Below are 72,089 nucleotides of genomic sequence, written 5' to 3'. Positions count from 1 at the left end.
TATCTGCTTTAGACAATGCTCTGTGGGCGAAACATCATGGATTCTAGGCTGATACATTGTAACAAACGACCAAAGCGGTGTGCAGCTGATACAGAGCGTTGTCTGGACAGAATACAACCGTATCCACTGCTCAGCTGAGGGCAGGACTCGCTATATACAGTACAGACCAAGTTTGGACACACCTTCTCATTCAAAGAGTTTTCTTTATTTTCATGACTATGAAGGCATCAAAACTATGAATTAACACATGTGGAATTATATACATAACAAAAAAGTGTGAAACAACTGAAAATATGTCATATTCTAGGTTCTTCAAAGTAGCCACCTTTTGCTTTGATTACTGCTTTGCACACTCTTGGCATTCTCTTGATGAGCTTCAAGAGGTAGTCACCTGAAATGGATCTTCCAACAGTCTTGAAGGAGTTCCCAGAGATGCACTTGTTGGCCCTTTTGCCTTCACTCTGCGGTCCAGCTCACCCCAAACCATCTCGATTGGGTTCAGGTCCGGTGACTGTGGAGGCCAGGTCATCTGGCGCAGCACCCCATCACTCTCCTTCATGGTCAAATAGCCCTTACTTTCAAAGTTCTCCCAATTTTTCGGACTGACTGACCTTCATTTCTTAAAGTAATGATGGCCACTCTTTTTTCTTTACTTAGCTGCTTTTTTCTTGCCACAATACAAATTCTAACAGTCTATTCAGTAGGACTATCAGCTGTGTATCCACCTGACTTCTCCACAACGCAACTGATGGTCCCAACCCCATTTATAAGGCAAGAAATCCCACTTATTAAACCTGACAGGGCACACCTGTGAAGTGAAAACCATTTCAGGTGACTACCTCTTGAAGCTCATCAAGAGAATGCCAAGAGTGTGCAAAGCAGTAATCAAAGCAAAAGGTGGCTACTTTGAAGAACCTAGAATATGACATTTTCAGTTGTTTCACACTTTTTTGTTATGTATATAATTCCACATGTGTTAATTCATAGTTTTGATGCCTTCAGTGTGAATCTACAATTTTCATAGTCATGAAAATAAAGAAAACTCTTTGAATGAGAAGGTGTCTCCAAACTATATGTATAAGGCCTCATGCACACGGCCGTTGTTTTGGTCCGCATCCGAGCCGCAGTTTTGGCGGCTCTGATGCGGACCCATTCACTTCAATGGGGCTGCAAAAGATGCAGACAGCACTCCGTGGCTCCATTCCGTGGTCCGCAAAAAAAATATAACCTGTCCAAAAGTGGGGCAGCAGTCCTTAGGCCTCATGCATATGACCGTTGTGTGTTTTGCGGTCCGCAAAATATCAATGGCTGTCCGTGCCGTTCCGCAAATTGCGGAATGCACATGGATGCCATCCGTGTTTTGCGGATCTGCGATTTGCGGACCGCAAAACACACAACGGTCATGTGCATGAGGCCTAAGGACTGCTGCCCCACTTTTGAATTATATATATATATATATTACAGGATCCACCATTCACAATAAGTGATATCACAGCTTAACTACTCCCCCTCCCTGCACAGTGACTTCTTTTACACAAGCTTATTTGCAATGCATATATGACGCATGCTAATGCAAATGAATAGGGGAATTGACATGGGCCCATATTTACCGCCACTATTCGAAAAAAGCTGCGTGTCCTGGTTTTGTGCATATTTGCTTCCAAGTAGCCCATTATAGTCTATGGGAATGCATCACAAATGTAGGAAGGAAGGAGCACGCATGTAAATCCTGATGAATTACAAAACCAATACTGATGACAATACGGATGGTATTTCTGGGATCCGTGCATATTCCGGAGACAGAATATGGACGGAATGTTATTGAGGCCATAAAAGTTAATGAATATTTCCAATCTACAGGTTCCTATGGTCAATGTGGTTACTGTAAAAAACTACGATACTATAATTAAAACAGCTTAGATAAAAATACTGTGTGTCATCTGGTTTTAATTAGTAAAAGAAAACCTAGCTGCTACATTCCCTTTAAGTGCTGCTCCCGGGCCCTTCAGGCCGTCCCCTGCTTGTGAAATGCTATTTCCAGACTCAGGTGGAATTCATTGTTTGCTGTAGCCTTAGCTAAACTCTGCCGATATTTGATCTGTTGGGATCCGCCGCCGCCAAGCTGCTATTCCAAGTGTCGCAGAAATTTCCAGGCTTCGGTCAGGACTGTTTAGTACAATGAAGCATTTATGTGATGACTGGCGTTTAAAGAGATATACATTCATAGCTGTCGGCCATTAGTCGGTTTTTACTTGACCGCATACATCTAATGATCTAAGGGCAGTGCTGCAGGGACCTGACTGCAACGTCTCCATGCCTCTGGGCAAAGAATCTCTCTACAACCCCGAGTGTCACAGGAAGTTTCCATCAGCCCTGCCTTGTGACAATCCAGACGTGGATGATGTGGTGATTTAAAGGGTCCACAAATAGCATTTATCATCAATCCACAGTATGGGCGCTGGGACCCTCATCGATCACGAAAACAGGGGTCCCTGAGTGCCCTGTGTGAATGGAGTCATGCCTGACCACAGCTCCATTCACTGCTGAGTACAGGCTACTTCCGGCGGTCCCATAGAAGTGAACAGAGCGGTAGGCATGCACGTGCACCAGGGACTTGGGTGCAAGGCTCATCACTTTAGGTCTATTTGAATGGAGCGATCATTGGTACTGTACATGATTAAAACAACCGTTCCGGCACAAACATTTTCATTACTGTTGGCAGCACATACCTATGAACATAAGACGACGTACTGCTGACAGCCGGGCTGGTTACACGGGGGGCAAGCGTTCCAAATTGTGATCATTTGCCTGATCATCAGCCCGTGCGAACGGCCCTTTAAGCTCAGCTTGGTGCATTCACATGACTGCATGTATTTTGCAATCCGCGAAACACGCATCCGCCAAAAATATGGATGATTTCAGAGTTCCATCCATTTTTTTGGGACCCATTGTAACAATGCCTTCTCTTGTCCAAAAAATAGACAAGAATAGGACATGTTCAGGCAGCAGAACTGACATACGGATGCAGACCTAAAATACAGTCGTGTGAATGGACCCTAAGGGCTCATGAACACAACTGTATGTATTTTGCACTCCGCAAAAAAAGGATCCTCAAAAATACGGATCTGTGTGCATTCCGTATTTTGTGGAACGGAACAGCTGGCCCCTATAGAACGGTCCTATCCTAGTCCATAATGCGGACAATAATAGGACATGTTCTATTTTTTTTGCGGAACGGAAATACGGACATATGGAAATGGAATGCACACGGAGTAACTTAAGTTTTTTTTCCGGGCCCGTTGAAGTGAATGGTTTCGCATACGGTACACAAAACAAACGGAGCGGACACGGAAAGAAAATGCGTTTGTGTGCATGAGCCCTAAGCTTGAGATGGGTGGGGGTCCTATCACCAGGTCCACCACCAGATAGCAGAATGAAGGGACACTCACTATAGTGCTGCAGCCTCTACACCTGGGGTCAGCAACCTCCAGCACTCCAGCTGCTCTGAAACTACAGCTCCCAGAATGCTCTATTCACTTCTATGGGAGTTACAAGAGCAAGCTGGGAGTTGTAGTTTCCGAGCAGCTGGAGTGCCGGTGGTTGCTCTACACCGGGGATGCTCAACCTGCAGCCCTCCAGCTGTTCCAAAACTACAACTCCCAGCATGCCCTAATAGCTGTAGGCTGTCCAGTCATGCTAGGAGTTGTAGTTTTGCAACAGCTGGAGGGTTGAAGTGCAGACACAGCAACACCTGTCCATCTGCTGTGTCAGTGTGCATCACTCATGTGATAAAAGTACCAGGCATAACTGTGCAGGTACTAAAGAAAAGGGGCGCCACTGTTCCCTTGTGGGGGTTGCAGGGCTGGGATACAGAATGCACCTATCCTAAGACACCCCACAGGGGTGAGGTTCCTAAAGTAAAAGCAGATTGTGCCCCCCCTGGAATAAATGTCTTCTATACAACAGTACTAATAAACCACATGATTGTGTTACAAAAGGAGCAGAAGTAAAATTTTGGGGCAATCCCAGTAGATGGTGTTCCCTTCCAACACAACCTGTAAAGTATCACCATGAATATGTATGGGTCTCATTGTGAGATCTGCCGATCGATAAAGCAGGCGGCTGCAGCAGTTTGTTTCACAGACGTGGCAGCTGTGCCAGAGCTGGGGCTTGTGCCAGGCGAAATTTTAGAAACAGGTCGTAATGAAGTGATACCATTTGTCATCTTCAGGTAGCCGTCCAGCCGAGCGGAGCTCAGGCCGTAAAGGATGACTCAATCTACTGGAATCCTGCGAGATGTTCACTGAATGACATCTGAAGATCAATTCGCTCCCTCCAGTCCTCCCACTGCCGACAGATGTATCTGTGTACACAGCCCCAACAGTTGGCATAAACATGAGATTGACGTTCGCCGAACCCAATGATTTCAGCCGGCCATCTAATGTGATGGTGGATGTTGGGGAGGTAAGGATTGCATTTCAACATGCTTCTCCGGGAATGAAGAAAATGAAAATACTTAGAAAATACTTAAATTTTACTTTATTATAAATATATTCCCAAATACCTTTCATTAGTTATAATGGCTCGTTTTGTCTAGGGAGTAATCATTAGGAGAAATAAAATGGCCGCCGTCCTATTAGTGCACACAAAACGTGTCCTAATCACGCAGGAGAACAAGTTACTTCAGGACACTGAGCTAAACAGCTGACTCATCCTCCTCTCTGCTCTGCTTGTCACGGATTATGATCCTGAATACAGCTGATAAGATCTTCAGCTGGATCTCTGTAGGAATGGAGTTCATGAGAAAAAAAAACTCACCTTCTCCCTGGCTGTGATGCTCTCTGCTGTGATTGGACAGCTCACAGCCAGGGAGAAGGAGACGCCCATTGAGAAACGGGACAGTCTCCTCCTCCATGTTCTGGTGCGGAAATTAGCATACAGGGCGGTAGAATTTAACGGGAGCCACAGCGGGCGAATGGAGCGGCGCCCAGAAAAAATAGTAAGTGCTATTAGATCCCCACTGTATGCCCTACATACCCTGATACTTAGTTTATTAAGTCTGGACCCATGAAAGGTCCTCTTTAACAACCCCTGTTCCTATGCCATGTTAACTGGAATGACATCAAGAGGTGCACAGAGGTGAAGCTCTGCACGGATGGATCGGCTGACTAGAAGAATGGTGCGCAGTGATTCATCCTGTACTGCAAGTGAAATTGGGCGTCACATCCCAAGCCTAGGGCGGCAAATAGTATCTACATAAACCATCAAAAGGATTCTGCTACGAGCCAGACGTCCACCTACACACCGCCGCTCTCAAAGGCTATTATGGTGTACAGCAAGATGGCAATGGAAGCTGGAATGGGGGTCTGTCCTGCTTTTGTCTTGGCCAGAGATTGGTCTGGAGACCACATGGGCAACGCCATGAAGAGGCCTTCACAATGGAACGTGCACTAATCAGCGCCTGTATACCGTACTTACAAGCGCTCGTAGCAGAGAGGAGGCAGGCCGGGAGGACGGGCGTTGGCAACGTGAGTCACTACGTCATGCGCCTGTGCCGCCCACTTTATGAATGAAGCAGGCGGCGTGGGCGCATGATATAGTGACTCACGCTGCCAGCGCCTGTCCTCCCGGCCTGCCTCCTCCCTTCTCTCTGCTACGAGCGCTTGTAAGTACGGTATACAGGCGCTGATTACCCTGAACTTTTATCTATTAACAATGCCTACAATTATACACTACGTGCAGAATTATTAGGCAAATGAGTATTTTGACCACATCATCCTCTTTATGCATGTTGTCTTACTCCAAGCTGTATAGGCTCGAAAGCCTACTACCAATTAAGCATATTAGGTGATGTGCATCTCTGTAATGAGAAGGGGTGTGGTCTAATGACATCAACACCCTATATCAGGTGTGCATAATTATTAGGCAACTTCCTTTCCTTTGGCAAAATGGGTCAAAAGAAGGACTTGACAGGCTCAGAAAAGTCAAAAATAGTGAGATATCTTGCAGAGGGATGCAGCACTCTTAAAATTGCAAAGCTTCTGAAGCGTGATCATCGAACAATCAAGCGTTTCATTCAAAATAGTCAACAGGGTCACAAGAAGCGTGTGGAAAAACCAAGGCGCAAAATAACTGCCCATGAACTGAGAAAAGTCAAGCGTGCAGCTGCCAAGATGCCACTTGCCACCAGTTTGGCCATATTTCAGAGCTGCAACATCACTGAAGTGCCCAAAAGCACAAGGTGTGCAATACTCAGAGACATGGCCAAGGTAAGAAAGGCTGAAAGACGACCACCACTGAACAAGACACACAAGCTGAAACGTCAAGACTGGGCCAAGAAATATCTCAAGACTGATTTTTCTAAGGTTTTATGGACTGATGAAATGAGAGTGAGTCTTGATGGGCCAGATGGCTGGATTGGTAAAGGGCAGAGAGCTCCAGTCCGACTCAGACGCCAGCAAGGTGGAGGTGGAGTACTGGTTTGGGCTGGTATCATCAAAGATGAGCTTGTGGGGCCTTTTTGGGTTGAGGATGGAGTCAAGCTCAACTCCAAGTCCTACTGCCAGTTTCTGGAAGACACCTTCTTCAAGCAGTGGTACAGGAAGAAGTCTGCAAGGTAAGAAAAACATGATTTTCATGCAGGACAATGCTCCATCACACGCGTCCAAGTACTCCACAACGTGGCTGGCAAGAAAGGGTATAAAAGAAGAAAATCTAATGACATGGCCTCCTTGTTCACCTGATCTGAACCCCATTGAGAACCTGTGGTCCATCATCAAATGTGAGATTTACAAGGAGGGAAAACAGTCCACCTCTCTGAACAGTGTCTGGGAGGCTGTGGTTGCTGCTGCACGCAATGTTGATGGTGAACAGATCAAAACACTGACAGAATCCATGGATGGCAGGCTTTTGAGTGTCCTTGCAAAGAAAGGTGGCTATATTGGTCACTGATTTGTTTTTGTTTTGTTTTTGAATGTCAGAAATGTATATTTGTGAATGTTGAGATGTTATATTGGTTTCACTGGTAAAAATAAATAATTGAAATGGGTATATATTTGTTTTTTGTTAAGTTGCCTAATAATTATGCACAGTAATAGTCACCTGCACACACAGATATCCCCCTAAAATAGCTAAAACTAAAAACAAACTAAAAACTACTTCCAAAAATATTCAGCTTTGATATTAATGAGTTTTTTGGGTTCATTGAGAACATGGTTGTTGTTCAATAATAAAATTAATCCTCAAAAATACAACTTGCCTAATAATTCTGCACTCCCTGTAGATAAGATTATATACTGTGAGCGGGGCCCGTGTAGTAGAATACAGTCACTGCACGGGCCCTGCTGTCATTATAAAACCAGATGCGACCCCCACCCCCTCTATTGGGGGTCAATCACACCGCAGGGACACTGTGATGGGGGGATCTGTGGATGACACATAGCATAAGATGCTATGTGTCATCCACAGATCCCCCCCATAACAGTGTCATCCACAGATCCCCATAACAGTGTCATCCACAGATCCCCATAACAGTGCCATCCAGAGACCCCAATAATAGCCATCCAGAGATCCCCCATAACAGTGTCACCCACAGATCCCCCATAACAGTGTCACCCACAGATCCCCCATAACAGTGTCACCCACAGATCCCCCATAACAGTGTCACCCACAGATCCCCCATTAGTTCAAAACCCACCAAAAGCACACCTTTTGGTTCAATTTTTTTTTTCTTATTTTCCTCCTCAAAAACCTAGGTGCGTCTTATGGGCCGGTGCGTCTTATAGGGCCAAAAATATGGTAATTGTAAAAGAAGAGGGGGAGGTTTAGGGAAGAAAAGTGGGAGCAGATCACATATTCTTTACATGATTAGAAAATTAGCATATTTTATAACTAAAACAGTGGGTGGCTAGTATCAACAAATGGATTGAAATAGATAAGTATTGTGCCATTATGATGATTATTCAATAAAAGCGTTATACACACGATGATGTAATTGTGCGGAGCTTTAAATATAGAACAATAATGAATGGTCTATATAGAACGTCTTAAATGATCCATACAAAATGTCCTGTATATACATGCAATCTCTATAGCTGGTAGCATGACAAAATGTATGATAAAAAATTTCAGAGATCATGATTATACAAAAATGTGATCAGGGTATTAAATAGGAGGCATGATTATGTCAGCAAAATACACACAAAGTCTTCATAACTAGTAACATGATATTTACATATAATACATGTTAGAGGGATCATACAGAAGTGTGATCGAGGAGCTCCTGATTAGATGGCACAGAACATTATTATGCATGATTGTCCAAGGAAATGTGTAAAAGAGGACATTAATAATAGGGGACCACGGTCTACAAGTGTTAGGCCTCTTTCAGACGGGCATCATGTTTTTGGGCTGGATAAGATGCGGGTGCGCTGCGGGAAAATGCGCGATTTTTCTGCACAAGTGCAAAACATTTTAATGCGTTTTGCACGCGCGTGAGAAAAATCTGCATGTTTGGTACCCAAACCCGAACTTCTTCACAGAAGTTCGGGTTTGGGTTAGGTGTTGTGTAGATTGTATTATTTTCCCTTATAACATGGTTATAGAGAAAAATAATAGCATTCTTAATACAGAATGCATAGTACAATAGGGCTGGAGGGGTTAAAAAATAATTTAACTCACCTTAATCCACTTGTTCGCGCAGCCGGCTTCTCTTCTGTCTTCTTCTTTGCTGTGCAGTAGGAATAGAACCTTTGATGACGTCACTGCGCTCATCACATGATCCATCACCATGGTGATTGATCATGCGACAGACCATGTGATGAGCGCAGTGACGTCACCACAGGTCCTTTTCCTACTACACAGCAAAGATGAAGACAGAAGAGATGCCGGCTGCGCGAACAAGTGGATTAAGGCGAGTTAAATTATTTTACATTTTTTTTAACCCCTCCAGTCCTATTGTACTATGCCTTCTGTTTTAAGAATGCTATTATTTTCCCTTATAACCATGTTATAAGGGAAAATAATAATGATCGGGTCCCCATCCCGATCGTCTCCTAGCAACCGAGCGTGAAAATCGCACCGCATCCGCACTTGCTTGCGATTTTCACGCAGCCCCATTTACTTCTATGGGGCGTGCTTTGCGTGAAAAACACCCAAAATAGAGCATGCTGCGATTTTCACGCAACGCACAAGTAATGCGTGAAAATCACCCCTCATGTGCACAGCCCCATAGAAATGAATGGGTCCGGATTCAGTGCGGTTGCAATGCGTTCAGCTCACGCATTGCACCCGCGCGGAAAACTCGCTCGTGTGAAAGGGGCCTTAGACAGAGTCCTATATGTTAAAGTCGCTCTGATCAGAGAAACACAGGAGCACAGAAAACAAGATGCATTGGCAGTAGATATAAAGGATATAGGGGATAGCTATCCGCTAAATAGAAGGAGAGCAAGTTACCTGTGTGAGACAAATGTCAGGTTTCATGGCGTGCGTGGCGCATAGAGCACGCCGTGTGTTAATAAAGAAGGAGAACCTTAATTGCAGTGGAGTGACGCCGTTGCGTGCTCCGCCCAAAAGGGGAGTGTGTACGTGGCAGTGAAGACCTGCAGCTGAATGTAACAGCTAACAGGCGGCACCTTGGGACTCGCGCATGCGCATTGGCACACTGAGGGTTCCGACGCCATATTTAAAACTGGCTTCGTATAAGCACAGTTAGGACAGGCCAGCGCATGCGCAGAGGCTTAGAATGGGATTAGTCGCCATCTAAAGTAATGGCAAGTCCCAAGTAGCAAAGGGATGTAAACAGCTGTCGGTGCAATTTATTTAAGACGTGATAAGAAGTGATACTAGTCACATAAGGGCTGATGTAGAAGGTATTTTCGGTATCAATCCAACTATCCAGTGGGTGCTAATTATACTTCATGTAACAATATTGTGAAAAAGGGGACACATGTCAGTGTTGAGAAGTGGATGTCACAGAGATGAATCTCCCTGAAATGATAGGCAACCTGTGTGACAAAAGAATAAAGAAAATGTCAGGGTGTGGCCTGATTGCAGGGTGCAGAGCTTAGCCCCACCCCAGAGGAGCCAAGCTAAGTATATATCCCTTTATTTATATCTGGAAAGTCAAATATAATAACTGTGGAACGAACACAATACTTACACGGTGCTCTCCTTTTTATGTTTTCAGCTGCAGATCTACCAATTGCCGGCCTCTTCTTCTGCATCCAAGATGGATGCACCGACTCTCAGACTTTATGATGCACAATATGCGCTTGGTAGTCCAAGACACATCCTGCTTATCCAGCCCTGCTCAGCGATCATGTGAATGGAGTGTCACTGCCACTCCATTCACTTCTATGGTACTGTAGAAGCTAGAGCGCTATCTCTGTCAGTCCCATAGAAGTGAAAGGAGCAGTGGTCATGCATGCAAACTACTGCAAATGGGGAATTAGGGACCACTGTTCTTGTGATCACTGGAGGTCCCCAGTAGTCAGGCGCTGAGAGGTCAGACACTTATCCCCTATTATAATAGCCTTTTTGTGCAAAAACCCTTTAAGGAGCGGAGCTGCCATGTTTCTCTGTTGGAAATTATCACGACGTCTATAGGGCGACGATCTGAATACTCCCTGCAGTATTAATAGCAAAAAACACCCACTTGAAAGAGAGTGATACCAATTATTACATATTAGGGAACTGCATGTTAAGCAATTTCCTAACGGCTTCATTTTACTTTTTTTAATTATTTCATATGCACCTTTAAACTGCTTTAATGCTGCGCACACGCAATGTCTTCAGATGACACTGGAAGATATATAGCGGCGGCTGCAGTACCAGCTACGGGGAGGCCTTGCAGGAGATGTAATGTAGTCTGCAGTCCTTCATGGTTCCCACTTCTGCCGTGCGGTACACCCTCTCCTCTTACAAGTGCCAGGCTGTCTTCTCCCTGCACACAGGGTGGATATTCATCTGCATTAATACAAGTGACTTGTACGCCATGATACTTATTACAGTATATAACGGCGACAGTCCAGATCGCTTGAAAGCGCCTTCGAGAGCTGAAATCCATGCAGTAATTAATTTAGGTTTTAACAGGTGCCCATCGCTTCTACAATCAACATGGTGGAGAACGCTGGCTATGAATTCACTAGTGACTAATGTTGAGCTGAGGGGCGAGGTACTGGTCATCAGGGCAGGTCCTAAGGTCCTACCAAGAAAAGAGTGTGACCTTAACTGGGCCCAGACCACTCTGGCCCAGTTTTGGCGGGCTGTAAATCTATCCCCCCAAAGCAGATGCTTGGGGGGGAAAATGGGTCAGGCGTGTTGAATTTCATCATGCCTGATACCTTTTTTTTGCAGGAGATATAAGCTGTCACCTGAGAATAGAAGCGCCTGGAGCGGCTTCCCTCTCCTCTATAAAAACACATGCACACTGCGCCAAGCTGAGCATGCATTCATATTACGGAGTCCGAAGGAAAGCTGACGACCAAAGAAGTGGTCAGCTCATAGCCATTTAAAAGTATATGGCCACTGTAAAAGGGTATTCTGACTGAAAGTCAAAGCCTATCCATTGGATAGGGGAAAACTGATGGATCCCCACCAATGATGAGAATGGGGGACCTGAGAATGGCGCTGCAGTCAAGCATGTGTACTACTGCTCCATTCAAATCCTATGGGACAGCCTGTACTCTGCAGCAGTGCACATGCTCGTCCACCTGGGGGGAGGACGACGACAAGACCCCTGTTCCTGTGATCAGTGGGGATTCCAGCTGTTGGACCACATCAATCTATTCAGCGGACAGGGGATAACTTGTTCTTACTGGAATACCCCTTTAAGATTCAAATCTTGAATTTCAAGGGGAGGTCCAGGTTTAGAAAAACACAGCAGTTTTTTTTTGTGTCTGGGTATTGCAGCTCAGCTCCATAAACGTGAACCCCTTTCATTAAAGGAGAACTACATAAAAAAAAGGGACAGTCCCACAGTTGCTCCCCATTGGTGAGTCCTTTAAATGTCCGACCAAAGAAAAGACATTTTAACCCACTCTTTGCCTTTAGCAGAGGCCGGTATATATTCAGTTATCTGCTTAGTAACCGAGTCTGTGGTTGGTGGGTGACGACACCAGATCCCCATGCTGTAGTAGAGATCTGGGGTGATTTCAGATTCTGCCTTGTAAAAAGTCACGATAAATGAAAGCGGACCCCAGACTCCGAGTAATAAGTGGATAGGAAATGTCTCTAGATTGTAGGTAGCAGCGAGGCGTTGTCGGCGCCCCCCTCCCTTTTGTCCCCAGTAATGAAGTTATAGGCTTCCATAAATTGTGTTTGTTTCAGCTCCTTTCTCTCCCCTCCTTTCTCTGGCCTAAAAGCCGGAATATCTGGCCTGCTTTAGCAGGTTTCCTGGCAACACCGCCTGAGAAAAAAGGAGCACACTGCTAGCAATCCAGTGCTAAAGATGGGGATTCTGCCGATGTGACCTCGCTGGGTGGAAAAGAGCAGCCGCTCGCCGGCCCTAATGCCCCATGTTGACCCGCTGGGTCTTCGTGTAGGAGGTGGGGGGCACCAGGTTTAAGGTCCACTCACCCCCGTAATTGGGGACAGTAAAGGGGTCCCGGGCCTGACCAAAGCCTCCATCTGCTCAGACGACAAATACCAAAAGTTTGTTGGAGCAAAGAAATTAGTGTCACATCACAGAGGGGTAAAGACGTGACCGGGGTCGTGTGAGACGCCAGCTTTTCTCCTGCCCCATGAATACATTAGGGAAGTCACAGGGTTATGCCAGGGGTTCCTAAGCATGAAGCAGGGCTGGGTTTGTCAGATGCAGCAGAGCTGAATTTGACAGGTGTAAGAGTATCTGTTGCAGGGTTAAGATGTGGGTGACCTGAGTTTTTTGACAGAAGTAGCTGAGCACAGCAGGGCACATGTAGCAGAGCTAAAGAGTTGTAGTTTAGTTGAGTTATGGAGAGATGTAGCTGAGCTGAGTTGGGACAGATGTTGATAAGCTGGGGTGTGGACAGATGTACCTGGGCTGATTTGTGGACAGATGTAGCTGAGCCGAGTTGTGGACAGATGAGGTTGAGCCGAGCTGCAGACAGAGGTACAGTAGCCATTCCGAGTTGTGGAGAGATGTGGCCGAGATTACTTGCGGACAGATGTAGGTGAGCCGAGTTGTGGACAGATGTAGCTGAGCCGACTTGCGGACATATGTAGCTGGCCGAGTAGTGGACAGATGTAGTTGAGCCGAGCTGCAGACAGAGGTACAGTAGCTGGGCTGAGCTGTGGACAGATGTACAGTAGCCATCCCGAGTTGTGAACAGATGTGGCCTGAGATTACTTTGCAGACAGATGTAGCTGAGCCGACTCGTGGACAGATGTAGCTGAGGATTACTTGCGGACAGATGTAGCTGAGCCGACTCGTGGACAGATGTAGCCAGCCCAAGCTGTAGACAGATGTAGTTGTAGACAGATGTAGCTGAGCCGACCTGTGGACAGATGTAGCCAAGTTGTGGACAGATGTAGTTGGGCTGAGTTGTAGACAGATGTAGCTGAGCCGAGAACACATGTAGCTGAGCTGCGTTGTGGACAGATGCAGCTCAGGTGAGTTGTGGACAGATGTAGCTGAGCCAATCTGGACAGTGTAGCTGAGACGAGTTGTGGACAGATGTAGCTGAGTCGAGTTGTAGACAGATGTAGCTGAGTCGAGTTGTAGACAGATGTAGCTGAGTCGAGTTGTAGACAGATGTAGCTGAGTCGAGTTGTAGACAGATGTAGCTGAGTCGAGTTGTAGACAGATGTAGCTGAGTCGAGTTGTAGACAGATGTAGCTGAGTCGAGTTGTAGACAGATGTAGCTGAGTCGAGTTGTAGACAGATGTAGCTGAGTCGAGTTGAGGACAGATGTAGCTGAGTCGAGTTGTAGACAGATGTAGCTGAGTCGAGTTGTAGACAGATGTAGCTGAGTCGAGTTGTAGACAGATGTAGCTGAGTCGAGTTGTAGACAGATGTAGCTGAGTCGAGTTGTAGACAGATGTAGCTGAGTCGAGTTGTAGACAGATGTAGCTGAGTCGAGTTGTAGACAGATGTAGCTGAGCTGCGTTGTGGGCAGATGTAGCTGAGCTGCGTTGTGGACAGATGTAGATGAGCCAAGCTGGACAGGTATAATGGAAGTAGCAGTACTTAACCCTAAGTTCACACCTGAGCGTTTTACAGCGCGTTCAAACGCGCTGTAAAACGCTCAACACTTGAAAACCAATGCTTCCCTATGGCCCTGGTTCACACTTGAGCATTTTACAGCGCGTTTGAACACGCTGTAAAACGCCCGACGCATAAACAAGTTCTTGAGCTTTTTTTGGGGCGTTTGTCGTGCGTTTTGGCCATAGACTCATTGGACAACACTGCAGTCAATCACACAAACGCGCGTTTACTATTGCAAAAACGCGCGTCTCAGAAACGCTCAGGTGTGAACCCAGGGTAAAGGCATTGACAGCTGACTCTACAGATAGCCAGGCTAGTGCTGTAATTGCAGTCATATTGTTCACCCAACTTTCCTGGGAACAGATACAACTAAGCAACAGCTGAGGACGATGCAGGGATTCTTACATTTTGGGACAATTCCCTTTGAGAATCTGTGTCCTATTACATCGTGATAATGACAGGCGGAGAGGTTTATTGCACAGTGTACCAGGTTTCTGCAGTTTTGTGCTGTGTCATCAGGCCGCTCTGTAGAAAAGAATGATTAGGTTGAAGCAATGCCATGAGGGCTTTGCTGCCAATATCGGTTTACGCATGAGACATCTTGGGGGCTCTTCTCAGAAATGTCTATTAAAGGGGTTTTTCAGGCTCCTGATATTGATGACATCCTCAGGACAGGTCATTAAGATCCGATCTGAGAGGGTCCGACACCCCTCACCCTCTCCAATAATCTGCTCCCTGCCGCCTCCTGCGCCAAAACTAGCATTGTGAATAGAGAGGGAAGCACAGCGCCATTCAAAGTGTAGTGGCCATGCTGGGGTAGTGCAGCTTAGCTCCCATTCACTTCAGTCAGAGTTGAGTTGCAGTACCCCAGCACAGGTGTGTCGGACCCTCACAGATCGGATCTTAATGACCTGTCCTGAGGATAAGTTAACAATATCAGGAGCCTGGAAAACCCCTGCAAAGTATACGGTTACTTAATTTACAAGAATATATTAGTCAACTACTTAATTTGCAATTCCATAATACCTTATAATTCCCAGGATCATTGGATTATCAAACTTTATGGATTATCGGACAGTTACGCAAAAGCCCAGAATAACTTGGTGTTTTGGAGAACCCAGAACATACATGCATTACACAGAGAGCCCACTGATTTATATGAGGATTGTGTAATACTTCATTTGTCCTCCGGAGGCACTGCAGGGGATGAGGATACTTGCTACTGGGCTTCTGCATAGAATACAGCTGATCTCTGGAGATGACAGTCGAAGAAGGAGTGTGCACGGCGCATGCACAGCATACTCTCCATACACTGCTATGGGAATTCTCAACGAGAGAGCTCAGCTATTTTCAGAAATCCCATAGCAGTGAATAGAGAGAGCGCTGCGCATGCACGGCCGCCTCTTCATTCACCGCTGAAACAACGCTCTGCAATTTTTAGAACTGTGGTGAATGTAGAGTGGCCGCACATGTACGGTGCACTCTTCTTTGGTTCAGGAGATAGGAGAGTCTCCCACAGGGACCCGCACCAATCTGACACTGATGATCTATCCTAGTTCTATACCAGTGATGGCTAACCTCCGGCACTCCAGCTGTGGTGAAACTACGACTCCCGCCATGCTCCATTTATTTCTATGGAGTTCTGAGAACAGCCAAGCAAGTGTGCATTCTAGGGCTGCAGCTAACGATTATTTGAATAGTCGATTAGTTGCCGATTCATTTCTACGATTAATCGGGAAAAACGACAAAATTACAAAACAAAACGGTTTATATGATTTTACTTGAAAAATTATGTTCAAAGGCTATATTAAAACAAATTGTGGATGGCACTGTTATGGGGGGGATCTGTGGACGACACTATTATGGGGAGATCTGTGGATGGCGCTGTTATGGAGAGGGGGATCTGTGGGTGGCGCTGTTATGGAGAGGGGGATCTGTGGGTGGCGCTGTTATGGAGAGGGAGATCTGTGGGTGGCGCTGTTATGGAGAGGGGGATCTGTGGGTGGCGCTGTTATGGAGAGGGGGATCTGTGGGTGGCGCTGTTATGGAGAGGGGGATCTGTGGGTGGCGCTGTTATGGAGAGGGGGATCTGTGGGTGGCGCTGTTATGGAGAGGGGGATCTGTGGGTGGCGCTGTTATGGAGAGGGGGATCTGTGCACTGTTATGGAGAGGGGGATCTGTGCACTGTTATGGAGAGGGGGATCTGTGCACTGTTATGGAGAGGGGGATATGTGCACTGTTATGGAGAGGGGGATATGTGCACTTATGGTTGCACTGTTATGGAGAGGGGGATATGTGCACTGTTATGGAGAGGAGGATATGTGCACTGTTATGGAGAGGGGGATATGTGCACTGTTATGGAGAGGGGGATATGTGCACTGTTATGGAGAGGGGGATATGTGCACTGTTATGGAGAGGGGGATATGTGCACTGTTATGGAGAGGGGGATATGTGCACTGTTATGGAGAGGGGGATATGTGCACTGTTATGGAGAGGGGGATATGTGCACTGTTATGGAGAGGGGGATATGTGCACTGTTATGGAGAGGGGGATATGTGCACTGTTATGGAGAGGGGGATATGTGCACTGTTATGGAGAGGGGGATATGTGCACTGTTATGGAGAGGGGGATATGTGCACTGTTATGGAGAGGGGGATATGTGCACTGTTATGGAGAGGGGGATATGTGCACTGTTATGGAGAGGGGGATATGTGCACTGTTATGGGGACGGGGATATGTGCACTGTTATGGGGAAGGGGATATGTGCACTGTTATGGGGAAGGGGATATGTGCACTGTTATGGGGAAGGGGATATGTGCACTGTTATGGGGAAGGGGATATGTGCACTGTTATGGGGAAGGGGATATGTGCACTGTTATGGGGAAGGGGATATGTGCACTGTTATGGGGAAGGGGATATGTGCACTGTTATGGGGAAGGGGATATGTGCACTGTTATGGGGAAGGGGATATGTGCACTGTTATGGGGATGGGGATATGTGCACTGTTATGGGCATAACAGTGCACATATCCCTTTCACCATAACAGTGCACAGATCCCTTTCCCCATAACAGTGCACAGATCCCCCCTCCCCATAGCAGTGCCATAGACTGATCCCCCTACCCATAACAGCCCCGGCCCTGCTGCTCACAGCAGACTAATCACTCACTGTATCTTTATTTTACCTTACAATCGTGACGCTCCAGCAACAACTAACAGGCAGAGCGGAGGGCGGCGTAACGTCACTTACTCACGTGACGCACCTGCTCCACCCACTTTATGAATGAAGGAGGCGGAGCAGGCACGTCACATGAGTAGGTGACGTTACGCCGCCCCCTCCGCTCTGCCTGTTACTGGAGCGTCATTGTAAGGTAAAATAAAGATGCAGTGACTTAAAGTAAACCGCCCGCCCTTATAGCAACGAATCGGCGATTATTCGATAACTGGATTCGTCTACAACGAATCCAGTTATCGATTATTATCGATTAATCGTTGCAGCCCTAGTGCATTTTTGGAGTTGTAGTTTTACCCCAGCTGGAGTGCCAGAGGTTAGCCATCACAGTTCTATACCATCAATGTCTGAGATTGGTATAACCCTTTAAATTAATATATATGGCTCACGCAAGCATTGCCACCTCTATGGGACTGGCGGAAATGGGAACTATACAATAGCATTGGAGTGAAGGTGGGCAAGCAAGCATGTATGGCGGCTCGCTTCAAGGGCCCCATTCTGGCGATAGGAGCAGGTCTCAGAGGTGGAACGAGCACTTACTGCATTCTGACATTGATGGCCTATCCTTACGATACTGTCTGAAATGGGAATATCCCTTAAAGTATAACTGTCGTATTTTTTATTTTATTTTTGTATTGGATTGTGGTGATTAATATCTCCTTGGTGGCCCTATTTTAACTTTTCAATGTGTATTCAATTACCCCTTAATTCCACAGTTTTGTTCCCTGTACTGCCTATTTTTACCTGTTCTTAAAATAGGGTTGCTAGGCATGGTCCGTCTATGTGTTGAAGGACGGAGGACGCAGAAGCACAGCCTGCAAGGTCAGATTACTGACAGCCAGGGACTGTGTGTAAATGATTAAAGCCAGGTCCTCCCCAGCAGCTGATAACAGTGCCTGGGCTGTGTGCACTTCTTCTCCCTGTCCCTGCGCTTGGCAGACGCTCCCTCACTCAGCAGAGCTGGAGAAGTAGAGTTGGAGCAGCGCAGAGCAGGGAAGGGAGATCTGCCGTCTGCTCAGTGTATAAATGAAAGCAACATGTGGTAAGAGGACCCCTTTGTGCTGCGGGAGATTAACCCTTTAGGGGGAGGGCTGTGGTTACTGACACTTTTGGGGGGCTATTGTTACTGGCTAGTGAGGGCCGCCGGGATTAGCCTCAGGGGAAGGGCAGTGGCGGCCATCTTAACTGAATAGTGAGATTGCAGTTTTATGCAGACTGGTTGCTAAGGGCTGAATCTTATTAAATATGGGGTGAGTCAGTCTAATAGTAACTGATTCTGGAATATCATGTTATTAGTAACTACATATATGAACATTGAAATTAGGGTCTAAGTGCGACAGTTATCCTTTAAAGGCATATGGAGGCCAAAAATAGAGGCCCCGAAAAAGTAATAATTTGCAGTTAACAATTCTATCCTGAACAGACACAAGCAACACCATTCTTGTGAGACTGTGCTCAGATATAGCAGCCAATCTAAACAGGTAGAGCTGCAGTGTAAAGCACGGAGAAGGAACAAGGTAGAAGCCTGACAAAAAAAGGAGGGATTTCACACTACCCAGACTCCCATTAGACAATGTGCCTAGACTGAAGTCATTCATACATGCAGTGCTTTCCTGGTGGGCTTGTGCTTATATACAGCAGCCAATGTGAACAGACAGAGCTGCAGTATAAAGCATGGGGGGCAAACAAAGAAGCAGCTTGAGCCTGGTGAATGAGGATTTAGACCACCTTCAGACTCCTGTGCCGGATAAAATCACATGTAAATTATACACTAATATGTATGTAAAAAATTGAAGCATTTTTGCGGCGTCACAACAGGGTATTCCCAGGACAACATGGCAACCATGGTAACGGCTCTAACGAAAAATTATTGTCATCAAAATATCATTATATTTTATGAAGAGTTCTGCTAATGTATCTAGACAAAACATGAGCAGGGTCTTAATCATCTAGCTTTCTAGAGGTATCTCCCATCCTCAGTCAATCCCCGGGGCCACAGATTAGGATTAGGCAATCTGACCAAGAGACCACGGCGTCCGTGTCATGCCGGTCATGTTATGGACACATACTGGCTTGTTACAGGACACATCTCTGATGACGGTACAGTAACTAGCCATTCACAGACGCTGTGTCCACAAGATTGTGCGGCCGAGACCCCGGCCACCCACTGCAGCCAATGACCATACGACTCTGTGGGCGACACTGAGGTGCCACCTAGAAAATAGCACAGCCATTGGCCAATGCGGGTGGCTGGGGTTGTTGCTGCATGTGGCCGCCACAGCATGAGAACCCAGCCTCAGGGTGTATTCTACTGGATAGAAATACCGAAGGTATCCAAATAGTACTGCCATATAGTGCCCTGATAGCACTGCCATATAATCATATACACCGCTATCTACCATTCAGTGTCCACATAATACTGCCATACAGAACACTGTGTGACTTAAAGGGGTTGTGCCAAGTTATAGAAAGTCTCTGATCGGTGGGTTCGTACTGCTGGGATCCCCCTGTCTGAATGGAGCAGTAGGTCGGACATGGGAGTTCCAGAAATAGCCAAGTCCTGTGCTCAGCTATCAAGACGGCAGAACTGGACTTTACCAGTCACGGTTCTCAGGTACCGCACGTCTCCTGCTACTCAGACGGCCCCAGAACTTACACTATGGCCGGACTGTATAATTACATTATGATGCACATATCAACACATTATGTACTGGAATAAATTCACTGATAGATGATGGTAAACAGATGAAGGAGGTGTCAGTTGTCAGCAGACCGATGAAGAGAAGCAAACATACAACAGCTGACCCTGACTACCCCTGAAACTTTCCCTGTATCTATCCCTGAACACCGGCCCTTAAAGGGATTCTGTCACCAGGATTTTGCCTCCAGAGCCGTTCCAATATGCACTTTAGGCCTCTTGCACACATTTTTTTTTTTCTGTTTCCGTTCAATTTTTTGCGTTCCGTATACGGAACCATTCATTTCAATGGATCCGCCAAAAAAACAGAAGGTACTCCGTATGCCTTCCGTTTCCGTATTTCCGTTCAAAGATAGAACATGTCCTATTATTGTCCGCATAACGGACAAGGATAGTACTGTTCTATCAGGGGCCAGCTGTTCTGTTCCGCAAAAAACGGAATGCACACAGATGTCATCCGTATTTTTTGCGGAATCGCTAAATACTGAGAAAGTCATACGGTCGTGTGCAAGAGGCCTTTGTCTTGTTGATGACATTTTAAATATAACAGTCTTATTGGTGTCTATGCTTTAGTTTATCTAAAAAAAATAAAATAAATAGCTTTTACTGATATGCAAATTACCTTGATAAGGAGCCCAAGGGGCAGTCCCTATCACCGTTGGGGCCCAGCTGTGCCCCTTCTCCTGGAGCCCAGCACGGCCCCACATACAAATTTTCACTCCTTCCAGCCCCAACAGAAGTGCCGTAATCCCGCGCATGCGCACTGACACGTGCATTCCCTGAGGCTGCTGCCAGCACAGGGAATGAACACCACATGGGCTCTGACGAACAGTGTCAGCAGATTTGTACCCATGACACTGACTGACCTGTTACTTGTGCACTTGGCAGCTGAAGACATCTGTGTTGGTCCCATGTTCATATGTGGCCGCATTGCTGAGAAAAATGATGTTATAATATATGCAAATGAGCCTCTAGGAGCAACGGGGGCGTTACCATTACACCTAGAGGCAACTGCCGCACCCTCTGCACTTTGATGGACACATCACATTTGGCCCTGTCAAAGTGCAGAGGGGGCGGCAGCTGCAGAGAGAGCAGAGCCTCTAGGTGTAATGGTAACGCCCCCGTTGCTCCTAAAGGCTCATTTGCATATAGTAAAACATCATTCTTCTCAGCAATGCGGGCACATATGAACATGGGACCAAAACAGATGCCTTCAGCTGCCAAGTGCACATGTAACAAGTCAGCCAGTGTCATAGGGACAAAACTGCTGACAGATGCGATTTAAGGGGCCACATAAGAAGCCACTAGTTTTTAAAATGTCACATGGCAGATTTTTGCACTGTGCTGCTACAAGTTGAACGTCTGTAATGTCACCTGTTTAGGCTACTTTCACACTAGAGTTTTTGGCGGATACGGTTGTATTATGTTTAACATAGCAATGACGGATCCGTCATGAACACTACTGAAAGTCAATAGGGAACTGATCCGTTTTCTATTGTGTCAGAGTTAAACAGATCCGTCCCCACTGACTAGCATTGCGGGTCATGTCAGATCCGTTTTGCTCCCATGACGGAAAGAAAACCACAGCTTGCTTTGGTTTGCTCTCCATTATGGAAACACACCCAAATGGAACGGAATGCATTTTGGAGCACTCTGTTCAGTTCAGTTCCGTTTTGTCCCCATTGACAATGCATAGGGGCAAAACGGAAGAGTTTTTCTCCGCTATTGACGGATCTTAATACCGGAAAAGAGAAACGCTAGTGTGAAAGTAGCTTTATGTGGCTCGCAGCACCAAGGTGGGGTATTTAAAAGCCCCTGTAGCCCTGCAGGGCAGTTATCATTAGATCCCTCAGGAACTGCTCCTAAGGGCTCATGCACACGACTGTATGTATTTTGCGGTCCGCAAAAAAAAAGGATGACATTGGTGTGCATTCCGTATTCTGCGGAACGGAACAACTGTCCCCTCATAGAACTGTACTATCCTTGTCCGTAATGCAGACAATTATAAGACATGTTCCATTTTTTTGCAGAACGGAAATACGGACATAAGGAAACGGAATGCACACGGAGTAACTTTTTTTTTTTTTTTGCGAACCCATTGAAGTGAATTGGTCCGCAAAAAAACTGGAACGGACGTGGAAAGAAAATACGTTTGTGTGCATGAGCCCCTTTGCAATTCCCTAATGTACTATTTATTTTGGAGCGCCGTTCACCTGTTGTCACCTCTGTCCGCACTCTCGTGTCACACTCTGTCAAGTGGCTTTAGCAGACTCTGGAGTTTAATGTGAAAAGCTGATTTCTTTTTCCTGGCAGTAAAAAGAAAGTCTATAAAATCCGAGAGGAAGAAGCGTCCGGTCCCTCCCAAAGTCTGAAAATATGTCATGTATGAAGCTGGCGATATAAGTGGAAGAGAGATCCTGGAGGAGCACACTCAGGAGAATGTTCCTCACTACCAGCCTGGGTAAGGAGTGTGAGTGTGCATGGAGTATGAGTGTGCAGAGAGTGTGGCCAGTAATGACGACACCTGCAACAGTTTACAGCAAATACCCTGACAGAGTATATAATGATGTTGGTGCAGGATTGCTATGTCTCAGACATAGCAGAGCTGATGGAGTGTGTCAAGATAAAAAGGTGCAGTTTGTAAAATGTAGCTGGGTTGAATATGTCAGATGTAGGAGAGCCGAATATGTTGGATGTAGACATGCTCAGTTGATAACGTAGCAGAGTTAAACTTGATAAAGGTGACAAAGCTGAGGGTGACGTGCAGGAGTGCTCAGATTGTAAAATATAGTAGAGCTCAGTGTATAAAATGTGCTGAGCATGAGAATTGGGGGAAGGATGAATTTTAGTCCTCAGGTCGTAAAATGCAGCAGAGCTCAGTCCAATATAGGATTACTCAGTTTACCAGATGGTGCAAGGCTGAGGTTGACAAAGGTAGGAGTGCTCAGATTGTAAAGCCATAGCAGAGCTGAGCTCGTCAGATATAGTGGAGCTGAGTATCTCGATACAGGAGGGCAGAGCTGAGTCACGTGATACATCTCTTCATGATATCATGTCCAGCTTGATCTCATCGTGCACTTACCATTCAGCCGGAAAGGGGCTCAATACTATGTGCCATGCATAGAGGGGGCTGGGGCAGTGAGGACTGGAGTGGGGGGCAACCAAACAAAAATTATCCAGAAAAGCCCTAGATGTACCATCTGTGCAGGGGTTATGTGAATCTGTATACATATGCATGTAGCATGTCGCCTATATCGGTCTCCCCCTGCATCTTATATATATAACAGGCTCCGGTTGCTGCAGTGTCCACAGCGGCGGCTGCTGCAGTGTAGGGGTGGGCTTTGCGAGCACATTCACGACTTGTCATTGACGCTATGAAACGGGCCACGTCGGTTTGTAATAATCACCAGCACGAGAAGTAGTCCGAGTGGAAATTTACTCAATGCTCAGCCCTGCCTGTAGTTTGCTGAGCTGCGCAGGTCCGACTATTAACCATTCAATATTGAAGACGGCTGCATGGCTGCCCTTTGCACTGCAGCGGAGTAAAAAGAAAAAAATGGAGATAGAAAGAAAGAAAAAGAAAAAAAGCATCTTTGGTATTACCAATGCACTGATAAGGCGGGAAGGGGATGCTGAGAGTTGTAGTTCAACAAAAGCATTATAACGGAGGGGGCTGCGGATGCTACACTTACAGTGATAGATGTCAGATACCAAATTCCCAAGCACTCAAGGTGTCAATACAACAATTGCTTGGTGTCCAGATTCCCAGGGACTTCTTGACACCTCGCTGACACTTTGTCTTCCCTAGTCGGAGAAGAACAATCCATCCCGGGTCATGAATCTCATCGTTTTCTATAGGACTGGACGGGGTTTGGGTATATGTGGGAGGTGAAGGGGTCAGAGGTCATTGTGGCTTCACAGGTCATCTGGAAAGCAAATCTATAGAAAGTGCCCCTCTTCATCACTGGCCACAAAGCGCGCTACCAGCAGGAGACTGGCACGACCCTTCAGTCCCTCCTGTGGCCGGGTACTGTCCAGCATCTGGAAGGCAGGGACAGAGGGCTATTGTGTGCGTCGGGGACGGTCCTTTGTGCTCAGCACAGCTGTGTGGGACCCATAGAATAGGGAAGGGTGGAGTGGTTTAAAGGAAAAGCTTCAGGGTCAGCGAATCTGTGACAGATCAGCCAAAATCAGCAACAAAATGAGGTCCAGGATCTGAGAGCTCAGATTTGATGCTGCAATGGAGATCAAGGAGGAGCGGAGTACTAGACTATAGTGCATTTATTACCAGTCCAGCTACCAACCTTAAAGCTGAGCGGAAAAAAACGACCTATAAAGTTGCGTAACTTTGCTTTGTTGATTTTTTTTTTTTCCTTACTTTTGCCTTACTTTGTGTCTTTATGGCCATTCGTCTCCGCAGCCGGTTGTGAAATGCTTCTGGTTGCCCTTGGAAACAGACAGCAGCAGTTTGTAGTCAGACATGTGACTCCACAGCTCCGTATGAGATTCAGTGCATCAGTAGAAATCTAAATGGAGAGGAAAACGTAAATGTAACGCAAAATCAATACAAAAGAAAGCCTCTTGTATGGCAGCTCTATAGGCTCTCTGTGTGCCGCCATATGGCGCTGCTGTGAGCAGTAATGCTTCTAGCAGAGAATACTGAATGTGATAGAGAATTCCATGTAGCAGAAGCAGAAGGTTACGTAATACGGGCATGTGCATGAGGTCCAAGTAAGGCTTTGTTCACATCTGCATTGTGGTTTCTGTTTATAACGGAAACCGCAACGCAGTGACGGACCCAATGCAATGACGTATAATGGGGTCTGTGATGTTGTATTACGCAGAGGTGTCTATCATTTTGATGAAAGAGATAGTGCTGCATTCTGTATCCTGGATATTATTAAAGGAGTTGTCCAAATGTCCCCTTTCAGCACGACTTCGCTTCTCTGTGGCTCACTGGACCTCCTCTCCGGACAGGGTCATATGCTATTTGGGACACTTCACTGCTGAGGCCAGTCACTGGCTGCAGCGGCACACGCGGGCCCCATCCATGCAGGAAGTTTATATGCTGGGACTGGAAGTTCGGTGAAGACAGTCCAGGAGCCACGGAGGATGAACAGAGCGGCAGGGAGCAGACAAGTGTAGTTCTCCTCACAGGTCCCACTGGGAAGGGAATGGGGCACATACAAAAAAAATATATAATAATCCTGGCTCACACAGATAATGTCACCCAGCTTTCTAGAATCCTGAATGGCAAGTTTGCTCAAAGACAGTTTCACATAGGATATGTCATAAAAGACAGACAGAGGCAGGTTCCACCTATGAATGGGGATTGCTGACCCCTGTCCCACCTCATGAAGAGGCTACTGGCTGACCAACCCTGGGGGAAAAATAATGGGGTGGTGGTCACACATGTCCACTTCTGTAGGAGTCACAAAAACAGAGAAGAACGCTTGCTGCGACAAGTTGTGAAGATTGGTGGGGGTCCTAGAGGTAGGACCTGCACCTGTCAGGCATTTATGGCATACACAGCAACTCTGAGATGGGAATACCCCTTTAAGACAATTGTTACGGCTGCAGCACACACTCAACGTGGTTCTGCTGAACCTAACGTGGGTCACCGAAACACCCAGGAGGCACCAATGTTTGCTTCTGCAGAACTGCGAGGCGTTCGGGTGTCGCAGCCGAAATGCAGCTGTTCCCACCCCGCTTTCCCAGGTGCAGATAAAACTCCTGAAGAAAGCTTTTCATAGTTAATGATTATAATATAGGTAAAATATTCAAGGCGGGAGTGGGAGCTGAGGCGATGTGTTCAGGACAAGCCGTTCTCTGTAAGTATAAGGCCTCATGCAAACGACTGGTGTCGTGTATAGGTATTTATCACTATATATATTTTGTTTCACAGATATTCACTGGTGAACCACGTACGTGGCATTATTTTATAATTAGAACTAAGTAAAAGTTACGTTTTAAGAGGGTCAATTTTGCTGGAATTCCTCATGCACACGACTGTTCCGTTTTTTTGCGGTCCGCAAAAATGGAAGCCGCTAGTTTGCCTCCTGCTATTTGCGGAACGGAACGGGCGGCCCATTGTAGAAATGCCTATTCTTGTCCCCAAAATAGACAAGAATAGGAGATGCTATATTTTTTTTGCGGGGCCACGGAACGGAGCAACGGATGCGGACAGCACACGGAGTGCTGTCCGCATCTTTTGCGGCCCCATTGAAGTGAATGGGTCCGCACCCGAGCCGCAAAAAATCCGCATTTTGCGGCCCACACATCGCCGGTACTAATAGAATATGCCTATTCTTGTCCGCAATTGCGGACAAGAATAGGACATGTTCTATTTTTTTCGGGAACGGAAATGCGGACCCGGAATGAATGGGTCCGCATTTCCTTTCTGCAAAATCCGGAACGAAACTGCGGACGTGTGAATGGGGCCTAAGGGACATATTATGGGATTGCTTTGTATGCAGTTTCCGGCGCTCACAAGATTGTCAGGTTCAATAGAAGCAGCACTGATTGGTTGCCATGGGCAACTAGGCCAGTTTTCCTTTACACCAGTTTGATAAATCTCCCCCATAGCCTTTTCCTCCGTTCACTACATGGGGCTTGTTGATTGCTCACCTGCTCACGCTATGATGCATTTATCGACATGGTCAACCCTAATAAACCAGTCATGCTGCCTGTTAGGATTGATCCTGACTGGTTTATTAGGGTTGACAATGATATCAACCCTAATAAACCAATGGCTACAATGATATCAACCCTAATAAACCAATGGCTACAATGATATCTGTCTTGTGAAAATAGGTTTTGGTGTTCCCGAGAAAAAACTAAATACGTGTATTATTTATGCAAATGAGGTGAGGGGGTGGAGCCAAGCCCATGATGCACCTCCAGTGCTGGTCACGCCCCCTCGGTGCACAGAAGCCCTTGTTTGCATAAAGAATAAAGGTCTTGTTTCTCGGGAACACCGCAGCCAGTTTTCACTAGACAGGCATCATTATAATTAGCTGGATTAACCCTACCGGGTAGTATGGGTTGATCCTGCTGATGAGTGCTCTTTAAACCCTGGTACTATGCGACGTACATGTATGGTGTGTGGTCATTATCCTGTTGCAGTGTTGTCTCATGTACACAACCCCCTGTCCTGTTAGGGCATTTGTAGGAGAGGGTCCCGTCCTGGTGGACACAGCTATTATTTTGTAATAATACTATAATATTTGTTCCTGGAGTTCCCCTTTAAGACTTTTCAGCGCCAGGTCTCCGCTGAGCGCACAGCAGCTATTTCTACCGCATTATTACATTTGCTTGGACTGAAAAACAATCAGCAATTAAATGATAATTGATTTAGTACAAATGAGTCAATGCGAGCTAAACCTCTAATTGGTTGCTGTGGGTGACGGCACGCTTGCTTCCCCTCCAAGACAGGCGCAGGTATGGTAATGAGTAGACAGTCTGATAAATGCCTGGAACCTCTGAGCTACAGCTGTATGTACAGCACTACTACTCCCAGCATGGCCTTGAGGCAAAAGACAAAATCAATGCGAGATATACATGGCCTAGTCCCATTATTCTGACCACTTCCTACTTTTGATGTCGGCCAGAAGGAAGTCAAGTGTGCTGAGCTGGCTCGGTGGGTATATAAGGTGTGGTGAGCTGGCTCGGTGGGTATATAAGCTGTGGTGAGCTGGCTCAGTGGGTATATAAGGTGTGGTGAGCTGGCTCGGTGGGTATATAAGGTGTGGTGAGCTGGCTCGGTGGGTATATAAGGTGTGGTGAGCTGGCTCGGTGGGTATATAAGGTGTGGTGAGCTGGCTCGGTGGGTATATAAGGTGTGGTGAGCTGGCTCGGAGGGTATATAAGGTGTGGTGAGCTGGCTCAGTGGGTATATAAGGTGTGGTGAGCTGGCTCAGTGGGTATATAAGGTGTGGTGAGCTGGCTCAGTGGGTATATAAGGTGTGGTGAGCTGGCTCAGTGGGTATATAAGGTGTGGTGAGCTGGCTCGGTTGGTAAATAAGGTGTGGTGAGCTGGCTCGGTGGATATATAAGGTGTGGTGAGCTGGCTCGGTGGGTATATAAGGTATGGTGAGCTGGCTCGGTGGGTAGATAAGGTGTGGTGAGGGGAGCATCTAGATAATGTGAGCTGCTCACCTCCAAAATGAACCAGGGGGCACCAGATGTGCGTCTAAGGACCCTTTCACATGAGCGAGTTTTCCGCACGGGTGCAATCCGTGACGTGAACGCATTGCACCCGCACTGAATCCTGACCCATTCATTTAAATGGGTCTGTGTACATGAGCGTTGTTTTTCACACATCACTTCTGTGTTGCGTGAAAATCGCAGCATGTTCTATATTCAGCGTTTTTCACGCAGCCCTGGCCCCATAGAAGTGAATAGGGCTGCGTGAAAAACACATTGCATCCGCAAGCAAGTGCGGATGCAATGCGTTTTTTCACTGATGGTTGCTAAGAAATGTTGTTTGTAAACATTCAGTTTTTTATCACGCACATGAAAAATGCATCAAAACGCATTGCACCCGCGCAGAAAAAACTGAACGCAATCGCAGACAAAACTGACTGAACTTGCTTGCAAAATGGTGCGAGTTTCCCTGAACGCATCCGGACCTAATCCGTCACGTTCGTATGAAAGAACCCTAAGGCCTCTTTCAGACGGGCGTTGCGGGAAAATGAGCGGGCGCGTTGCGGGAACACCCGCGATTTTTCTGCGCGAGTGCAAAACATAAAAGAAGAAGAAAGAAGACGATGCCGGCTTTGTCTTCTTTCTTCTTCTTTCAGGACCTGCCAAAGGACCTTTGGTGACGTCAGCGCAGGTCCTGCTGAATAAAGATAGAAATCTTCTATTTTTATTCAGCAGGACCTGCGCTGACGTCCCTGTGCTCACCACGCGGTGAGTGCGATTACGTCATCAAAGGTCCTTTGGCAGGTCCTGAAAGAAGAAGAAAGAAGACGATGCCGGCTGCGTGAACAACAGGATGAGGTGAGTTAATTTCATTTTATTTTTTAACCCCTAAAGCCACATTTTAGTAAGCATTCTGTATTAAGAATGCTATTATTTTCCTTTATAACCATGTTATAAGGGAAAATAATAAAATATACAGACAACCACTTAACCCAAACCTGAACTTCAGTGAAGAAGTCCGGTTTCGGGTCTGGGTACCACAGTCTGTTTTTTATCACGCATGTGCAAAACGCATTGCACCCGAGCGATAAAAACTGAACATCGGAACGCAATCGCAGTCAAAACTGACTGCAATTGCGTACCTACTCGCACGATTTTCCCTGATCGCAGACGCAACGCATCCGGACACGCTCGTCCACAACAGTGCAGAGAACCTACTGTGTATGGGGCTCCGTAGCAGGCGGATGGTCTCTGCATCTCTGATAACGAAGCTGCATCAGCAGAAAAGGCTTCAGTTTTCGCGGCAGTATCGGAATTGGACCTCCGCAGATTGGTAGAGGGTCATCTTCTCCGATGTGTCACGTTTTCAGCTTTATGGAACGGATGGACGACGGCGTCAGGAGAGAAACATCAGGGAACAAACCCCCTGCAGCCATTGCTGGAGGAACACAAGCTGGTGGGGGCAGCGTCTGGGGAAGGTTTTAAAGGCCATTTCTGGGCCGCTCATCGATGTGGAAGGCACCTCCACTGATTTGGGTCTGAATCCATCCTTGCAGATCACTTACGCCCCTACATGCTGATTGTCTTCCCTGGGTTGGAGGGGGATCTTCCAGCAAGACAATGCAACATGTCACACGGCTAGAAATGTAAAACATTGGTTGGAAGAGCATAACCAGACTTTCAAGTACTACCCCGGCCCTCTAATTCCCCAGAGTTAAACCAAACTGAGCACCTGTGGGGCCACCTTGATAGTCATGGATTCCACCACGCCCCTTCCAGGAGCTGTGGGATGCCCTGCAGTCAGCATGGCTCCAGATACCTTTGCCAACCTACCTAGACCTTACTGAGTCTCTCAAAGCCCATCTAGCTGCTGTCTGCACTGCACACGGCGGTTACTCTGGGTATTAGCTGGTGGTCAGAATAATGGGACTCCACTGTGCAGTTCGGTATATGTCGGTTACAAGGTATGCATGACAACCTCCAAAAAGGCCTTTATTTGGCCACTGAATTTTATCAGAGTCTTTTCAAAGATTTTAGTATGGATTCTGCACTGAAATTCGCATCAAATCCAAAGACTATCTAAACCTCATGCAAGTGAATGGGTTTCCGTAACCCTGTTCACATGCAATAAAAAGGGCAAAATGAGGAGAATAAATCCTATGCTACTTATTTTGTGCAAAAAAGCCAAGTATTAGCCTCACCACGTGTGGATCTGCTGTACACCCTCAGCACATCTGCTGCACACTGGGTGAACATACCCGGCTCCCCCTAGTGGTAGCAGGAACTTTATAATGTTACAGGGGTTGTCAGCATTTTAGATACACTTCACAAATACCATAGACTAATGTGTGATTTCATAAGCATCCAGTACATTGCTTCAGGGCTTATCTTTGCCTGTTTGGAGAAGTCATTGGTACAGATTAAAACAAGCCGCTGCATGTCTTATACTGTGCAGGCGCAGATACAGGCCATGCATCGCTTCACTGTATCTCCAATATCTGCTACTGTGCTAAGCGCTTTTAGCACCTGCACAGCCACCGTCTTGGGTGCAGCAGCGATCAGCCCCCATAAGCACCAGGAAAGCTACGGTAAACCCGGACAGATGTAGCAGATTCTTATGTCACTACACATTAGTGCATAGCATTTCAGAATTGTATGTAAAAGGCGAACAGCCCCTTTAAGGTGTATGGCTACCTTCATCAACTCATTAGCTGATGGCAATTTTAATCAACTTTCCCATGCACGTGCACACTTAGCTCAGCAGGGTGTGCAGGTGTTTTCCGTGGGGAGAGGACAATAATCCAACATGCCCCATCATTCTTTCTCCTGCCGAGGGACCCCTATACACATGAGTTAGTCAACCGACTGCGCCAATGGGCACCCGAATTCTACATTAGGCTTGCCATAAAAATATATTAGTAAAAGAGGATGCTAAAAGGGGGACATTTCCTTTCAGCTCGCATTGGACACAATGTCACTAGTCTCGGCTCAGGACACATCAGTCAAGATATGATGTCATCACTTTACTTTACCCCCATTCATCCAACCGGTCATGACTTAGAGTTGCAATTCAGCAGCAGCGAAGGGGGAGGGGGGGATGATGTCGAGAACAAGCATTTTTGCTTATGTTACAAGCCTGTTAACGCCTGCCTTCCTTGCCTTTGAGAGACATTTTTAAATTCAGCAGCCGACGAGAAGAAACTGATGACGAGGGCTCATGTAAGATTAGAAGAAGGTGTCACGGAGGAGAGGTGACATTCCAGCTCCCAGGTGATGTCAGAGGGAGATAAAAGAAAGATGGCAGCTAGCGTCGGGAGGGTGATTAATGGTTCTGCCCACGGTTCACTTGAGTCTTTATGAACGTTTCAATGGCTTGTTCTTGTACCTTGTGTCTTTCCATAACTCAGCTGTTTTCCCGCATATCAGTTCGGCACAAATGAACTGGGACTTATGGTAATGAATTGTCAAGCAAAGCATGGCTGCCACTTACCGTGCCTTTAAAGCACTCTACCGTAATATTACTATACCGTTATTTGCTGCAAGGCGTAAGCACTGATGTATAGTGGGGGTGTTAATGAGTTGGAGGGATTGGATGATGAACGCAGCGGTCACAGTAGCCACGGGCTCTTATTGGCCGATGCCTAGGGCAGATGTGATTGGCTGCGTTCTTTTTTTTATATTTTTTTCTACGGCCGCCCTGACATGTACTGCTAACTGGAAAATCCATTATTTAAACAGCATCAGTGGCAGCCAAGCAAATAGGAATCTCATCACTTGCCTGGCAAGAAGCGCAGGCCTGCCACCCAATCCTAGCCCTCCTCACGAAAAATGGCCTTCAGCTTAACCCTACTCTTGTCAGGAATTATTATGGATGGCGTGAAATTTCTAACACTTTATACAGTAGTGCCTCCCTAAGACATAGGAGGCGATTTCAGGTACAGGCCTCCACCCTAACCTGGTCTCCCCACGGGGCAGAGGAACCTTTTGGGCCAGCTCAGGAAACTGCGCCCCCAACACTGGCACCGTAGGAGTCTGCCCACACCTTCTTCAGGGTATGCATGCAAGAAGATGCAGAAGCGGCTTGAATGTCGACCATGGACAGAAAGTATAATGCTGCCCAAATCTTACACCCCATCCCACCCTGGTATATTTACAGGCCACCTGCCACCATCTGGCATGGCTTCCAGCACACAGCATAAGGGTGTATCAGGTGCACGTGACGCATCCTGAACGGCATGATACAACTTATAAAACTTCAGTTCATATGTCTGCAGGGTATTGTGGGTAGTCAGGGTGTGTAACAAGTAACTATGGGTCCCCGTACCAAAACTAGGTACATGACCACACTCCATCAGATGATTTTGGTCTCCTCCGTTTCCTTGTCTCTAAGTCATCTGTATTAAAGAGTTGCTGAGTTTTCTCACAAAAATATTATATGTCATAGAGACATATCAAAAGCTGTGATCAGTGGGGGTCTGAGTGCTGAGACCCCCACCGATAGCTACAATGAGGAGAGAGAAGCACTCACATATTGCTCTTCCTCGTTGCATTAGACGGACGGAGGGGACACAGCGTTATATGTGAGTGCTTCTCTCTTCTCGTTCTAGTGATCGGTGAGGGTCTCAGCCCTCAGACCCCCAGTGATCACAACTTTTTATATGTCGCTAAGACACATTAAAAGTTTTCTGAAAACTCAGTGACCCTTTCCCATCTTTTTCTTCCATCATTCATATTTATCTTTGACCGCACCTCACTTCTGGGCAGAGATAGGCTCTCCTGGTTCATGAGCCCCATCGGATCTGCTATGCTCACTACCTGGTGGAAGTTCTTGTATTCACAGAATGCACGCCTCAGTGACGGATGTCTATTCTGCAGAACAGCACCTGCAAAGACAAGGTGGCAGAGTTTGATTTCAAAGTACAACTAAGGGTCCATTCACACGTCAACAACAGTTTTGCGGTCCACAAAACACGGACACCGGCCAAATGCGTTCTGCATTTTGCAGACCGCACATGGCCGGCACTATAATAGAAATACCTTTTCTTGTCCGTATCTGCGGACAAGAATAGGACATGTTCTATTTTTTTTGCAGGGCCACGGAACGGACGTGCGGATGCGGACAGCACACTGTGTGCTGTCCGCATCTTTTACGGCCCTATTGAAAATGAATGGGTCTGCACCCGTTCCGCAAAATTGCGGAATGGATGTGGACGTGTGAATGGACCCTAAATGCTGACTGTCTGAAGCTATCATCAGAAGGTAACAGCTCAGGATACAAATCTATATTCTATATTGTTTGCACGGTTCCTTAAATTCAAAATAAATGAGGGAGCAGAATGAAGAAACCGAGGAGGAAAGAAAATATAAAACACGTCATCTGGAGACTTGGCACTCTGAATCTTCTTTCCAGTCTGTCTGCCTATAAACTGTTTAAATGTTTCACAATCCACTTGTGTTCCTATTTCTAAAATAATTCATGATATGGCCTCAATCTGCAAAAGAAAAATGCTGAAAATAAATAATGTATGGATACAATCGTTTAGAAGAATCCCAGCAACGATATCACTTCAAAATATGTTCATTTATTTCATAATCTTGCAATAATATATCAATGATTAATATTAATAATCATTGATATATTAATGCAAGATTATGAAATAAATGAACATATTTTGAAGTGACATCGTTGCTGGGATTCTTCTATACAATTGTTGTGCAGCACGCTCCTTCCCGGCGCAACGTGTGAGGGGAATCGAGTGCCGGCTGGACTTGATTTGGGTATGGATACAATGGACATAATGGGCATTGTGGTTTACTGCATGTGGAATGCTAGGGGTTCTGTTACAGTATTATATTTTTTTTATGCATTTATAATATTTTAATTAGAATTTACCTTACCGTAAATTATTGGTGCTGGATTATACATATATTCTGAGAACCTATAGGCTTATGCAGGCAGCTCCTATTCTCATCCATTTCTTGAAAGGGCTATTCTGTCATTAATGTAAAAAAAATGAAAATCAGACATCATAAAGTACATGACAATCTCTTTCTAACAAAGCTAGATTCAGCCCTGTACCTGACATGGATCCATCTCCCCGATAATTGCTCCAATTGTTCTGCAAGATTTATTTCAAGCTGGCAGCTTAGGGGGCAAGTCCTTTCTCGGGGGGCTGTTGAAGGCTGGAACTGAGCACTGATGCATGTGAGTCCACCTCAGAGAGATGGACAGTGCATTTAGAAAACGGGCAAACAGCAGGTGGTGCTATACAGATAGATTTCAGTGGCTATACTTACATTTTTAATGACATGCAATTACAAAAGTATTCAGATCCAGTGGCTGGTTTGGAAAATGTTGAATATTTTTTTGTAGGACGACCCCTTTAAGCATCTCAGCAATTGCTCAGCATCCTACTAGGCCTCCTGCAGAAAAGTGCACCTATTTCATATGTATCTTAGGGTACTTTCACACTAGCGTTTTTCTTTTCCGGCACTGAGTTCCGTCCTAGGGGCTCAATACCGGAAAAGAACTGATCAGTTTTATCCCCATGCATTCTGAATGGAGAGAAATCCGTTCAGGATGCATCAGGATATCTTCAGTTCAGTCATTTTGACTGATCAGGCAAAAGATAAAACCGTAGCATGCTGCGGTTTTATCTCCGGAGAAAAAAATTGAAGACTTGGCTGAATGCCGGATCCGGCATTTTTTCCCATAGGAATGTATTAGTGCCGGATCCGTCCTTCTGGTCTGCGCACGCAAGGTGAAAAAAGTAAATGCCGGATCCGTTTTGCCGGATGACACCGGAAAGACGGATCCGGCATTTCAATGCATTTTTTTGACTGATCATGATCCTGATCAGTCTTACTAATGTCATCAGTTGGCATACGTTTTGCCGGATCCGGCAGGCAGTACCGGCGACGGCACTGCTTGCCGGATCTCTCTGCCGCAAGTGTGAAAGTAGCCTTAGCCTGTATGACATACTATTTTCTAGTTCCCTGATATGCACCATAGAGGGGGCATTTAACTGGACCTTTACTACGCACAGGGCTTCTGAAAGATGGTATGTAAAGTATGATTTCCTCTAATACCCCTGAAGTACACAGGAGCAATTCTAATAATAACAGATGGGATTAGGAATAGGCAGAGTAGGCAGCCGCCTACAGCACCACTGAGGAGGAGGTTGGGATGGAGCCAAGACAGAAGCTGCAGGAACTGAGGACTCTTAATACAGATACATAGACATTGGGACCTAGGCAGAGGGGAATGTGGTGGGAAAAGATGCTGGATTATGGAATTGTTCATTTGAGCAGTCCCTTGATAGCTCCAACAGAAAATCTTTGCAGAACTGAGACACTTTGGGTCGGTAAGAGACAGAACGGAAGATCCCGCAGGGCACTGGTATTCCATGGTAGCAGACCCTCTGTACGGCTGGTGGGGTCCCTGTGCTTTCTTATGGACTGGTCGTACTACTGGAATTGCGACAGGTGCTGCTGGGATGAGATACGACGTGACCACTACAGGACGTGGAGAAGATGACAGGTGACTGGGTGAGGCAGGGTTTTAGCAACCAGCAAATGTCAGATCAATTGGACAGAAGTAAAAAAAAATAGGGTGGAGGTGGCGGTGAGAAGATTCAGAGCTGAAACTGTACTCTGAGGGGAACACGTGGGCAGCCTGGCATCTCATCAGTAATAGGAAATACATCTGGAAATAAGAACAAACGGCTTAGAGCAGCAGCACAAGCAGGGAGAAGACAGATCTCACCAGAGGAGACTACCCAGGACTGGAGGGAATATAGTCACATAGGGTGAGTTGTAGCTATAGACTTCCTATGGTGACGTTACTAGTCCTCCTGGCACAGACGGGGTTAAAGGGATTATCGGGTTTGAACTAATCCAACTAACATTAGGGGCTTCTAATCATTTGGGGTCTCGGCGACTAATGTCAGCGCAGAAACTGCAAGTAAACGTTCGATATCCCACAGTGCATTGCAGGGTGCCTACAGACCATCCATTGTTTTTCGTGGTCCCTGCAGAGCTTCACAGCTTGGCTTGTAGAAGGGTGCGCAATCAGGGGTCCCAGCTAAGCATGCCTCATAGGGTAGAGAGCAAGCGTTTAAGTACAAGCAATATCAATGGTTGGGGGGCTGGCTGTGTTTGATTAGATCTGAATGCGTTTTACATAGAGATATGGAAGCCACAGCTGTCTGGATGTATTATTTATGTGGCAGCTTCGCCGCCGTAAGAGTGTACTGACATCTGCTGACCTTGGCGAGGATGAAATATCTGCCAGAAAAAGTAAAAGAAGGTAACTTATGAGAGGTGATAAAAAAAAGTGATCTAATGCCATAGAAAATCTCGTATATAGTGCAAGTAATAAGTGCAGGAGGATGTGTATAGTCCCCCCGGTATAGAGCGCTGCTGAATATATCATTTCTGCCCCCTCTTGGGGGTCAGGAGCCCAGTGTACAGTGGCTGAGTCTCTACAATGATTACCTGCAGAGTTAGAGGGGTGTTCCGATATTTAATACTGATGATCTATCCTCTCGATAGGTCATCTGTGTCTGATCGGTAGAGGTCCTACAGGCGGGACCCCCGCCGACAGCTGTATGAGAAGGTACCAACGCTCCTGCGAACGCTGAGGCCTTTCCTACGCCAGTGACGAGGCTTTCTTCAGTACCAAGCACAGCCGCTATACAATGTACGGTGCTGTGCTTTGTGAGCCGAGAAAAGGCTGCGGTGCTCACAGAAGTGCTGCTGCCTTCTCAAACAGCTGATCGGCGGGGGTCCCGGGTGTCGGACCCCCACCAATCACATATAGATGACCTATTCTGAGGATAGGTCATCAGTAGGTCTCAGAAAACTCTTTTAAGGACTCATTCACACATCAGTGAATCACGGACATGTGCTGTCTGTGTTCCCATGAACGGCACACGTACCCATTGATTTTAATGCGCTTATCTACACATCACTGATTTTCCATGGATTATGGGTCAGTGGAGACATGCACTACTTTGGTCTGTGATGTGGCCCAAAAATGGCTGTCATAGTCTATGAGTCTGTGAAAACCATTGACACAACACAGATGGTTTTCATGGATCATTGCTAGGAGTTGCTCTAGAAACTAATTTTCAGCCTAGCAGTGTCTGAAGGGCAACAAAAAAAAGGACGCACGGATCAAACATGGATCCTTAGCGGACATCTTAACGGATGAACCACTGACCATCCTGTCACAGATGTCATCTTGGACGTGTGAAAGAGGCCTAATAAGACTCCCCCGACTTACACTATTGGTCTGTACTATCTGTGAGTGCTGTGTGCAGAGTGTCCATGGTATCCTTTGAGATTCAGCTACACACTGCTCTCCCTGCCGGGGAGGAACCTGTCACAAGCAGGAAGCAAGGGGAGACAGACTGAAGTTGAATCGCATAGGATACACTGAAACACTGCGGTATGAGTGATAGCTGCCGGCAGAGAAAATGACAGCTGGACTCTGTAATAATGTCCATGCAGGGAATTTGGAGGTCTGGGTCACAAATCCAGAGCTCTAAACACTATACAGATATACGTACAGATAAGTAAACCAGCGCAGAGTTCTGGTCCTCTTTAGATAAAAATAAATGCTGCATGGCTTCAGAGCTGAAATCTCCCAGCATACTAATATGAAAAAAGGAGTACATCTGAATAATAATAATAAAATGTATTTATATAGCGCCACCATATTCCGCAGCACTTTACAAATTCATAGGGTTCATGTACGAAACAAAACTAACTGGCTAAGATGCAAATGAAACACTAGGAGTCAGGGCCCTGCTCGCAAGAGCTTACAATCTATGAGGAATTGGGGGTGACACATAAGGTAGTTGATTGTGATAAGTAGGATTTGAGCCATTATTGAACTGACAGGAGTGGTGCCGGACGATCTGCTTCGGGTTTGGGACTACTAGAGGATCGAGTTCAGGCCAGAAGAGTTGTTGGGGGGGGGGGGGGGGAGGTTTAGTCAGGGAATAGTCAGTTTAGGAAGCTTGATAAGCCTGTCTAAAAAGATGTGTTTTTAAGGCACGTTTGAAGGTGGAGAAGTTGTGGATTGACCTAGTATTCGGGGGCAGAGTATTCCAGAGAGTAGGTGCAGCTCCAGAAAAGTCTTAAAGACAGGAGTGAGAGGTTCGAATTATAGAGGTTATTAATCTTAGGTCGCTAACAAAACTGAGAGCACGAGTAGGGTGGTAGATGGAGATGAGGGAGGAGATGTATGGAGGTGCAGCACTGTGGAGAGCACGAGTAGGGTCGTAGATGGAGATGAGGGAGGAGATGTATGGAGGTGCAGCACTGTGGAGAGCACGAGTAGGGTGGTAGATGGAGATGAGGGAGGAGATGCATGGAGGTGCAGCACTGTGGAGAGCACGAGTAGGGTGGTAGATGGAGATGAGGGAGGAGATGTATGGAGGTGCAGCACTGTAGAGAGCATGAGTAGGGTGGTAGATGGAGATGAGGGAGGAGATGTATGGAGGTGCAGCACTGTGGAGAGCACGAGTAGGGTGGTAGATGGAGATGAGGGAGGAGATGTATGGAGGTGCAGCACTGTGGAGAGCACGAGTAGGGTGGTAGATGGAGATGAGGGAGGAGATGTATGGAGGTGCAGCACTGTGGAGAGCACGAGTAGGGTGGTAGATGGAGATGAGGGAGGAGATGTATGGAGGTGCAGCACTGTGGAGAGCACGAGTAGGGTGGTAGATGGAGATGAGGGAGGAGATGTATGGAGGTGCAGCACTGTGGAGAGCACGAGTAGGGTGGTAGATGGAGATGAGGGAGATGTATGGAGGTGCAGCACTGTGGAGAGCACGAGTAGGGTCGTAGATGGAGATGAGGGAGGAGATGTATGGAGGTGCAGCACTGTGGCGAGCACGAGTAGGGTGGTAGATGGAGATGAGATGTATGGAGGTGCAGCACTGTGGAGAGCACGAGTAGGGTCGTAGATGGAGATGAGGGAGGAGATGTATGGAGGTGCAGCACTGTGGAGAGCATGAGTAGGGTGGTAGATGGAGATGAGGAGATGATGTATGAAGGTGCAGCACTGTGGAGAGCTTTGTGGGTGAGGGTGAGAAGTTTGAACTGTATTCTGTGGTGGATGGGCAACCAGTGAAGTGACTGGCACAGACTAGTGGCACCAGTGTAGCGGCTGAATAGATAGATGAGCCTGACTGCAGCATTTAGGACAGACTGAAGGGGGGAGAGTTTAGTGAGAGGGAGACCAATTAGTAAAGCGTTGCAGTAGTCAAGACGAGAATGGATCAAGGCAACAACAAGAGTTTTTGCAGTTTCCACCGTAAGAAAAGGGCGGATTCTGGCGATATTCTTGAGGTGAAGACAAGAGCGTGTAAGTGATTGAATATGGGGAACAAAGGAAAGATCGGAGTCAAATGTGGCCCCAAGACAGCGGGCATGTTACACAGGAGTTATGATAGTGCTGCAGACCGAAATTGAAATATCAAGTTTAGGTGAGTTAGTAGATGGGGAAAGACAAGAAGTTCAGTTTTTGAGAGGTTCAATTTTAGATACAGAGACATGATGTTAGAGACAGCTAGAATAATCACAAATAGTCAAGAAACCTGTATACCATCTAATAGATTTACTACTATCTTTGTGCCGTCCATGCAATGGAGACAGTATTCCGCACACGTCAAGGAATCTGACTGGCATGACATGAAGATCACTTGATCAGTGCGTTATTGCACGATCAATCAGAGGCTGTGTTGTGACTGCCACCTGGTGGACAAGATGCTCACAGCTTTTTTTTATTTTTATTAATTACATATATATTTATTTAACCCCCACTGGGGCAAGGGCTGGTGTGTGTACATCCTGTCATATTAAGGGCCGTGTCATGTGCTGTTCTGCAGGTTTTCATCTGAGTGGTTCATCCAATGCTTCTTCTTCTTCTTCTTCTTCAAGCATGACCTCATTTATTTAAATAACAATGCATTCCACAAATTGTGTTTGGTGTGGAATATGGTTTCCGTTTTGGCTCCATCTGAATTTTAAGAGTGAAACATTTAACTGTGAAGCAGACGCTCACATTCAGGAGGTCCATATGGTTGGCACATAGAACACGCGTGTGTGCCAGACATGCGCTGTCAGTCATTTATCGGTGGGATGGCAGCAGGCTGTGCTATTAACCCGCATAACAGAGGGCATTGTAATGACCAGAACATATGAGCTTTCCATAGAGGGCAATATCCCCCTCCTTGGCAGGAGTACTCCTCCTTTAAACACCAGATTAAGCTGAGATGATAGCCCAATCTGGAAGGGGGTGGGGGGAGTGTCACACTGCACTGAAAAAGATCCTCTGATCTGCAGAGAGCCCAAAAGTAACACGTCCTCCAAAGCAGAAATACAGGAACTTTGACGTTTTATGTTTCCTGGCGTTTAATATTGGTGACCTATCCTCAGGATAGCTTATCAGTATCAGACTGGCATAGGTCCGATACCTGGCTCCCCCGCCGATCAGCTGTTTACAAAGGCTCTGGCGCTCCTTTGCTCACCAAACACAGCGCCGTACATACTATAGTGTCTGTGCTTGGTATTACAACCGAGGCCCTATTCACTTCAATGGGACTGAACTGCTCCTAGGTCACATGATCCATGAACGTGACATCACTGCCCTAGGAAAAGACCGCAGCGCTCACTGGAGCATCGCGGTCTCTTCAAACAGCTGAATGGAATAGGAGACCCTCACCGATCGGATATTGATGACCTATCCCGAGGATAGGCCAATATCAAAATCTTGATTAACCCCTCTTAAAGAGGACCTGTCCCCTCCCCTGACCTGTCTGTTTTAGTAACTACGTGCATCCCCCATGTAATAACAATTCTGGAGCATCTATTCTTATGACTCTATGATGTGCCAATCCTTTATTATTCCTGCTAGAAGTTATGAATAAATTACAGTTTGCAGTGAAGGTCCAGATGGGTGTTACCAGTTGGGGGCATGTCCTTGCACAGTCTAACACTATCCAATCAGTGCTACTAGTGTCAGAATGCGCAGGGACACCCTCCCAACTGGTAACATGCAGCTGGACCCTCATTGCAAACTACTAGCAATTCATTCATAACTTCCAGCAGGAATAATAAAGGAATAGCTTTGTCTAGTGCTTGGTGGAGGGGGGTGGAGCATGACACGAGAATTCTCATTTTGGTATCCTTTGCACTCATGTGTCCTACTCCACCCCCTCAAGTACTACTCATAACACATTGGGGGAGATTTCCTAATCAAAATGTGCCAAAATGTTGGTGCATTTTTTTAAGCCATGCCCCTTTTCAACGAGAGAGGGCCGCCCTCCATTCATTCCTATGGGAGTGGTGAAAATAGCCGAGCAATTCGCTCGGCTACTTTCGGAAGTCCCGTAGATATGTATGGGAAGCGCATTGCGTAAGTGCAGCCAGTAAGTGGTCAGCTGAGAGAAGGAAGAGGCGCTCACGTAACGCCGGTGCCTTACTAAACAGCTGATCGGTGGGGGCCCCAGGTGTTGGACCCCCACTGATCAGATAACTGAAGACCTATCCAGAGGACAGGCCATCAGTTCTAATGTCTTGGAAAACCCTTTTAACTAAATTCTGTTTTCAGCTAACCTGTGGAAGGAAGAGAGATTCAGCCATACCTACCCTTCTGTCACGCCGCCGATTCTGCGATCTCGGCTGTGCTCACGTGACAGTCTGATTGGCTGTGCTCTCGTTCTACAGGTAAACAGGAAGATGCAGGATCACATTCACTCGAGACTTTATGTGAGCACAGCCGAGATCGCTGAATCTGCGGCGTGACAGAATGGTAGGTACCGCTGAATCTCTCTTCCCTCCATAGGTTAGATGAAAGATAGGAGGAGAACCCCTTTTAGTAAATATATCCTTAAAATGGCTTCGAAGGTGGAGCTTTTTGTCCATCTATGAGCTGCAGGGCAAGGTGAGCCCCCATCTCGTCGTCTGGGCATTTGGATGCTACAAGTCATCTGAATCTTGATTTCAAAGGGCTATATACATGATGCCCATAGACTGGCATCCCACCATATACTGTACGTCTATACGGCACCGTACCGGGAATATCTAGACCCGGGGGGCTGCACTGGACTATAGTGGAATCTTAAAATGTACTTTTCTATGAAAAATTTGTCAATGGAGTCACCTCCCAGGTCTTTGCTTGGCCGGTCCCGGTACACCGTGTGCCAGACTCGCAGGGTGAAGACGTCAGCTGGAAAACAAAAGCGATAAAGAAAGAACGAGGAGGTTTATAAAAGCACAAGGTGGAGACGCCGGCTCTGATATGGAGTAGGAACAATAAGGGCATTTCCTGAGCAACTTTTTCTAAAAATTTTTTTAGTTTTTCTGATGCTGGGGGAAGGTAAATGGCTGCACTTTTTAACAGCACCCCTTGTATCAGGTTCTGTCTATAGAACATACACTGCCTACAGCCAGAGGGCGCTACAGGACACATCACCTGGCTGTACTGTAAGAACAGGGGGGACATTTCTCAAACTGGTGTAAAGTAGAACTGGCTCAGTTGCACATAGCAAACAAGCAGATAACACCTTTTATTTTTCACAGCTCCTTTGGAAAGTGAAAGGCAGAATCTAGTGATCCCGGATTTTCGCTGAGATTTTGCAAAGACGTTAGGAATTTTTTAAGGCAACTTTGGGAAAAAATTGTACTCCTTTCGAGCCAGAAATCTTTTTTTCAATTGGTCTTTATTAAAAATGTTGAGCCCCTTTCTCTGTACAGTCTTGAGATTCTCCAATAGCAGGATCTGTATTTTTACTCTGTTCCATCAGGCAGCTCAGCTGATGACTCCTTATCTCTGTCCTCCTAAACACTCCTTGTAGCTCAAGGAGGCCAGACGTGTGAAAGAGGCCTTAAAGGGTTTATCCCATTGCAAGGACTTATGCCCTATCCAAAGGATAGGTGGAAAAGTGTGTGATCGGTGGGTTCCCGACCACTGACGTCCCCACCAATCATAAAAACAGGGGCTGGTTCTCCATTTGAAGGGAGCGGCGGTTATACATGGGTGTCTGCTGCTTCATTCAACCGGGGAAAGCAGGCGCCCCATTCTTGTGATCTGTGGGGACCCTTACTGATTAGACTCATCCCTTTATCCTGTGGATAGGGCATATGTTTTTGCAATGGGCCAACCCCTTTAACCACCTCAGCCCCCCTAGCTTAAACCCCCTTAATAACCAGACCACTTTTTACAATTCTGCACTACACTACTTTCACGGTTTATTGCTCGGTCATACAACTTACCACCCAAATAAATTTTACCTCCTTTTCTTCTCACTAATAGAGCTTTCATTGGTGGTATTTCATTGCTGCTGTAATTTTAACTTTTTTTATATTAATTGAAATTGACCGAAAATTTTGCAAAAAAAGTTCATTTTTCACTTTCTGTTGTAAAATTTTTCAAATAAAACTACATTTCTATATAAATTTTTCTCTAAATTTATTGTTCTACATGTCTTTGATTAAAAAAAATGCAATAAGTGTATATTTATTGGTTTGGGTAAAAGTTATAGCGTTTACAAACTATGGTGCCAAAAAATTAATTTACGCACTTTGACTATCTGAGCACCTGTCATGTTTCCTGAGGTTCTACAATGCCCAGACAGTAGAAACACCCCACAAATGACCCCATTTCGGAAAGTAGACACCCTAAGGTATTCGCTGATGGGCATAGTGAGTTCATGGAAGTTTTTATTTTTTGTCACAAGTTAGCGGAAATTTTTTTTTTTTTTCTTACAAAGTCTCATATTCCACTAACTTGTGACAAAAAATAAAATTTTACATGAACTCACCATACCCCTCACGGAATACCTTGGGGTGTCTTCTTTCTAAAATGGGGTCACTTGTGGGGTATTTATACTGCCCTTGCATTTTAGGGGCCCTAAAGCGTGAGAAGTAGTTTGGAATCCAAATGCGTAAAAAATGCCCTGTGAAATCCTAAAAGTACTCATTGGAATTTGGGCTCCTTTGCGCACCTAGGCTGCAAAAAAGTGTCACACATGTGGTATCGCCGTACTCAGAAGAAGTAGGGCAATGTGTTTTGGGGTGTATTTTTACATATACACATGCTGGGTAAATATCTCTGTAAATGACAACTTTTCCCATTTTCTTTTTTATACAAAGTTGTCATTTACAGAGATATTTCTCTCACCCAGCATGGGTATATGTAAAAATACACCCCAAAACACATTGCCCTACTTCTCCTGAGTACAGCAATACCACGTGTGACACTTTTTTGCAGCCTAGGTGCGCAAAGGGGCCCAAATTCCAATGAGTACTTTTAGGATTTCACAAGGCATTTTTTACGCATTTGGATTCCAAACTACTTCTCACGCTTTAGGTCCCCTAAAATGCCAGGGCAGTATAAATACCCTACAAGTGACCCCATTTTGGAAAGAAGACACCCCAAGGTATTTCGTGAGGGGCATGGCGAGTTCATGTAAAATTTTATTTTTTGTCACAAGTAAGTGGAATATGAGACTTTGTAAGAAAAATAAAATAATAATTCCATTTCCGCTAACTTGTGACAAAAAATAAAAACTTCCATTAACTCAGTATGCCCCTCAGCGAATACCTTAGGGTTTCTACTTTCCGAAATGGGGTCATTTGTGGGGTGTTTCTACTGTCTGGGCATTGTACAACCTCAGGAAACATGTCAGGTGCTCAGAAAGTCAAAGTGTGTAAATAAATTTTTTTGCACCATAGTTTGTAAACGCTATAACTTTTACCCAAACCAATAAATATACACTTATTGCATTTTTTTTTATCAAAGATATGTGAAACAATAAATTTTGAGAAAAATTTATATAGAAATGTAGTTTTATTTGAAACATTTTACAACAGAAAGTGAAAAATGACATTTGTTTTGCAAACATTTCGGTCAATTTCGATTAATATCAAAAAAAGTAAAAATGTCAGCAGCAATAAAATACCACCAAATGAAGGCTCTATTAGTGAGAAGAAAAGGAGGTAAAATTCATTTGGGTGGTAAGTTGTATGACCGAGCAATAAACGGTGAAAGTAGTGTAGTGCAGAAGTGTAAAAAGTGGCCTGGTCATTAAGGGGGTTTAAGCTGGGGGGCTGAGGTGGTTAACATCTGAAGTGAGTAACTGAAGGTTTTCTAAGAGATGCTATCTTAGAGGATCTCAATGAAAATAAGCAAATATCGCCATATCAGCATGGCTTCACGAGGGATCGGGCATGTCAAACTAATTTAATCAGTATCTGTGAGGAGGTAAGTTCTAGACTTGACAGCGGCGAATCAATGGATGTCGTATATCTAGACTTCTCCAAAGCATCTGACACTGTACCACATAAAAGGTTAGTATATAAAATGAGAATGCTTGGACTGGGAGAAAATGTCTGTATGTGGGTAAGTAACTGGCTGAGCGATAGAAAACAGAGGGTGGTTATTAATGGTACACACTCAGATTGGGTCACTGTCACTAGTGGGGTACCTCAGGGGTCAGTATTGGTCCCTATTCTCTTCAATATATTTGTTAATGATCTTGTAGAAGGCTTGCACAGTAAAATATCAATTTTTGCAGATGACACTAAACTGTGTAAAGTAATTAACACTGAAGAGGACAGTATACTGTATATATACTACAGAGGACAGTATACATATACTACAGAGGACAGTATACTGTATATATACTACAGAGGACAGTATACTGTATATATACTACAGAGGACAATATACTGTATATATATTACAGAGGACAGTATACTGTATATATACTACAGAGGACAGTATACTGTATATATACTACAGAGGACAGTATACTGTGTATATACTACAGAGGACAGTATACTGTATACATATACTACAGAGGACAGTATACTGTATATATACTACAGAGGACAGTATACGGTGTATATACTACAGAGGACAGTATACTGTATACATATACTACAGAGTACAGTATACTGTGTATATACTACAGAGGACAGTATACTGTATATATACACTACAGAGGAAAGTATACTGTATATATACACTACAGAGGACAGTATACTGTATATATACACTACAGAGGACAGTATACTGTATACATATACTACAGAGGACAGTATACTGTATATATACTACAGAGGACAGTATACTGTGTATATACTACAGAGGACAGTATACTGTATACATATACTACAGAGGACAGTATACTGTATATATACTACAGAGGACAGTATACGGTGTATATACTACAGAGGACAATATACTGTATATATATTACAGAGGACAGTATACTGTATATATACTACAGAGGACAGTATACTGTATATATACTACAGAGGACAGTATACTGTGTATATACTACAGAGGACAGTATACTGTATACATATACTACAGAGGACAGTATACTGTATATATACTACAGAGGACAGTATACGGTGTATATACTACAGAGGACAGTATACTGTATACATATACTACAGAGTACAGTATACTGTGTATATACTACAGAGGACAGTATACTGTATATATACACTACAGAGGACAGTATACTGTATATATACACTACAGAGGACAGTATACTGTATACATATACTACAGAGGACAGTATACTGTATATATACTACAGAGGACAGTATACTGTGTATATACTACAGAGGACAGTATACTGTATACATATACTACAGAGGACAGTATACTGTATATATACTACAGAGGACAGTATACGGTGTATATACTACAGAGGACAATATACTGCTACAGATGGATCTGGATAGATTGGAGGCTTGGGCAGAGAAGTGGCAGATGAGGTTTAACACTGACAAATGTAAGGTTATGCACATGGGAAGGAATAATGCAAGTCACCTGTACATACCAAATGGTAAAACACTCGGTAACACTGACATGGAAAAGGACCTAGGAATTTTTGTGAACAGCAAACTAAGGCTACTTTCACACTAGCGTTCGGGGCTCCGCTTGTGAGTTCCGTTTAAAGGCTCTCACAAGCGGCCCCGAACGCATCCGTCCAATGCATTCTGAGTGAATGCATCAGTTTGGCAGCGTTTGGCCTCCGCTCAGCAGGCGGACACCTGAACACAGCTTGCAGCATTCGGGTGTCCGCCTGGCCGTGCGGAGGCAAACGGATCCGTCCAGACTTACAATGTAAGTCAATGGGGACGGATCCGTTTGAATTTGACACAATATGGCTCAAATTTCAAACGGATCCGTCCCCCATTGACTTTCAATGTAAAGTCTGGACGGATCCGTCTGAAGCTACTTTCACACTTAGAATTCTTTCTACAATATAATGCAGACGGATCCGTTCTGAACGGATCCATCGTCTGCATTATATGAGCGGATCCGTCTGGGCAGACCCCAGACGGATCCGCTCTGAACGCAAGTGTGAAAGTAGCCTAAGCTGTAGAAACCAGTGTCAGGCAGCTGCTGCCAAGGCCAATAAGATAATGGGTTGCATCAGAAGGGGCATAGATGCTCGTGATAAGAACATAGTCCTACCACTTTACAAATCGCTAGTCAGACCACACATGGAGTACTGTGTACAGTTCAGGGCCCCTGTAAACAAGGCAGACATAGCAGAGCTGGAGAGGGTCCAGAGGAGGGCAACTAAAGTAATAACTGGAATGGGGGGACTACAATACCCTGAAAGATGATCAAAATTAGGGTTATTCACTTTAGAAAAAAGGCGACTGAGGGGAGATCTAATAACCATGTATAAATATATCAGGGGTCAGTACAGAGATCACTCCCATCATCTATTTATCCCCAGTACTGTGACGAGGGGACATCCTCTGCGTCTGGAGGAAAGAAGGTTTGTACACAAACATAGAAGAGGATTCTTTACGGTAAGAGCAGTGAGACTATGGAGCTCTCTGCCTAAGGAGGTGGTGATGGTGAGTACAATAACGGAATTCAGGAGGGGCCTGGATGTATTTCTGGAGGGTAATAATATTACAGGCTATAGCTACTAGAGAGGGGTCGGGGATCCAGGGATTTATTCTGATGCCTGATTGGAGTCGGGAAGGGATTCTTTATTCCCCTAAAGTGAGGAAAATTGGCTTCTACCTCACAGGGGTTTTGTTTTTTTGCCTTCCTCTGGATCAATAACAGGCCGAACTGGATGGATGTTGGGCTTTTTTCGGCCTTATAAACTATGTTACTAAAATGTGTACAATGCAGTAATAATAAAATAGCCTTTAAGAGCTGCATCCAGCCTGATATTATGTTCCCCTATAACGCACACGGGCACAGGATAATTTAGCCTCGCGGCTGGTTTGCTAAGAGTGCTGATTTCCAACGATCAACTGAGCGCCGCCGGTGGCTCCATTTTTAAAGGGGTCCCCCATTCATGACTGATTTCTGCGTTTTTCAGTCATTGACTTGAAGGGGAAAAATAGGATCCTCAATGTAAACCGCCAACAATACGCTGGCGCGTTTCCAAGATGTGGCCACCACAGATTGCAATGTCTCTGAAGTAAATTGAAGTTAAAGGGGTATCCCCATTTCAGACGGGACAACCCCCTTTAACCTCTTAAGGACATAGGGCGTACAGGTACGCCCTGTGTATTTTTGATCACTGCCGTGCGGCTGGCAGTGATCGGAACCCGGTGCCTGCTCAAATCATTGAGCAGGCACCTAGGCTAAATGCGCGGGGGGGTCCCGTGACCCCCCCATGTCGGCGATCGCGGCAAACCGCAGGTCAATTCAGACCTGCGGTTTGCTGCGATTTCTGCAGTTTCTGATCCCCGCGGTCCCTGACCGCGGGGATCAGAAACTTTAGGATTCCAAAAATGTTCCTGCATCCCTCCCCCCTGCACCCCTGAGTTATTTGAGCACGGTGGGAGGTGCAGGGGGAGGGTTGCGGGCGGTGCGGGAGGCGGGCGGTGCGGTAGGCGGGATCGCGATCCCCCGCCCGCCTCCCCTTGAATAATCGTTGGTTTCTAGTGGGTATACCAGGGTGCCAGCACATTGCTGGCACCCTGGTATAAACGGCTGACATCTGTGCTGCGATGTCAGCCGTTTAACCCTTTCCATACCGCGGTCCGTACGGACCGCTGTATGGAAAAGGTTAACAGCGCAGGGAGCTCCCTCCCTCTCCCATCGGGGGGCTGCTGTGCCTTTGCAGCCCCCCGAATGGAGAGGGAGAGAGCTCCCAGGCAGCCCCCCCAGAGCCCCGTCCTTACCCTTCCCCGTCTGCACAGTTCTGACCATAACTGAGCAGACGGGGAAGGTTCCCATGGCAACAGGACGCCTCTCAGGCGTCCTGCTGTCCATGGTGCTGAACAGATCTGTGCTGAAAGGCATAGATCTGTTCAGACAAAGTGTAAAATACAGTAAAGTACTATATATTGTACTGTACTGTATTATACAGACATCAGACCCACTGGATCTTCAAGAACCAAGTGGGTCTGGGTCAAAAAGAAAGTGAAAAAAAGTGAAAATAAAGTAAAAATCAAAAAACACATTTATCACTGATTAAAAATTAAAAAAATTAAATTCCCTACACATGTTTGGTATCGCCGCGTCCGTAACGACCTGATCTATAAAACGGTCATGTTACTTTACCCAAACGGTGAACGCCATAAAAATAAAAAATTAAAAACTATGATGAAATTGAAATTTTGCCCACCTTACTTCCCAAAAAAGTTAATAAAAGTGATCAAAAAAGTTGTATGTACTCCAAAATTGTAACAATCAAACCGTCATCTCATCCCGCAAAAATCATACCCTACCCAAGATAATCGCCCCAAAACTGAAAAAACTATGGCTCTTAGACTATGGAAACACTAAAACATGATTTTTTTTGTTTCAAAAATGAAATCATTGTGTAAAACTTACATAAATAAAAAAAAGTATACATATTAGGTATCGCCGCGTCCGTATCGACCGGCTCTATAAAAATATCACATGACCTAACCCCTCAGGTGACCACCGTAAAAAAAAAAAACGTGTAAAAAAAGCAATTTTTTGTCATCTTACTTCACAAAAAGTGTAACAGCAAGCGATCAAAAAGTCATATTCACCCCAAAATAGTGCCAATAAAACCGTAATCTCATCCCACAAAAAATGAGACCCTACTTGAGATAATCGCCCAAAAACTGAAAAAACTATGGCTCTTAGACTATGGAGACACTAAAACTTTTTTTTGTTTTAAAAATTAATTCATTGTGTAAAACTTACATAAATAAAAAAAATTGTATACATATTAGGTATCGCCGCGTCCGTGACAACCTGCTCTATAAAATTACCACATGATCTAACCGGTCAGATGAATGTTGTAAATAACAAAAAAAAAAAAACGGTGCCAAAAAAGCTATTTCTTGTTACCTTGCCGCACAAAAAGTGTAATATAGAGCAACCAAAAATCCTATGTACCCTAAACTAGTACCAACAAAACTGCCACCTTATACCGTAGTTTCTAAAATGGGGTCACTTTTTTGGAGTTTCTACTCTAGGGGTGCATCAGGGGGGCTTCAAATGGACATGGTGTCAATAAAACCAGTCCAGCAAAATCTGCCTTCCAAAAAACGTATGGCATTCCTTTCCTTCTGCGCCCTGCCGTGTGCCCGTACAGCAGTTTACGACCACATATGGGGTGTTTCTGTAAACTACAGAATCAGGGCAATAAATAATGAGTTTTGTTTTGCTGTTAACCCTTGCTTTGTAACTGGAAAAAAAATATTAAAATGGAAAATCTGCCAAAAAAGTGAAATTTTGAAATTGTATCTCTATTTTCCATTAAATCTTGTGCAACACCTAAAGGGTTAACAAACTTTGTAAAATCAGTTTTGAATACCTCGAGGGGTGTAGTTTCTTAGATGAGGTCACTTTTATGGAGTTTCTACTCTAGGGGTGCATCAGGGGGGCTTCAAATGGGGCATGGTGTAAAAAAAACAGTCCAGCAAAATCTGCCTTCCAAAAACCGTATGGCATTCCTTTCCTTCTGCGCCCTGCCGTGTGCCCGTACAGCAGTTTACGACCACATATGGGGTGTTTCTGTAAACTACAGAATCAGGGCCATAAATAATGAGTTTTGTTTTGCTGTTAACCCTTGCTTTGTAACTGGAAAAAAAATATTAAAATGGAAAATCTGCCAAAAAAGTGAAATTTTGAAATTGTATCTCTATTTTCCATTAAATCTTGTGCAACACCTAAAGGGTTAACAAACTTTGTAAAATCAGTTTTGAATACCTTGAGGGGTGTAGTTTCTTAGATGGGGGTCACTTTTATGGAGTTTCTACTCTAGGGTTGCATCAGGGGGGCTTCAAATGAGACATGGTGTCAAAAAAACTGTCCAGCAAAACCTGCCTTCCAAAAACCATACGGCGCACCTTTCACTCTACGCCCCGCTGTGTGGCCGTACAGTAGTTTACGGCCACATATGGGGTGTTTCTGTAAACGGCAGAGTCAGGGCAATAAAGATACAGTCTTGTTTGACTGTTAACCCTTGCTTTGTTAGTGGAAAAAATGGGTTAAAATGGAAAATTTGCCAAAAAAATGAAATTCTCAAATTTCATCCCCATTTGCCAATAACTCTTGTGCAACACCTAAAGGGTTAACGAAGTTTGTAAAATCAGTTTTGAATACCTTGAGGGGTGTGGTTTATAGAATGGGGTCATTTTTGGGTGGTTTCTATTATGTAAGCCTCGCAAAGTGACTTCAGACCTGAACTGGTCCCTAAAAATTTGGTTTTTGTAAATTTCTGAAAAATTTCAAGATTTGCTTCTAAACTTCTAAGCCTTGTAACATCCCCAAAAAATAAAATATCATTCCCAAAATAATTCAAACATGAAGTAGACATATGGGGAATGTAAAGGCATCACAATTTTTAGGGGTATTACTATGTATTACAGAAGTAGAGAAACTGAAACTTTGAAATTTACAAATTTTTCCAAATTTTTGTTAAATTAGGTATTTTTTGGTGCAAAAAAAATATTTTTTTTTACTTCATTTTACCAGTGTCATGAAGTACAATATGTGACAAAAAAACAATCTCAGAACAGCCTGGATAAGTCAAAGCGTTTTAAAGTTATCAGCACTTAAAGTGACACTGGTCAGATTTGCAAAAAATGGCCTGGTCCTAAGGTGTAAAAAGGCTGTGTCCTTAAGGGGTTAAAGCCATATTCACACGTATGATTACTACATGAACCTATAGGCTCCCATTATATTAGGATGTCCAAAAGCACCTATGGGTCCGTTTAACGCTTTTTTTTTTTTATGGCGCATACGGTAAACACGCCACAGATGCAGCGGTAATCGATGGTATAGCTTAATTTTTCTGGTCATACAAAACAAAGTACAGCTTGCTTTCTGCCTGGTACACATCCTCATCTGCCATTCAGGAATCTAAGGAGGCTGCCATATTGGCTTTCACCCAGCTTTCCCAGATGTGGATATGACTTGGGAAGTAGTCAGACAAGGATGGTGATTTAGACAGTCTGAAGGACAATATGAAGGAAAGACTCATAAGACTTCAGGGAGCCATGGTGGTGTAGAGCAGACATGACAGGACACTGCGCCTGAGGTAAAGTGAAAGCAAGCAGTACTGTAGCCCCCTCCTTTTCCCGCCTCCTGAGCGCCCCCTCTCCCTCCTCTCGTGCACTCCCCGCCCGTGTCTCCCCCTCCTCTGACACGTCCTCCCCGGTGTTCCTGCATGGCCCCTGCCGTTGTACTGCTCCTTCTCCTGCCGGGCCTGGGACTACTGGCCTCCGGTCAGGAGCCGGTGCTCGGTAACGACTCCTCACCTCCTTCCCTGGTCATTGCACTTCTGGCTCGCAACGCCGCACATGCGCTGCCCTACAGCCTGGGGGCGCTAGAGAGACTGCAGTACCCTAAGGAGAGGATCTCCATCTGGTGAGGGAGGATTATGGTTAATTGGCCCCTTTACCCCCCAAATGGTGTCTGATATTTTTAGCCCTAGCCAAAGGGTGCGGTCCCCAAGTCCACGTCCCTGCGCCTGATTTTGCCACTATGTGGGAACGTGCCGTTACCCCGAACCATTAATGAATCATTTTAGCCAATTGTGTTGTATGGGCTGTGATTGGTTAGATCCCCACGCTGGCGCCAATCAGATTAGATCCTCACGCTGGCGCCAATCAGATTAGATCCCCACGCTGGCGCCAATCAGATTAGATCCCCACGCTGGCGCCAATCAGATTAGATCCCCACGCTGGCGCCAATCAAATTAGATCCCAACGCTGGCGCCAATCAGATTAGATCCCCACGCTGGCGCCAATCAGATTAGGTCCCCTAGCTGGCGCCAATCAGATTAGATCCCCACGCTGGCGCCAATCAGATTAGATCCCCACGCTGGCGCCAATCAGATTAGATCCTCACGCTGGCGCCAATCAAATTAGATCCCAACGCTGGCGCCAATCAGATTAGATCCCCACTCTGGCGCCAATCAGATTAGATCCTCACGCTGGCGCCAATCAAATTAGATCCCAACGCTGGCGCCAATCAGATTAGATCCTCACGCTGGCGCCAATCAGATTAGATCCCCATGCTGGCGCCAATCAGATTAGATCCCGTTGCTGGCGCCAATCAGATTAGATCCCCATGCTGGCGCCAATCAGATTAGATCCTCACGCTGGCGCCAATCAGATTAGATCCCCACGCTGGCGCCAATCAGATTAGATCCCAATGGTGGCGCCAATCAGATTAGATCCCCACGCTGGCGCCAATCAGATTAGATCCCCATGCTGGCGCCAATCAGATTAGATCCCCACGCTGGCGCCAATCAGATTAGATCCCAACGGTGGCGCCAATCAGATTAGATCCCAACGGTGGTGCCAATCAGATTAGATCCCCACGCTGGCGCCAATCAGATTAGATCCCAATGCTGGCACCAATCAGATTAGATCCCAACGCTGGCGCCAATCAGATTAGATCCCCACGCTGGCGCCAATCAGATTAGATCCCCACACTGGCACCAATCAGATTAGATTCCCACACTAGCACAAATCCATTAGATCCTCACGCCGACGCCAATCGTATTAGATCCGTACGCCAGACAATCAGTTTAGATCCCTACACCAACGCCAATTGGATTAGATCCTTAAACCGCCGCCAATTGTATCGACAACTTGAATTGGTGCCAACCGATTGAAATTTGTCATATTTAGTCCTGTACAGTAGGAAAAAAATGAGTAAAATTTTATTATTACAAAATAAAAGTTTCATAAAATTCTATTTTAAAATATTTATTTATAATAACAATAGAAAAATCCTTCCGTTTATCGCCGGGCCTGCAGCGCGTGCCCCTTTAATATCTAGTGCCCCCTAGAGCGGCAAATCGCAGGATCATAACAGCAGCTTAAGGGTCCATTCACACGTCCGCAATTTCGTTCCGCATTTTGCATAACTGAATTGCGGACCCATTCATTGCGGGTCCGCAATTCCGATCCAGAAAAAAATAGAACATGTCCTATTCTTGTCCGCAATTGCAGACAAGAAAAGGCATTTTCTATAAAGTGCCGGCGATGTGCGTTCCGCAAGAGGTAGTTGCGCTGCTCCTAGGTTTTACTACAACTCCCAGCATACTCTTTGCAGTATGGTTCGCCCCCTGGGAGTATAGCTTGTCACCCAGCTTTCCCAGCTTGGGTCGTGTCTGTGATGAGATGTCCTTGGTTTCGTCCTTGCAGGTGTGTGACGGATCACAATGAGGACGCCACCCTGGAGGTGCTGCGGCAGTGGCTGGAGGCGGTGCGCCCCTTGTATCGGTCGGTGGTCTGTAGAGCGCAGGAGTTCCCCAGGTGAGGTCGGACCCCCCGGCTCATTGTATCTGCTGTCGGCACAGAATTCTACATATTACTAAGATGGCGCACAGAACTGCCCCCCGAGTTGTCTTATGTCAAGTAGTGAAGTGGTTTCTTAGGCTACTTTCACACTGGCGTTTTGGCTTTCCGTTTCTGAGATCCGTTCAGGGTTCTCACAAGCGGTCCAAAACGGATCAGTTTTGCCCTAATGCATTCTGAATGGAAAAGGATCCGCTCAGAACGCCTCAGTTTGCCTCCGTTCAGTCTCCATCCCGCTCTGGAGGCGGACACCAAAATGCACACAATGTAAGTCAATGGGAACGGATCCGTTTTCTATGACACAATCTGGCACAATAGAAACAGATCCGTCCCCTATTGACTTTCAATGGTGTTCAAGACAGATCGGTCTTGGCTATAGAAGACATAATACAACCGGATCCGTTCATGACAGATGCAGGCGGTTGTATTATAGTAACGGAAGTGTTTTTGCAGATCCATGAGGGATCCGCAAAAAAACGCTAATGTGAAAGTAGCCTCAATCTGCTGCCTAGAAAGCTGGGTAATAGCCAATATGGCTGCCAGCGCTGAATGGTGAATATACCCCACTGCAAGGTGGTATTATTTAAACGCTGTATAGCGGTAGTATTTAGGCACTGCATGGCGGTATTGTTTGATTACTATATGGTGGTATTATTTGAGCGCTCTATGGTGGTATTAGGCTACTTTCACATTAGCGTTTTCAATTCCGCTATTGAGATCCGTCATATGATCTCAATAGCGGAAGAAAACGCTTCAGTTTTGTCCCCATTCATTGTCAATGGGGACAAAACTGAACAAAACTGAGGGCACCAGAATAGATTTTGTTCCGTTTGGTTGCGCTCCCATCACGGACAGAATAACGCTGTCCACATCTGTCCGCGATGTGGTCCGGAGCAAGACGGATCCGTCCTGGCACACAATGTAAGTTAATGGGGACGGATCCGTTTTCTCTGACACAATAGAAAACTGATCCATCCCCAATTGACTTTCAAAGGTGTTTATGACGGATCCATCTTGGCTGTAGAAGACATAATACAACCGGACCCATTCATAACGGATGCAGGCGGTTGTATTATGGTAACGGAAGCGTTTTTGCAGATCTATGACGGATCCGCAAAAAATGCTAGTATGAAAGTAGCCTTATTGGAGCACTGTATGGAGGTATTATTTGAGTGCTCTGTAGTGGTAGTATTTGTGCCCTGCATGGTGGTAGTATTTGAGCACTATATGGAGGTATTATTTGAGGGCTCTGGTAGTATTATTGGTAAACTGTATGGTGGTATTATTTGAGTACACTGTGGTGCTATTATTTGAGAAATCTATGGTGGTATAACTTGAGCACTCCATGGCGGTATTGTTTGAGCACTCTGGTAGTGTTATTGGTACACTGTATGGTGGTGTTTGAGCTCTATATGGTGGTATTATTTCAGCTAGTATTATCAGTACACTATATGATGAAATTATTTGAACACTGTATGGCGGTATTGTTTGAGCACTCTGGTAGTGTTATTGGTACACTGTATGGTGGTATTTGAGCTCTATATGGTGGTATTATTTCATCTAGTATTATCAGTACACTATATGATGAAATTATTTGAACACTGTATGGTGGTATTATTAGAGCACTCCATGGTGGTATTATTTGGACATTACATGGAGGGAAGGTTTTGTATCCTGACCTACAGGAGCGGTAGATGGTGAGTGGGACACAATGTTCTGTCTTTAACTGTATCTCCTCCTCTGTCCGCAGATGGTATCCTGAAGAGACTGGTCCAAAACAGTGGCCCAAGGAGCGCTATGAGCACGTGATGAAGCTCAGACAGGAGGCCCTGGACTACGCAAGAGAGAACAGAGCCGACTACATTCTGGTACGACTGAGAAGTGGGGCGGGCGGGTGTCTGAGCCTTGGTGGTGCATGAAGGGTAATATATGGGGTTACCTGAGCGTTGCCGCTGGTCTATTTACACCGACACGTCCATCACAGTGTGGTGAGTACCATATACGGTCATATGGATGAGATTAACCCATTACGGTGAATCACTGAAGTGTCCTGTGCGGTGTTGGCTTCTAGCCAGTAGTCTATCCCCATTATCTTACAGTACACCGATGCGGACAACATCTTGACCAACGTTCAGACCGTGCAGTCGCTCATGGCAGAGAATAAGACCTTGATAGCACCGATGTTGGATGCCCAGACAGGATTCTCTAACTTTTGGTGCGGGATGACTCCTCAGGTATGTGACCGCTCAGGCGATAATGGTGGCGCTTCTACATATGCCCCTGTTAGGGTACGGCTACCTGACAATTTTGGGCGTGACGCGTGTCATGTGCCCTTGTATCGCAGGGCAGCAACAGAAATGAACGTGGTTGCAGCACAGCTGACACATTGACCGTGACCCAGAATCGCAAAAATTCGTTCAGTGTTGGATTTTTTGCAATTCTGGGGTCATAGTCGGGGCAAGTGTGCGAATCGCTCTGCAACTCCATTCTTTTCTATGGCTGCACAGCGATACAGGGGCACAAGTCACATGAAGCGCACAAAATTGCCGTTTGGCCGTACCCTAAGGACCTCATAAAAGGAAGGTGGAGGGGGTTAACCACTCGGGACCCCAATCTGTAAGTGGATAGTCGCTAGAATGCAGCTTTACCAGCTGCCTGTTCCCTGGAAGGCTCTGGAGCCAGCAGCAGTCTGATATGAGACAGTTAGACCTAGCAGGTTTCTGAAATTGGGTTGTCAGTAACTGCGTGCCTTCTTGTTGTCAGGGATTTTATCGCCGAACAGCCGATTATTACCCCACAAAGAACCGCCAGCGTGTCGGCTGCTTCCCTGTCCCCATGGTGCACTCCACCTTCCTGCTGGACCTGCACAAAGAAGAGAGCAGCAAACTGGCATTTCACCCCCCTCACCCCAATTACACCTGGACCTATGACGATGTCATTGTGTTTGCACACTCGTGCTTGGCGTCAGGTATGTATCGGAAGACATTGCACTCTTCCGTGGGTCTGTCCTTTGGCTGTAGGTAAGACTTCATTCACCTCACCGTTCAGCCTTTAGGAGCAGGAGAATGGAAAGGACAGATTTGGCACATAACTGAGCCGATCGGATCCTAAGGACCCCATAGACTATAATGGGGTCTGTTAGGTTTCCGCTCAGAGGAAGATTTTTGAAGCAGAGACAAAAGTCCCGCATGCACTACTTTTGTCTCTGCTCCAAAATCTTCTGAGCGGAAACCTAACGGACCCCATTATAGTCTATGGGGTCCTTAGGATCCGTTTGGCTCAGTTATGTGCCAAATCTGTCCTTTCCGTTCTCCTGCTCCTAAAGGCTGAACGGTGATGTGAACGAAGCCTAACAGGTTCTTTGTTTCAGGAGTGCAAGGTTACATATGCAACAACCATCACTTTGGATACATCAATGCACCTCCGCTCCCACAGCACGACCTGGAGGACGACAAGCTGAATTTTGTACACCTTCTGCTAGAGGCAATGGGTGAGCATTGACATATCTGAAGAGGATTACACATGCATACACCGCAGCTTGTACATTGTAATGTGTTGTAGCACAGAGCTGTAATCACAATTCTGCAGCATACAGAGCTGAAATCTCCCAGCGTTCCTTGGCTGTTCAGTGCCTGCCCGGAGTTTGCTGTAGTGATTTTCATTTTGAGTTGTATCCTGATACCGTGTAAGAAGCCAATATGTGCTGGAGCATTATAGATAGATTGTGAGCGCAGCTCTGGAGTATATTACAGACTATAACTAGGGATGAGGACCGCAAAAGTGATGTAATGAACAGGTACAGTATGAAAGCAAGGCCAAACATAAACTAAAGTATATAGGCTAGACATAAGGAACAAGATGTGCAAAGTATGGGCGATATTACTGTGGAGATACATAGCAAGGAAATCATAAAGGGTCATTTTTTTTACATTTGCCTTTTACTTATTTTAGGCTTAAAAATCAGTTTTTCAGTAGGTCTTTCAAAATTTTCAGCAGTGATTGTTCTACACCATGGGTGTCAAACATGCGGCCCGCGGGCCGCATGCGGCCCGCAATGAATATTTTTGCGGCCCGGCAAGTATTTCTGAACATGAGCGCGCTGCTATCGGCGCGCTCATGTTCTCTCAGCAGCACGGGGAGAAGGAAGCTGTCCTCCCTCCCCCTGTGCTGCTGCCGCTGCCACCAATGAGAAGAGAGGGAGGGGAGGAGGGGCGGGCGCACTGCGCCACCAATGAGAATAGAGGGGGGAGGAGGGGCGGGCGCACTGCGCCACCAATGAGAATAGGGGGGGGGGGGGGCGCACTGCGCCACCAATGATTGGACTATTTCCATACAGAGCGGCGCCCAGCACTCACCATTAGTCCTGGGTGCCGCTCCGTTCGCCCGCAGTGCCCCATTACTGTCTCCTCTCCTGCTCCACATGCTGCTTACTATCGGAGCGATGGGAGGAGACATCAGCTTCACTAGTGGGCGTTCCTTCTCCCTGCGCTGCGATTGGACAGCGCTACAGCCAGGAAGAAGGAACGCCCACTAGTGAAGCTGATGTCTCCTCCCATCGCTCCGATAGTAATCAGCAGCATGTGGAGCAGGAGAGGAGACAGTAATGGAGCACTGCAGTCGAACGAGCGGCGCCCAGGACTAATGGTGAGTGCTGAGACATAGCTGGGCGCCGCTCTGTGTGGCCTGATAGTGAAAGTAGTTTAACACAATACAGGAGGCGGGTGCCGGCAGCAGAATCGCATTGCCGACACCCTGCCCCTGACAGGGAGCTGCGATCAGAGGCAGTTAACCCCTTAGGTGCCGCACCTGAGGGGTTAACTGCTGTTCTGCCAGTACCCGCCTCCTGTATAAAGGGGTAATTTATCATTGGTGGTGCAGTGTGCCCCCCCCCCCTCAACCCCCCCATCCCATTAAAATCATTGGTGGCACAGTGCGCCAGCCCCTCTCAACCCCCCCAGTATTGAAATCATTGGTGGCAGTGGCCACAGGGACCTCTCCCCTCCCCCTCATTGGTGGTGCAGTGGCAACTTCTGATCGGAGCCCCAGCTGTGTAAGCCTGGGCCTCCGATCAGTTACCATGGCAGCCAGGACGCTACAGAAGCCCTGGTTGCCATGGTAACATCCCTGATGCTGTGTGCACAAGGCACAGAGCAGTAGGGACAGTGTGAACTCCTATTCACCCTGATAGAGCTGAATAGGACAAGGGATGAAAGATCCCAGGTTCTCGCCCCTAAGGCTACTTTCACACTTGCGTTCAGAGCGGATCCGTCTGAGACGGATCCGCTCATATAATGCAGACGGTGGATCCGTTCAGAACGGATCCGTCTGCATTATATTGTAAAAAAAATTCTAACTGTGAAAGTAGCCTGAACGGATCCGTCCAGACTTTTACATTGAAAGTCAATGGGGGACGGATCCGTTTGAAGATTGAGCCATATTGTGTCATCTTCAAACGGATCCGTCCCCATTGACTTCCATTGTAAGTCTGGACGGATCCGCACGCCTCCGCACGGCCAGGCGTTTTTTTTTTATGCGGCCCACATAAACTTAAATTTTTTTTTTTTGGCCCATGTTAGCCTTTGAGTTTGACATGCTTGTTCTACAGGGTTAAATTTCAGCGCATCTGCTGAGTACCTCACTTTTTAGTTTCACACTGAACCATCAGTTTTCTGCTCTGATTGATGGATGTATATCCCTTATCTCTGATCTCCTGACAACTCATAAACACTCATTTAAAGGGGTTGTCCGGGTTCAGAGCTGAACCCGGACATACCCATAATTTCACCCAGGCAGCCCCTCCTGACTTGAGCATCGGAGCAGTTCATGCTCCGATGCTCTCCCTTGCCCTGCGCAGGATCGCGCAGGGCAAGGGCTCTTTTTTTTTACTATAACACACTGCCGGGCGGAGGCTTCCACCCAGCAGTGTGTTAGATGACATCACTGGCTCTGATGGGCGGGCTTTAGCGCTGCCCTAGCCGTTTTACAGGCTAAAGCCCGCCCATCAGTGCCGGTGACGTCACCGGGCTCACTGCTGGGCGGAAGCCTCCACCTGGCAGCCCGGTACATCATCGGAACTCCACAAAATGCCTTTTTCCTGCGTGATTCAGCGCATGGCAAAGGAGAGCATCGGAGCATGAACTGCTCCGATGCTGTTGTCAGGGGGGCTGCCTGGGTGAAATTTGGGGTATGTCCGGGTTCAGCTCTGAACACGGATAACCCCTTTAAGCCATAGTCTAATCAGTTTGATAAGAATTGAGCTATAGTCACTGTTTATGAGCTGTCAGGTGTTCAGAGATAAGGGCTATACATCCAGCTGTCAGAGCAGCAACCTGACTGTTCAATGTGAAACTAAAAGCGAGATACTCTGCAGGTGTGGTGAATCTTAACCCTGTGGAACAAAAACTGCTGACACGGTTTAAGAAAGACGAATAAAAAAATAAAAAAAAATTTGTCCAAAATCTGTAAAAATATAAATAAATTGCCCCTGAATGTGTTCATCGCTGGGAGGGGGATTAGGCAGTGGCAGAATTTAGCAAATTCATTTTCTGATAATGAGTTAAAGGTGTTAAGGATGGTTTCACATCATGTTTTTGCTATTTGTTTAACGCAGGCATGTCCAAAGTGCGGCCCTCCAGCTGTTGCAAAACTACAACTCCCAGCATGCCCTAATAGCTGTAAGCTATCCAGGCATGCTGGGAGTTGTAGTTTTGCAACAGCTGGAGGGCTGCACTTTGGACATGCCTGGTTTAACGGATACAAAAGCGCAGCAGACCATGCTTTTGTATCCTGCAGAGTCCAGTTTTTTTTTACAATGGAACTCTAAGGGTACTTTCACACTAGCGTTTTTCTTTTCCGGCGCTGAGTTCCGTCCTAGAGGCTCAAATCCGGAAAAGAACTGATCAGTTTTATCCTAATGCATTCTGAATGGAGAGTCAGTCCTTCAGGATGCATCAGGATGTCTTCTGTTCAGTCTTTTTGACTGATCAGGCTTTTCAGAAAAACGTAGCATGCAGTATTTTTACCTCCGGCCAAAAAGCCTGAACACTTTGACTGAACGCCTGATCAGGCTTTTTTCCCATTGACTTGCATTAACGCCGGATCTGGCCTCGTGTGTTCAGTCAAAACGGATCAGGCTTTTGCATCTTAAACCCGAAAAATGTGAAAAAAAAGTTAAAGTCCATAAATGGCGGATCCGTTTTTTCCAATGCATTTTTCCATTGTGATCGAAAGCCTGATCAGGATTCAAATGTAATCCGTTTTCACACGTTTTTCCGGATCCGGCGGGCAGTTCCGGTGTCGGAATTGAACGCCGGATTAAAACAACGCTAGTGTGAAAGTAGCTTAAGATGAACGCATCCCACTGTATGGCATCTCTTAACATATACTTTTTTTGTATATGTTAAACGGATGCCAAAAACGTGATGTGAACCGATCCTAAGAAATTTCTATAAAAGCAATTTCCTAATATTTAGTGACGAGTATAACTCTCAGACTTGGGGCTCATGCACACGAACGTATTTTCTTTCCGTATCCGTTCAGTTTTTTTTGCGGAACGTATGCGGAACCATTCACTTCAATGGGTCCGCAAAAAAAAAAACTGAACCCCGTTACCCCGTGTGCATTCCGTTTCCGTATTTCTGTAAAAAAATTGAACGTTTCCTATTATTGTCCACATTAAGGACAAGGATAGGACTGTTCTATTAGGGGCCAGCTGTTACGTTCCGCAAAATACGGAATACACAGACGTCATCCGTATTTCTTGCAGATCCTTTTTTGCGAACCGCAAAATTCATACAGTCGTGTGCATATAGAAACCGTTACCTTTCTGTTTTACAGTGGAAGGCTTCCCATTCATTACCTCTCAGTACGTGTTCCCGCCAGAAAAGCATCCGGACAAAATGGGATTTGATGAGGTTTGTTAACAGAAGTGTTCTCACGTGCACATCATACGTTCTTGTTATGTTTCCTGAGATGGTTGGTCCATGTACGATGGATTGCACACGGTTCCATAGAAATAAATGGTTCTATTCCCACCACACGGACCCTCGGTCGTGCACTATTCTGATTCATGTCTCATGGACCTGAACACCTTTGCAGACCGTTGTCCCCCACAGACTCCAGGTCCATGTCCTACACAGACATGCAGACGTCACTCCGTATTAAAAAGTATTCATGTTTTTACTTCAGTATCTCCTTGCTAAAAAAAAATGGTCTAAATTTTCTGTCTGTCTGTAGCCCTACCATCATATCCCAGTAAAGAATCCGTCCTCTAATCCGCTTCTTCATGTTTTAGGTAATTCTTATAAATCTTCTTCGCCGCCCTGAACGTCGGGAGATAATGCTCCGCTCCCTGTATGAGCAAGAGATCGCTTGCCGCGTGTTGGATGCAGTGGATGGAGGGTAAACTTTTTACTGGATCATACATGACTACGTTTCAGTAAGGCGGAGTTCACACTTTCCATCAGTTATTGTGAGCCGTGTGGGTCAAAGATGAAGAACGGGAGGAAATCTTTCCCTTATACCCCATCTCTGAGTCGGCTTCACTACGGGTTTTGGCTCCCAATAACTGATGAAAATAACTGACCAAGATACCTGAAGTGTGAACTCAGCCTAAGGAAACACGAATGTAGGAAAGTGAGGGTTAGTTGAGGAGATTAGTCCAGTTAGCAGACATCTTATATAATCTGCCCCCTACCCCTGCTCCTGCTGAGCCTGATGTGTGTATTATGATGTTCTGCAACAGCTGAGATGTGTATTATGAGGTTCTGCAGCAGCTGAGGTTTGTATTATGAGGTTCTGCAGCATCTGAGGTGTGTGTTATGAGGTTCTGCAGCAGCTGAGGTGTGTATTGTGATGTTCTGCAGCAGCTGGGGTGTGTATTGTGATGTACTGCAGCAGCTGAGGTGTGTATTATGAGGTTCTGCAGCAGCTGAGGTGTGTATTATGATGTTCTGCAGCAGCTGAGGTGTGTATTATGAGGTTCTGCAGCAGCTGAGGTGTGTATTGTGATGTTCTGCTGCAGCTGTAGTGTGCATTGTGATGTTCTGCAGCAGCTGAGGTGTGTATTGTGATGTACTGCAGCAGCTGAGGTATGTATTGTGATGTTCTGCAGCAGCTGAAGTGTGCATTGTGATGTTCTGCAGCAGCTGAGGTGTATATTGTGATGTTCTGCAGCAGCTGAGGTGTGCATTGTGATGTACTGCAGCAGCTGAGTTATGTATTGTGATGTTCTGCAGCAGCTGAAGTGTGCATTGTGATGTTCTGCAGCAGCTGAGGTGTGTATTGTGATGTTCTGCAGCAGCTGAGATGTGCATTGTGATGTTCTGCAGCAGCTGAGGTGTGCATTGTGATGTACTGCAGCAGCTGAGGTGTGTCATGTTCTATATAATACACACTGGAGCTGCTGCAGAACTTCTTCAGGATGAACCATTTACATGTCAGTCAAGCAGCGTTTGACAAAGGAGGAAGAACTTCTGGAAAAACTGATCTGTGACTGACTTTTAGAAAGAAATAAGTAGCGCCGCTTATCTCCGTAGACTGGTCAGAAGCTCATGTTCTTACAATTATTATTTACAGACGTATCAATGGTAAATTTCCCTTGATGTTCATTATATGAATATTGGAAAAGTTTCTTGAAGTGTGTACTTACATATGGAGGTCCCCCCTTCAGTCTCCAAAGAGGTTTGGCAGCTGCTGCACAACCTGTCTGTGACGGGAAGAGCGGCGCCTCCTGTCAATCCATCAGGTTCTGCAGCAGCTGGGCTGTGTATTGTACAGTAGATGAGGTATCTCAGGGGAAGCAGGAGCTGGACCAGAAAGGAGGAGGAGGAAGGACGGCTGCTGCGAGACCTGTCAGTGGAGCTGACTGCAACCTGCTCTGCTCATCAGATCAGACAGCGGTATGGCATGTGCTTCTGGAGATCTGGTGCATTGTAACGTTACAGTGCGCCAGTCATGCAGATAACATCCATATGCCTGAATGAGCAGCATGCAGATACCACTTACATACATGTCTGGGAAAGATTTCAAGTGACATCCTCTATCTCAGAACTCATCTGATATAAAACCAGTACATAACACTGGTGACAGGATCCTTGTGGTTGCTGTTTGTGTTCCCACTGATGCAGCCCAGTAGACATGTCCTCTAGTTATACAGCAGGGTCACCTCCTAATCGTCTCTTATCATCCCTTGTAGGGCTCTGAACAGCAGCGACATCAAGCGTCTTGGGGTGAATCTTCTGCCGGGATTCTACGATCCATTCTCCGGTCGGACCCTCACTAAAGGGGAGGTGGGCTGTTTCCTCAGCCATTTTAAAATATGGCAAGAGGTAATGTGTCTGCGAAGGGACACGCTCTTTTATCATAGCATCCCTGCCATCAACTACGGGTGGCGATGACCTATCCACAGGATAGATGATAAATGACTGACCAGGACATTCGTTAGAATGGGAGTCATAAGCACCCGCTCTTCCTTAGAGCATGAGCACAGTGAGGAGGAGGTTCTGCGGAGCAGTGGTTAAGGGGTTCTCCCATGATTAATGTAGAACAGGGATGCTCAACCTGCAGCCCTCCAGCTGTTGTAAAACTACAACTCCCACCATGCCCTTCTGTAGGCTGATAGCTGTAGGCAGTCTGGGAATGATGGGAGTTGTAGTTTTTCAACAGCTGGAGGGCCGCAGGTTGAGCCTGCCTAATGTAGAAAGATCTCCACATTCATTGCTCTGCCAGATTTATATCAAGTTGACAGCTCAGGGGGCGTGCCCAGTCTGCTGCGGCTCGGGGGGCGTGCCCAGTCTGCTGCGGCTCGGGGGGCGTGCCCAGTCTGCTGCGGCTCGGGGGGCGTGCCCAGTCTGCTGCGGCTCGGGGGGCGTGCCCAGTCTGCTGCGGCTCGGGGGGCGTGCCCAGTCTGCTGCGGCTCGGGGGGCGTGCCCAGTCTGCTGCAGCTCTCTCCCTATGACAACTCAGGAGGCAGCTGAAGGATGAAACTGAGCATGTGCGGCCATCTCAGTGTGCAGGACAAAGAATTAAATAAACAAACAGCAGGTGGCGCTATACAGATAAATTTAATTGGATACCTCCGTAGGTATACAACATTTTTAATCACATGCAATGACAAAAGAATTCAGATCCAGGGACTGGTTGGAAAACTGTAGAATAATTTTTTTTCGGCACAACCCCTTTAAGCATGTGCCCTGCTAATTCATTGAAAATCTATGGGACAATCATGGGACTGACAGAAGTAGCGGAGCACAGCGCTTGGCTGCTCCATCGGTCCCATAGAAATGAAGGAAGTGGCAAATGAGCACGCTTGACCGCTGCTTCATGGATCGGTGGATCGTGTTGCAGGGTCATATGAATTGCCATGTAAGTAAAACAGGGCCAGGTTCATCTGAGCGGATCCCACAGTTAGGCCTCATGCACACGACCGTTTTTTTGGTCCGCATCCGAGCCGCAGTTTTGGCAGCTCGGATGAGGACCCATTCACTTCAATGGGGCCGCAAAAGATGCGGGGAGCACTCCATGTGCTGTCCGCATCCGTTGCTCTGTTCCGCGGCCCCGCAAAAAAATATAACATGTCCTATTCTTGTCCGCGCTTTGCAAGAATAGGCAGTTATATTAAAGGCTGTCTGTGCCGTTCCACAAATTGCGAAACGCGCTCGGACGCCATCCGTGTTTTGTGGATCTGCGATTTGCGGACCGCAAAACACACAACGGTCGTGTGCATGTAGCCTTACTCAGTGGCCCTCCAGTCTTTCTCATAGAGGGGAGTTCCTGAGCAAGAACCCCCTCATATGGAAGGGCTTTCTCCCTGTGAGACGGTCCCTTTCGCATGATACTTGAATGACCAGTAGCCACATATTACCTAGTTTGTTCTGACAGGTTCAGGTTAGTTTGTCAGGACGGCAGCCGAATGGGCTTGACAGGTGACAACTTTATTGAGCCATGTTTAGATCGCTTGTACCTACCATCCCCCACTCCTCTTAGAAAGTCACATAGAAAGTGCACTAGTCAGCTGGGGCAATGGTAAAAGGGCTTTTTTTTTTTCTGTAGTAAATTCTGTTGTGTCCAAATTTCAGATAGTTGATCGGCAGCTGGAGGGCACTCTGGTGTTTGAGGACGACGTACGGTTTACATCCTATTTCAAGCGAAAGATGATCCGACTTCAGGATGACATCCGGGCCGCCAAGCTCGAGTGGGATCTGATGTAAGGCATGAAATAGGTGTTTTCACCTTAGATATTTAGAGCACATCCACAAGATATTCTACAAATGTCTGATAGATGAGATCCAGCACCTATCCCCATAACAAGGCAAGCACGCTCAGTCGTCTCCCAAGCACATGCTTGGCCACTTCTACATTCATTCTCTGCCTGGATGTGGTGGACATCCCATCGTTTCAGACAGGGGTTGAGGGACCCAAGTTCAGGAGATAGGCGCTGGTCTCACCATTGGTAGATTGTTATTGCATATCCTGTGGATCTCCTATAGAAGTCTAAGGTGGGAATGCCCCTTTAAATACCTGGTATTTGTAGGTAAGGACTGACTATTCTTCCTGTTACAGATACATAGGCAGGAAACAAGTGACCACAGATCCTGAGAAGTCAGTGGAGAACGTGAGGAACCTAGTGGAAGCCGATTACTCCTATTGGACCCTGTGTTACATGATCTCCTTGCAGGGGGCCCAGAAGCTGCTGAATGCTGAGCCCCTCTCTAAGATGCTCCCAGTAGACGAGTTCCTGCCCATTATGTCAGACACACATCCAAAGTAGGTGCCGCTAATGTTGGGTTCTGTCTCCTGCCCTCTGTATCTCCTGCACCCAGTGGCATTAACCTCTATTATGTCTATTCTCTACTTTCACAGCAAGGAATATAAAAGCCATTTTCCCGTTCGAGATCTGAAGGTTTTTTCTGTGCATCCTCTTCTTGTTTACCCCACTCATTACACTGGGGAACCCAACTGGTTAAGTGACACCGAGACTTCCACCCTCTGGGACGATGACAACATACGGACAGACTGGAGCGGATCACAGAAGACCCTCAAGGACTCTCGGGGGGATATGCATCATGGGCTCCATTCTACATCACGAGATGAGCTGTGATCCTGAAGGTGAACTCTGTCGCTGTATGCAGATTGTCACCTCCTGCATAACATGAACATTGGAGAACTGCACACTGTTCACATTGCTGCCCCCTGCTGGCACAGGGCTTGGCACCATGTTGTCCATTCACCATACAGTCCTGTAGCCAGATTTGAACTCTTGTTTCAGTTAGTAGAACTGAATGTATTTTGCCATTAAATACATATATCTGTCGGGTTTTGCTAAGATCAGCTGATTCAAGCTGGCCATACACAGATGTCGGCCGAACCCACTGATTCTGCGAAACGGCTGACCACTGAGAGGCATCCTATCCCCTGAGGGCAGAGAAGAGACAGGACTGTAAAGCTCGTATTACACCTGCCGATTTTCTGCTCATTAGTTATCATCTGGCAATCTAATACTAAGGCCTCATGCACATGAACGTATTTTCTTTCCGTGTCTGTTCCTTTTTTTTTTTTCGGACCGTATGCGGAACCATTCATTTTAATGGGTCCGCAAAAAAAAAAAAAAAAAAAAAAGGAACGTACTCCGTGTGCATTATGTCCGTATTTTCGTTCCACAAAAAAAATAGAAAAGGTCCTATTATTGTATTCATTACGGACAAAGATAGGACTGTTCTATTAGGGGCCGGCTGTTCTGTTCCGCAAAATATGGAATGCACACGGACGTCATCCGTATTTTTTTTGTGGATACGTTTTTGCGGACCGCAAAATACATACGGTTGTGTGCATGAGGCCTAATGCCAACGGGCAATCCAAATCTTTTAACAAGTTAAAAAGAATTTGCAGGCGGCAGATCGTGCTGTGTAATCAGGATCTGCTGCCTGCAAACATTGATTCAGTATAGGGAAGATCAATGGTATAGCGATCGCTCGTCCCTAAACTAAGGAGGAGATCTCTGCGTGTAATAGCAGTGGTCTCCTCCGCTAGCGAGCAGACAATTGCTGGGAATGAACATTTCCCTCCCTGTTAAATCGGGCTGTGTAATACAGCCTTAAAGGCTATGTACACATTTGGAGGCAATTTTTTTTTTTATTGTTGCATTTAACTTATTTTTGGATAAAAATAATATTTTCAATGGGCCTTTATTAAAACTACTGAGTCATTCTGTCACAAAAGGTTAACAGTTTTTCTAACCGTGTGACTGGTACTTTTACTTTTGGTCAACTACTAAGAGGTCATAAACACTTATTTAAGCCACATTCTTATCAGTAAGATAAGGTTTGAGCTATGACTGAGATAAGGAGTCTGTCAGATCCTCAGATGACGAAAAAGACAAAAAGATCCACAGGCGGCTAGTAGAGTATTTCAGCTCTGTACACAAAAAATGAGTTTTAGATCAAAATAAGTATAATGCAGTAATAAAAAAAAGTGCCTCCAAAGGTGTACAAAGCCTTTAACTGCAAATCCTTTTGTTGGGGAGATGAGCTACCGCTGGAGGTGTCTGGCAGCAGCGTTCGCCCCATTCAAGACACATGCATACTCAGCCAAGCCAAACATGCATATGTATACCCACGTAGGGCTATGGCAGAGTACCCGCTGTATCTGTCAACCTGCTGAATCCAAAAAGCATCATCAGGAGTACCCTTTGGCTTAAAGGGGTTTTCCAGGCTCCTGATATTGGTTACTTATCCTCAGGACAGTACGTCCACCCACCAGATGTTCCCTCTGGCCCTGCACTGTGAATGGGGCAGGCAGCACGGCTCCGTTCAAAGTGTAGTGGCCGAGCCGTGGTACTGCAGCTCAGCTCTCATTCACTTCAGTGGGAGCTGAGCTGCAGTACCCCAGCACGGCCACTACACCTTGAACGGAGCCGTGCTGCCTGCCCCATTCACAGTGCTAGTTCCAGGGCCGGAGGCGCAGGGAACATCTGATTGGTGGAGGTAGCGAGTGTCAAACCTTTACCGAATGGATATTAATGACCTGTCCTGAGGATAAGTCATCAATATCAGGAGCCTGGAAAACCCTTTTAACCTCATATGGACATCTTAAGGGTACCTGATGACGATGGTACTTTTATCATACGTTTTTATGCATAAAGGAAGAGGTCAGGTAGGATGGAGTCAGAACAATAGACATAACTGACGTTTAACTGTTTACAAGACATACTGTAGCATTACTGTAATACACGTGTTCTATATGGGGCCGGGAGGTTTCACATACAGGGCGCTCACAGAACTTTTAAGCTGTGTCCAGGTCGGGGGACTGAATATGAACATTTTTTAAATTTTTTTAGAAATATGTTTTGAGCAATATAGAACAGCAGGCTGTCAGGGCATGCTGGGATTTGTAGTTTTACACCAGCTAGGGTGCCGCAGGTTGGACACTACTGACATACATAGTAAGGCCTCTTTCACACGTCCATGATAACATCAGTGACAGGATGGCCAGTAGTTCATACGTGAAGATGTCCGCGAAGCTGTGTGTCATCTGTATTCCACGGACACTGCTAGGCTAAAAAATTTAAAGGGGTTTTCCAGGCTTTTAATATTAATGACCTATACTCAGGATAGGTCATCAATATCTGATCGGCGGGGGTCTGACACCCGGATCACTTGTATGAAGTGAAGGTGCACTCAGTGCGCACGTTCCGTCTCCTGTCGCACTGAGCGCACCTTCCTTTCATACAGCTGATCGCGGCGGTGCCGGGGGTCAGACCCTCACCAATCTGATATTGATGACCTATCCTGAGGATAGGTCATCAATATTAAAAGCCCGGAGAACCCCTTTAATATTCTAGCAACGATCCGTGAAAATTACAGACCAAACACAGCGTCCGTTTTGTGTCTGTGATTTTCACGGACCCATAGACTATAATGTGCGTGAGGGACCCATAATCACGGGCAAAAATAGGGGGCGATTCTGTGGTGTTGCCAAGGACCACTGATGTGTGAATACACACATTAAAGTCAATGGCTACGTGGGAGATTACAGAGCCTCGCCTTTGAACGAGGCCTAAATGTGTGACGGATGTGACACATTTATTGCTGTTAAAGGGGATGTACAGGATTACAAAACAAACTGGCTTATTTCTTCTTAATACAGCGCCACAGCTGAATACAGGTTGTGTGTGGTATTGCATCTTAGTCTCATTCACTTTAGTAGAGCTGGGCTGCAATACCTGACACAACCCATGGACAGGGGTGGCGCTGTACAGAAGAAAGCAGCCATGTTATTCTGATCCTGGACAACCCCTTTTAATTCCAAACAGCTGTCAGTGACCACCTGCTTCTCTCAGGATGAATTATATGCACCATCTCAGGTTTGTGATATCTCATTATAACCATGCTTAGTCGGGACATAGGGGAACTGGACGGCTTGGAGTGGAGGGTAGAAATCATTATAGGCGCCATGTTGTTGTTTTTATTATTAAAAATTTCCTTTAATCCAGCATTTAATAGGTGCTATCAAATATTCTGGATTATTGGTTGGTCATGGAAATGTATATAAAATCTGTAAATCTAAAATAAAATGTTAACACAAAATCTGCTGCTCAGGTCAAGTTCCTTTAGTCTGGAAGCAGATGGTTTGGAACGTCTGGTAATCTGGCGCTCGTTTCCAGTAACACACCAGAGGGGAGCATTAATTAGAAAATTCTTCTGATTAAAGGGGTTGTCCGGATTACAGATATTGATGGCCTATCCTCAGGATAGCTCATCATTTTCTGATCAGTGGGGGTCCGACATCCGGCACCCCCGCCGATCAGCTGTTCAGGCAGCCGCACCACAGAACCTATACCGTATATTGAGCAGAAGGCCATGCCCGGGTACTGCAAAAGTGACTGGTAGCAACGCCGCAGTGTGCCCAAGACTGCGCCATGTGTGTAGCTTTCTGCTTCTGCTCCATATACTGTATAGTGTTGGTACCGCAGCTGCCTAAGACTGCTGATCGTCGGGGGTGTCGGACCCCCACCGATCTGATA

General features: G+C 46.0%; 1 protein-coding gene across 1 annotated transcript; it reads left to right on the top strand.

Moving 5' to 3' along the window:
- The first annotated feature begins 52,870 nt into the window (after positions 1-52,870).
- On the top strand, positions 52,871-68,672 carry CERCAM (cerebral endothelial cell adhesion molecule). The gene is made up of 12 exons (XM_044306109.1): positions 52,871-53,126; positions 54,917-55,027; positions 56,820-56,937; positions 57,169-57,303; positions 57,833-58,037; positions 58,440-58,559; positions 62,906-62,982; positions 63,363-63,469; positions 65,265-65,397; positions 67,147-67,274; positions 67,631-67,834; positions 67,931-68,672. Exons 1-12 carry the CDS (start codon positions 52,927-52,929, stop codon positions 68,166-68,168), a joined length of 1,776 nt encoding a protein of 591 aa, XP_044162044.1. The 5' UTR covers positions 52,871-52,926; the 3' UTR covers positions 68,169-68,672.
- Positions 68,673-72,089: the final 3,417 nt, after the last annotated feature.

This window comes from Bufo gargarizans, chromosome 9, assembly GCF_014858855.1.
Source record: "Bufo gargarizans isolate SCDJY-AF-19 chromosome 9, ASM1485885v1, whole genome shotgun sequence".
Classification (NCBI taxonomy): domain Eukaryota; kingdom Metazoa; phylum Chordata; class Amphibia; order Anura; family Bufonidae; genus Bufo; species Bufo gargarizans.
This window is presented reverse-complemented; position numbering and strand designations above follow the sequence as displayed.

Excerpts from the sequence above, each read along its gene's own strand:
- CERCAM (XM_044306109.1), top strand. The coding sequence starts at position 52,927 with ATGGCCCCTGCCGTTGTACTGCTCCTTCTCCTGCCGGGCCTGGGACTA. Across the intron at positions 53,127-54,916 it reads AAGGAGAGGATCTCCATCTG|GTGTGTGACGGATCACAATG; the intron begins GTGAGGGAGGAT and ends TCGTCCTTGCAG. Across the intron at positions 67,275-67,630 it reads AAGCTCGAGTGGGATCTGAT|ATACATAGGCAGGAAACAAG; the intron begins GTAAGGCATGAA and ends TTCCTGTTACAG.